Source organism: Sarcophilus harrisii, chromosome 5, assembly GCF_902635505.1.
Source record: "Sarcophilus harrisii chromosome 5, mSarHar1.11, whole genome shotgun sequence".
Classification (NCBI taxonomy): domain Eukaryota; kingdom Metazoa; phylum Chordata; class Mammalia; order Dasyuromorphia; family Dasyuridae; genus Sarcophilus; species Sarcophilus harrisii.
The window spans coordinates 8,012,025-8,072,972 of record NC_045430.1 but is presented as its reverse complement, the minus strand read 5'-3'; the positions used below and the strand labels follow the sequence as shown (position 1 = coordinate 8,072,972).

Genomic DNA, 60,948 nt, shown 5'->3' with positions numbered 1-60,948 from the left:
CTCCTGACCAGAAGGAGACAATGAGGGTAAAGTGCTTTGTCAATGGCCATGTCAGTCCTGGCTGAAGGAACAGGTTTACGTAGGGAAGACTTGGTTGGGGAAGTGGGAGGTAACAGAAGGCAGAACCCAGAGTCCTCCTTGAGGATCCAGTGGAGGGATCTGCCGCCATCTTGGATTCCCAGGGTAGCAAGATCTGGGCTCCTTCTGAAGAAACCAGCTCTCCTAGAAGCCACTGGCAGAGCCCAGCTACCAATCCTTCCCCCTCCCAATACCCCAGCCATAGAGTGGAGAAAGGGTACCTTTTTACCTTAACAAAGCAAAATGTAGTGAACAGAGCTCTGGACTTGGAAAAAGGAAGGATACCTCAAAATAATAATAATAGCTGCCATTTACACAGTGCTACAAGATTGGCCAAGGATTTTACAACAGTATCTCATTTGCTGGTCAGTGTTATTATAATCCCCATTTTACAGATGGAGAAACTGAGGCAGAGGTTAAGTAACTTGGTCATGTATGACAAGGTCATGCAGCTGGTGAGTGTTTGAGTGAGGATGTGAACTCTGGTCTTGCTAAGTCCAGATCCAGGATCCTCACTTCTATGTCACTTGGCTGCCTGTATTTATTCTGGATGACTCTGGACAAGCCTGTTTGCCTCTCTGAGCTTCAGTTCCCTCCTCTGTAAAACGAAAGGGATGGGCTTGGTTCTAGGACCTCATGACCTGTGCAGTGACCCCAGTCCAGTTCTTGTGGGTGCTGGCATTTCCTTGGGCTCAGTCAGGAGACTCCTAAGTCTGCTGATCCTCATACTTCCCTTGCCTCAATGTCCCAGCAGGTCATGGCTCTGACCCTGGGGGCTGAATGTAGGTGAGAAAGTCCATAGTCATACCCAGTGCTCCCTCTCCTGGTCTGCTCCTGGGGGGTCCTTCATCTATGATCACCCCCCCCCCACATACACCCCAGCTACAGGATTCAGGCTGTCTCGACCAGGATGGTACTTCCTGACACTTGTCTTAGCTTCTGGCTCTTCCTCTCAGCGCTAGAGTGCCTGGAAATGAAATGTCAGAGCTGGGAGGGGGCTTAGAACAGGGGATGTCAGAGCTGGGAGGGGGCTTAGACCAGGGGGTATCAGGGCTGGGAGGATCTCAGAGAGAAACTATTCCCACGACCTCATTTCATAGAAAAGGAAGCCGGGTCATGGAGAGGCAGTGGCTGCTGAGGTCTCAACCCTCTAGGGGCAGGCCCCGCGCCAGGACCCCTGCCCTCCCCAGGGCAGTGCCCTCTGCAGGGGTGTGGGCTTCCTTTGCAGCCAGCTCCCTTACACCACCCTGCTCCGGCCCCCTACGGCCCTGGGACCTTGGGGAGAGAAGCAGGCTGGGGACTGACTGACTGATTGACGTCAGGAGCCCTGTCTGCAGGGCTGTGGGAGGAAGTGAGCAGTTCGAAAGCGAGTGTGTGCCACCACAAGCCTGGCTGGGACTTCCGCTGGGGTGGCCCTGCTCGCTCGGAGCCCCCCCTGGCCTGGGGGTCCCGTTTGTAAGGGCCAGGAGAGCCCCCCGCTCCCCCAGAGCTGCCCGCTCCCCCCGAGCTCCCTCCAGCTTTTGCCTCGGCTTCCTCTGGGGCCAGAGCTCCCAGAAAGGTAAGTTGCTCATGTTTCCAGCCCCTTCCTGGGCAGTAGCGGCAGCTGGTGAGACTGTGGGGCCTGGATTCTAATCCTCCTTCTGCCGCTTAAGGGCTGTGTGATGTTAAATAAGTTACTGAGCATCTCTGGACCTGAGATTTCTCCTGGCCAGGGAGGATCCCCAGCGGGGATGGCTGAAGGCAGATCCACTAAGCCCCACTTTGTACTCGGTTTATGCGCTACCTCTGGGGGCTCAGGGCTGGGCCGGCCCCAGAACTTGCATTTGAGGGCTAGGAGAGGAGGGTGGAAAAGGGAGGGGCTGCGAGGTGCAGGGAGGAAACAGGAGGTGGGGGAGGGGAGGGGTCGCATTTCTGGGGGGGGGCAGAGCCTGAGACAGGAGGGACTGCAGCAGAGGGGGGAGGGGGGATTAGTGGGGAGAGCACTGCTGGGGAGTCGGGAAGCTCGGGGTTCATGCTTGGCTCAGGCGCTCCTCTGTTGGGCAGCTCCGGGAAGGGCCCTTTCTCGCTGCCTGCTCCGTGGGCACCAGTTTTCCCACTGGCTCATGGGAGGGAGGCCGCTGGAGCACGATCTACCCTCCCGTCCCCCTCACAGCCTGCGGGGCATCCCCGGCGGGTCTCCCCCCCCCAAGCTTCTGTGTCTCTTTTTCAGACTCCCCCTCCCCCAGCCCCTCTCCCCTCCCCCCGCAGCAGCGGGAGGCTCTTCTCCGTCCTTCCAGCCGGGCATAGACTCATCAGCCCCGCCGGGAGCTGCTGATCAGCAAGTAACAGATGCCGGCTCGCGAAGGGATAAATTGGTGCCATTGTCTCCCCTCCTGGAAAAGGGTGTGCGCGTGCGCGAGCTCGGGCCCGGCCCCATGAGATCCAGCCTCCCTGGACTCCGGGCCGTGGTCCCGGGGCATCCCAGGCGGTGTGAGAGGCAGGCAATGACGGCGCTTGAGGCCGGGTCCGCAGGTCGGGGTCTGCTGCCTGCTCGGGCTTCGGGAGGCCGGGGAGAGTCAAAATGAGGGGGAGAGAGCGGGAAGGAGAGGCAGAGACAGACTGAGACAGAGACAGGGAGACAGAGACAGAGACAGAGACAGAGACAGAGACAGGGAGAGAGACAGGGGGAGAGACAGAGACAGAGACACAGAGACAGAGACAGGGGAAGAGACTGAGACGACAGGAGAACAAGACAGGGAGAGATCGGGAGAGAACAGGGAGAGAAGAGACAGAGATTTCCAGAGACTTGAGACAGAGACAAGACAGAGACAGGAGAGACAGGGGAGAGAAGCAAGACCAGAGACAGAGACAGAGAAGGGAAGAGACTGCAGATTCAGGAGACAGAGACAGAGACAGAGACAGAGACAGAGACAGGGAGAGAGACAGGGGGAGAGACAGAGACAGAGACACAGAGACAGAGACAGGGGAAGAGACTGAGACAGAGACAGGGAGACAGAGACAGAGACAGAGGGAGAGACAGAAAAAAAGGAGAAAAGGGAGAGGGGAGGAAGGAAGGCAGATTGAAGAGAAAGGAGGAAAGAGGAATTCCACTCTCAAGAGTAAATAAACTGCTAAAAACAGGAAGAAGGACTAGGCTGAAGTCTAAGTCTGCTCACCCTTCCCAAAGAGAGGGCCAGAATGTCTGAGCTTGAAGGGACCCTAGAAGTCATTTGGTCTTATTCTCTTTCCTAGATGAGGAAACTGAGCCCCAGAGAGGGCTCCTGACTTGGCCAGGGTCTCCTGTACAATTACAGCGAAACTAGATGGTCTGGTTCTGCCTCTGTTCTCACTCTATCCAAAGCTCAGAAGGAGCCAAGTGATTGGCTGTCCTTAGTATGGGGCTCAGGCTCTGCAGAAGGGTCTAAGTGAGGGGTCCTAGACGCTTGTGTGAAAACAAGTCCCTGGATGCCCATCAGTTAGGGAAGGGCTGAATAAACTGTGGCATGTGATTATCATGGAATATTATTGTTCTGTGGGAAATGATGAGCAGGATGCTCTCAGGAAAAAGCCCTGGAAAGTCCTCCATGAAATCAAGCAAAGTGAAAGGCACTGTATACAAAGTAATAGCAATGTTCTGTGCTGCGAATGACTTTGCTATTTTTAGCAGAACAATGATCCTCTGAAGGACTTGTGATGAAAAATATCCATATCCAGAGAAGGAACTGATTGTGTCCTCTCTCTCTCTCTCTCTCTCTCTCTCTCTTTCTCTCTCTCTGTCTCTCTCTCTCTGTCTCTCTTCTTCTTCTTCTTCTTCTTCTTCTTCTTCTTCTTCTTCTTCTTCTTCTTCTTCTTCTTCTTCTTCTTCTTCTTCTCTCTCTCTCTCTCTCTCTCTCTCTCTCTCTCTCTCTCTTTCTCTCTCAACAATTTTTTATTAGGGTGGGAGATCTAGGTTTTCTTATATAACATGACTTTAATGAAAATGTTTTGTATGACTTCATAAGTGGTTTCTTAATGGGGGGCTGGGAGTGGGGATAAAGGAGAGAATCTGAAACTTAAAAAAATTGTAAAAATTGTTTTAAATGTAACTGGAAAAATATTTAATAAATAAACTAAAATTTAATTGAAAACAAACCCCTGAAAGCCTGGAGGTCATGGGATTTAAAAGAATAATGGCCTTGACTTAGCAGAATTTAGGATGGGAGGTTAAGAACTCTTGTCTAAGAGAGCTGGCCTGAACTGGAAATCCTTGTAGATCTCAAGGAGTCTGCAAACCAGTAGGAGAGAGCAGAGCCATCAGACAGGTCTTCCTTTCTTTCTGTACCAGTGTTTTACTTATTTTTGTCCCTTGAACCTTCACCTTAATAAATGAGAATGAGAACAGACTCCCTGGCTTCAGACTTGCTGCTCTGAATCAGTCCCTAGATCATGCACCTCCAGGCATCTGAGTGTGGCTAATGAACCTTTTTCCTCCCTAAAGCATGTTTCCTCCTCTCTAAAGTGAGGCTGGTGGGCTCAGGCAGCTTGAACTAGTCCTTCCCAGCTCAGAGATCCTGGGATTCTAAGATGCTTCATTGATAAAGACGCCACCCCTTGAGGTCTCTTAGTAGCTAAGTCTGATGACCAGATCACTTTCTGCAGAACTCGGCTCTTGGGAGACTCTTCCTGAACTGCCCCAGCCTCCTTCAGGGGTCTGCATCCACACTGAAGGCTTTTTCCTTTTGGGTTTTTTAGGGGACCCAAGAAGACAATGGAGTCAGAGTGTATCTACAACCTTCTGCAGCTCCCTACCAATGTGGAAGCCCTGCCTGTGGAAGAACTGGCTCAAGGTAGAAGTTTGGTGAGGTGGTTGGGGCTACAGTGCAATGGGATCGAGTCCTGGAAATGGGGTCACTCGATAGACATGGAGGCTGTGGGAAGACTTAGCCTGGATCTGCTTGGCTCCCAGTGGGCAGAGCCAGGACCAAATGTGGGGAGATGCCAACAAGAACTTCCTAACAATTAGACCTGTCCCAGAATGGGACGAGCCATTTCCTGAAACCATCGTGAAGCCCCATCTTTTCCCTGATCCCCGCCAAAGCTACTGACCTCCCTCTCTCATCAGTAGTCATTCCTTGGGTATTTATTCTGGGTATGCTTATATAGGTACATACTCTCTTCTGTGATAGAATCAATCAATGAATTAATTATTCATTGAGGCCATATTATGTACCTACTCTGGCACATAGTAGGTACATAATATGGCTCAGTGAATAATTAATATGTGCCAGACACAAGGATAAAAATGTGACAAATGAAACAATCCCATTCTTTGAGAGAGTTCCCATTCTATTGAGCAAATGAATGAGAGCAAATAGAATCAATCAATGAATTAATTATTCACTGAGTGCATATTCTATGTATATATGTATGTAATGTCTAGGTGTATATAATATGTATATATTATTTTTCTATGGAAAGGAACAATGTGGACAGAATAAATGTGTTTATGTACATGTGTCCATGTGTATATGTGAGTGAACGTGTGTTCGTGTTTTCACATATTTTTTCTTTTAGGCTGTCAAAGCTCTTTGGACAAAGATGTCTCTGACTACTGACAAATAAGATGATCACAAGTACATATAGGGCAGCTAGGTGGTGCATTGGGTAAAATTCTGGGCCTGGAATCAGGAAGACCTGAATTTGAAACCAGCCTGAATCACTCTCTAACTATGTGACTCTGAGTGAGGCACTTAACCTCGGTTTCCCTGACTGTAAAATGGAATAATAAGAGCACTTACTTCCCAGGGTTATGGTGAAGCTCAAATGAGATCATATTTGGCATAATGCCTGACACACAGTAAGCAGTATAAAGAGACTTATTCTCTTTCTTTTTTCTCTCTAACTTTCCTAGTCATGGAAACAAGGGATATAGATGCTCTCCCACCTCCCAAATCATTCTCTCAGTGATTTCTGGCCTTTCTTTATCTAATACTCACTTTGTATTTTCCTGGAGAATAATTTTAATACAAACTTTTCATATAATATAAATTCTTGATTAGTCCAGAAATTAAGAAGAATCAATTCAAAATCAATACTGGGCGGAGCTAGATGGTGCAGTGGATAGAGTGCTGGCCCTGAAGTCAGGAGGACCCGAGTTCAAATCCGGATTCAGACACTTAATACCTCCTAACAGAGTGACCCTGGGCAAGTCACTTAACCCCAATTGCCTCAGCCAAAAGAAAATTTGAGAGGGACAATACTAGAAGTTGAGGCAGGGTGAGGAAAGGTAGGAAAAGCTAGAAGTGAAGAGCTAAAAGTGAGAATTAAAGCTATTAATTGGGGAATCTCCCCAATATGGGGGACTGTCAGTGCAAAAATATGGAGGCTGGAGATGGAATATCCTATGTGAAAAACAGAGATGAAGTCACTTTGGCCAGACCTTAGCGGGTCCAAAGGAGTATGATGTACAGTGAGTGTGGAGAGACAGAACGGGGCCAGATTGGGAAGAGCTGGAAAAGCCAAGCAGAAATGTTCAAATTTCTTCCTAGAGGTAATAGGGAGCCACTGGAATTTATAGAGTAAGGGAGTGCCATGGTCAGATCTGCGCTTGGGGAAAATTACTTTGGAGGCTGTTTGGAGAATGTTTTGGACCGTGTAAGCTTCTTGAGGGCTGATGCTTTTTTCTCTTTGTATCTCCTTTTGTATCTCCTTTGTATCTCCGGGGCTTGGCACAGTGCCTGGCACCCACATGCTTAATAAATACCTATTGATTGACTGATAGTGAACCTGCCCTATGGGAGTGACTCAGCAGAGGGTGGAAGATTCCATGTCATGGTTTAAAGATGGAGACACTGGCTTGGATGGCTGCCCAGGCCCCTTCTAGCTTTGAGGTGTTGAGAGTCTGGAATGCTGCTGTCCTCTGGCTTTCTCCAAATGAAAACACTTTGGTTTTCATCTCTTTTCAAGCCATGTTCTGGGGAGAGACCCTCCCCTATCCAGACAGAAGTGTGTAGCCCCAGGTCTCCTTGTCTTCAACTCTCTGAAGGATTGTTCTGAAAAGAGGGATGGGCTTTGATTTGGTGGATTCCTAGGAAAGAACCGGGGGGGGGGGAGAGAGAGAGAGAGAGAGAGAGAGAGAGAGAGAGAGAGAGAGAGAGAGAGAGAGAGAGAGAGAGAGTGTGAGTGTGAGAGAGTGAGTTATGCACTTGTCCACAAGGAACTTATATTCCAATGGGAGAAGGGAAGAAGAAAGAAGAAAGCACACAACATGACCAAAATGAAAATGAGGCAAATTGAGGGATAACATAAACAGCTGGATTATGGTAAGGATTCCTGGAAGAAGAGGATGATTAATAACAAATAAAATCATGTTTTCTGAGATCTGAGTTACATCTCAGAAAGGGGTATTAAATTAAATTGTATTTTTCTTGAGGGCAAGTATCTTGTAAGAGAGAGACAGAGACAGAGAAAGAGGAGAGAGAGAGAGAAACAGACAGAGACAGAGAGACAGAGAGAGAAAACGAGAGAGAGAGAAACATAGACAGAGACAGAGAGAGAAAGCGAGAGAGAGAGAAACATAGAGACAGAGAGAGAGAAGAGAGAGAAGGGGAGAAGAGAGAGACAGAGAGAGAGAAGAGACAGAGAGAGACAGAGAGAAAGAGGAGAGAGAGAGAGAGAAGAGACAGAGAGAGAGAAAGAGGAGAGAGAGAGAAGAGACAGAAAGAGAGAAAGAGGAGAGAGTGAAGAGACAGAGAGAGAGAGAGGAGAGAGAGAGAGTCATAAAGAGAGAGAGAGAAGACACAGAGAGAGACAGACAGACAAAGAGACAGAAACAGAGAGACAGAAACAGAGACAGAGACAGAAAGACAGAGACAGAGAGACAGAGAGAGGCAGACAGAGAGACAAGATAGAGACAAAGACAGAGATAGAGATAGACAGAGAAATAGCATGACACAGAGAGTCAGAAACAAAGACAGATAGAAACAGAGACAGAAAGACAGAGTGCTGTTTTGGGAGGGAGTGAGCTCCCTGTCTCTGGCTCCCTGCTCCTTGGAAGCCTTTGAAATAGGGCTGGGGAGGGCTACTTGTTCAAGATGCTGGAGAAAGGGCTCGGATATGGACTGAGTCAAATATCATCAGTTCAGAAGTTTGGGGTTCAGATCATCACAATATATAACCTGGTCCCTGTAAGATCTTGGTAAGAAGGATCATGCGCATGTGCGCACACACACACACACACACACACACACACACACACTACAACACAGTGTAAGCTTTGGGGAGAGCTTGGGAGTCAGGAGAAGATGGGACTTCTCATCCCAGCTTTACCTCCACTTCCTTTCTGACCTGAGGCACCCCCTTTCCCTTTGCTAGCCTCAGTCAGTTCATCTGTGAAGGGCAGAGCTTGGCCCAGGAGACCTGGGAGGCTCCTTCCAGCTGCGGATTTCTGTGATCACAGCTGGCTAAACCCCACTCCCCGAACCCCTGAAATTCGCTCACATTCCCCAGCCTTTCTCTAAGTTTTAATCAAGCCCAAATCTCTTGTCTGTAATTGAGTTTCCACAGGCAGCTGAAGAGGCAAAGCAAGAGTGAGCTAATCCTTTAAATGCGCTTTAATCAGCACAAAATTAGAATTAAACAAAGTTTTCTTAAAGGAAAAGTCCCTTAAGTCTCATTGATTTTTGCCTTCACTAAAAATTCTTATCAAACAGCAAGTTCCTGCTTCCTTTCCTAGGCAACAAAGTCCACACACTAATGGGAGAGAAAGCCTAACTGCAGGGAGATCAATGGACCAAAGAACAGAGACCTGGGAGATAGGAGAGCTGGGAAGGATCTAAGAACAGTGAATGTCAGAACTGGAAGGGAGCTTAGAACAGGGGGTGTCAGAGCTGGGAGGGGGCTTAGCACAGGGGATGTCAGGGCTGGGAGAGAGTTTAGAACAGGGGATGTCAGAGCTGGGAGGGAGCTCAGAGCTGGAATGGTCAGAGCTGGAAAGTACCATAGAATACAGGACAGTCTGATGTGAATTTTCTTGATAAACCCTTGTCTCTGCACAGTGATCCCCCTCTTTCCTCACTTGGTAAAGTGGATAGAACACAAAATGCAGAGCAGAACACTTGAGCCTAGACTACTAGCCCAACATCCACTAGCCTTTTTAAGCCTCAGTTTCCTAATCTATACTTGTTGTACCTGCCTTGAGGGGTACAGGGAGAGCTTCATGATCCATAAAAGGCCACATTATTCACAGCCATTTTCACTTGATTTTCCCCTGTTGGGCCCCTGCCCAACTTTCCCTCCTCCTTTCACACCCACTCAGCCAAAGTCTCACTTCCTCCCCAGAACTGTCTCTTCTTGAGCAACGATTCATTTCCTCGTTGGCCAGAGTGCGGTTCAGAGGGGCAGTTCCTATGTCACTTCCTCTGCCTTCCAAGCGAGATATGGCAAGAACTTATTGGCTGCCCTGCTTGGGACACAGAGAGGCCTCTGGCCCAGCAGAGGGGATAGGGAAGAAGCCCCTTCTTCAATGCAGGCCAGCCCCATTCTCTGTGACTTCTCCTACAGAGGTGTCCGGAGTGGGCTTGAATCCCAGCCTTCCTGAGGCTGAGTCCGGCTGCCCACCCCATTACAGCTGGCTGCCTTGGGATAAATGACACCAACCACGACTTTAGGGGTTGCCCCCAAATGGCCCCCGAGTTCCTTGCCCATGGCATTCCTTCTGTCATCGTCCATCAGCACTGGCTGCCATTCCTGCCTCATGACCTCCTCCCTTTCCTTCCTTGTACCAGTGTAGGAAAGGACCCTGTGGGGCTCAATGTTGACCTAGAAAACCTCAGGTTAACATCATTTATGCCGTAAGGCACTCTTGTTAAGCATTTCCCTATAACAGTTTAGTCTGAATGGCCCACACTGGGGAATTTGGGGCTAGGGGGCCCAGTTTTGATGCCTTTTCTTTCTAAAGCTTGTTCCCTCCAACTGCTGGCTCCCCCTTCCCTCCCAAACTACCTAGTATCTAACTGCTTTGTGCTGATTTGCATTTATTCTGCATCTACTTATATCAGAACTTGTCATCTTCTGTGTTATATAAACTCTTAGAAGATCAAGATGCTTCCTGTTTTGTGGTTGCCTCTTGATTACCTAGAACTGTGTCTGATGCAGAGTAGAAGTCCCATAAAAGCTTCCTGATCAATCAGGTCCACACGAGGAAATAGTCACAGAGGTGATTTGTCCAAAGTCACACCAGCGGTAAACTGGGCTCTGGTCTTGGGATCCCAAGGTCAGCTCTAGACAAACATGGCGCCAAAGGTCTGGAAAAATGGAGCCCTTCATTGCCTCCCGATTCTTCATTGACTCTTGAGCTACCATTCAGCCTCCAGACCCTTTATTCTGAAGAGCTGACTGAGGAACCAGGGGCAAGTAGTGCCCAGGAAGAGTTTGGACAATGGTATGATCTTGATGACCCAAGTTCTCTTGATGTTTTCCATCGTTTACAATCCAGCGCTTTCAGTTTACCGATAAAAACCAGACACAGCTGAATTCCCGAAGAGTTAAGGGGTTTCCCCAAGGTCAATGGCCCCAGAACTGTCATATATAATGCATGTTTTTATTTACAGGAGAAAAAAAGAAATATTTACAGCCTGATTCTCGAAAGAATTCAAAATTCGAAGAGCTACAAAAGGTAAAATGCATTTCCTTTCATTTGCTTTTCCCTCACCAGGGCTAGGCTTATAAACAAAGCTAGAAGTATGGGCTGTAGTAATTGGGGGACGTTTCCATGGAGAAGGTAAATTTTGACTCAGGTTTTAAAGGATGGGTTGCTTTTTATTCTCTCCTCAAATATGTCTCTCATCGACCTGCTGTGGAACCTCAAATTCCCATCATGTAACATTTCCGACAGGCAGTCATCTATATGCCTTGCCTACTTCTAATGATGGAGAACTCACTATCTAATGTAAAGCAGAGATTCTGTTGTTTTTTTAAGCATCTAAAACTACAGTTTGATAAGGTGATGGATGGTAGGATAATCCTCAAAGTTTAGATGCAGAAAAAAAAAGAAAGCTTTTGAAGTCCAAAGTTCTCTCCCCAAGTATACTATGTAAGAAGATTTTACACCCCCGATATCAAATACAAATTTGTGTGGAGGCAGTTGGAGACCAACTTTCAGATCACAGGGTGGCTACCTCTTGAGTGTCTTGATCACAGGAGGGGAGCAGGGGATGGGGAATCCATGATGGAAGAAAATGCAGGAAAAAAAACATTTCTGCTTTATCCTTGGAATAAACTAGAGATTTTCTTTAGAATTTTGGAATGAAATGAGGCCCTCTGCCAATTAGAAAAAAGGATGCTTACTTTAGCAAAGATGCAGCATTGAGTGAGTAATTTCCCTGCCTCTGGGTAACCATGATGGTCTGCCAGCCAGAAATCTGAGGGAGGAGGGACTATCTTCTCATACCCTTCTTAGGTAGGCACTTAAGCCATTGGTCTAAGCCTTAGTGGCCTGAGCTAATTAAGCCTCCAGGGTGATTTATGGAAATACTAGCCTAGCCCCAGTAGGGTAATACCCCGGAAAACAAAGCCAGCCTAGAAGGTGCCTTAGGAGAGTCTGTCCATGTATCATTGAGCTGCTTTGTACTTACAAAGAACAGATATCATTTCCCCATTTTATAGACGAGGAAGGCTACAGGACTAGGAAGTGGTAGGGCTGAAACTTGAAGCCGGGTCTTCTGGTTCCTAATTCAGGGCTGCCTTCACTACTTCTCACTCTCCAAGCAGAGTTCATCCCTCTCCTTCTTGACTACCATCTGCTAGCTGTGTGCATTCCCATCTTTGGAGGTCAATTTCTTCATCTGTAGAGTGGGTCCATGAGCATTTTCCCATTTCCCAACAGCTCCCAATGAGATGGTGACAGTTCTGAGAGCCCCTCAAAAGCAGTCGACTTCTGGAGAATTGTGAGCTGGGGCGATTCTTGAGTTGCGATTTCTCTGACCCCTCTTTTCCCTAGGGGAAAGTGGGATGGAGATAATTGTGTGTCTTAGGCTTAAGAGCTACTTCTATCCTCTCCTTCAGAAAGAAAGTAAATATTTCAATTGTTAATCAAACAGTTAAGTGGAGTTCTCTTGAGATGGGCTGAAGTGTCTTGGAAAACTCCCTAAATTGGGAAGAAAGCAAGTTTTGTAGGGCAGTAGAAAGTAGGATAGATATTTAAGGTCTAGGATCTGGATTCAAATCACATCTCTGACACTAATTAACCAAACCAGTTAAATTCACTGGGGCTCAATTTTTTCATTTGTCAAATGATTGATCTTTGAGCTCTTTCCAGGCTTCCTCATAACATGTAGCTACCACTGGAGTTTCTTAAGGTTTTTCTACTGAATCGTCCCTTTAGTGAGGTCTCCAAATCCTAGTACATCCCAGACTTATGGAACTGGAAAGGCTGGAAGGGGCCTGAAAACAGAGGATGGCAGAGTTGGAAGGGATCTGAGAAAAGGGGATAGCAGAACTGGGAGGAGCCTTAAAATAGGGGAAGTCAGAGCTGGAGGGGTTTTAGAATAAGGGATGTCAGAGCTGGGAAAAGCCTTAGAACCCTAACCCTAAATCTTATGATCTTTCCAGCTGGATTCTAGGCCCGAAGTTGACATTAATTTCCTATGTGGTTTTGAGGAAGCTTTCTGTGTCTTTCCTCCTCTGATAAATAAGATAGGAAAGCCATGAGTCCAAAGATCTCCTTCAGAGAGTCATCTAGTCAGTCAGTTGCCTTTTGTTTTAGTTTTAAAAACTAATTTTATTTAAAAAGTATTTTATTTATTAAAAAGTAAAATTTCCCAATTATATGTATATTTTTAAATAATCATTTTTAAAAGTTTTGAATTCCAAATTCTCTCTCTTCTTCCCTCCAACCTTCCTTCCTCCTTCTTGGAGAAAGCAAACAATTTAATATCGATTGTATGTGTAAAGTCATTTAATGTGCATTTATTAAGTGACTACTGTGTGTCAAGCACTGTGCTCTGGTACTCTATGACTTTATGGCTCTCTGAATGTTTCTGTGAATAAATGGAAGCAGGCAGCAATTCTAACACAGCTCAAGGACTGAATCAGTTTGTTTTCAGACCCAGACCCCTTGTTTTTCCAAGGTCAAGGCTGGCCAGGCTATGCCGGATGCCTGCTGGGACACTGACTTGGACTTTCAGTTTTGGGAAATGCTTTGATTTCATCAGAAGGTCTTTCTGCTGATTGTAGGTTTCCTGCTGGGCCTAGACCTTACCCAGAGTATGCTCTCATGGGGCCGGACTGATTATAGTGGTGCTGAGAGCCTCACTAGTTTTATTTGTCCACAGAGCCTTATGGGGGAAAGAGGATAAGAGGAAGGAAGCTTCAAGGTCATAATTAGGGAAGCTTTGGCTGAGCATCAGAATCTGGACCTGTTCTATCTGATGTTTACATCCAGAAACCTGAACTTGGAAGAGGCAGTCACAGGGAATGGGAAAGGCACAGAACTGAGCCTCAAGAGACTTGGATTTGAATCCTGGCACCCACATGATGGGGACCCATGGCTACCACTGAATGTCCATCCCCACTGTCCTTTCAATGAGGTTTTTTAATCCTTGTATATCCAGAAATCATAGATCTGGGAGGGCTTTTAGAACAGGGATGTCAGAGCTGGGAAGGACTTTAGATATATCCTAAGCTAATCCTCTCAATATTACACAGGAAACAACTGAGGGCTAGAGAGAAGAAGGACCTTTTCTTGAGGTCACACACTAAGCACTACATGACTGGGACAGGATCTTGACTCCGCTCTCAATGTTCCTCCTAGGAACATTGTCCCTCTCTGCCCTCGCTGGTAACAATAACCATCAATCCAACAAGCTTCTAGATTTGGCAAACTCTTTCTCTCCATTATCTCCTTTGATCCTCACATGTCCTAGCAGCAGGTGCCAGAGATATTATTTCCATTTTGCAGATTAAGAAACTGAAGCTCAGGAAGAATAAAGGGCTTGCCCTGAGCTTGTCCAAAGTTAGAGTCAAATCCAGGTCCCTCAGGTCAGTCCCAATGCTTTATATAGTATTTGAAAGTTTACAAAGCATTCTACAAAGATTAAATCATTTGATTTTCACAACAACCTAGGGCTGTTATTATTCCCATTTTACAGATGGGGAAGTTGAGCTTATGAGAAGTTAAGTGCCTTGTCCTGGGTCACTCAGCTGGTATATATGTGTGTGTATATATATATATATATATATATATATATATATATATATATATATATATATAAATTCTTCCTGATTCTGAAGTCTTTTACTCTATCCACTGGACCACCAAACACTTCTACTGTAGTCTGGGAATTTCCAATTTCCAAATGATTCAGGGGCTCATGGAATAAGGTCAATGTCTGGGTGATCCAAACGTGGACAAGGGATCCCCTCATGACTCCCGGAGAGTGGAGAATACCTTTGATGAGTGTTGGTCTCTCTGTTTCATGTCTTGATATCCTTTAATAAATCAGGAACTCACTGAGCACAGTTCTCTCTGTTTGTTTCTGTAGAGCCTCCTAAAGGAGACCCATAGCCAATCAACAGAACTTGTGTTAATTCTCCATCCACACAGGAATAGCCAAGTGGATGAAGATGTCATACTATGAGATAGACACCTCATAGAATTGGTCCAACAATATCCATATCTCAGATGATGCCAGTAGACAATGAGCTGGTCCAGGAATTGAGGAGAATAAGTTGGATGACTTTTGGATTGACTATGATCAGTAGACTGTGGTGACAGCTCCAGGATCAAATATAAAATCTTGTTTGGCATTCAAAGCTCTCCATAACCTAGCTCACTTCTCTATTCCCAGTGTTCTTACACCTTACTCCCCAAAATGTACTCTCCAATCCAGTGACACTGCCTCTTGGCTGATTCAAGTACTCGAACCTCCACCTCTCAACTCTGGGCATTTTTCTCACTGTCCACCATGTCTGGAATGCTTTCTCTCTTCATCTCTGCTTCCTAACTTCTTTTATGTCTTTAAGCCTTGACTTTTTGGTTCTTTTAAATCTCAATTAAAATCCCATCTTCTATAGGAACAATCTTTCATTTTTAATTTTCAATCTAATTTTTAATTAAAATTTGATTTGATTTAATTTTTAAACAATCTTTCATTCTTGTGGTTGTTTAATTGTGTCCAACTCTTTCTGACCTGATTTGGAGTTTTCTTGGCAAAGAGTGATTTTCTATCTCCTTTTACAAACTGAGACCAGGTTATGTGACTCACATAGCTATGACATGTCTGAGGTCAAATTTGAATTTAGGTCTCCTCGTGCTCTGACTTTTAACAATCTAGCAACCTTCAAGCTTTTCTTAACATCTCTCAATTCTAGAACTTCCTCCTGTTTTTATTTCTTATTTATTCTGTATATAGTCCAATTGTACATATTTGTTTACACGTTGTCTTCCCCTTTAAACTGTGAATTTCTTGAGGGCAGTAAACTCTCTTTTGCATCTTTTTGTGTCTCCAGTGCTTAACAAAATGCCTGGTACATTAAGTATTTAATAAATATTTATTGGTGATGAATTTATGGGCAGGACTCACCAAGGATGTGTGGGCACAAATGGGTAGCGATGTGCTTCTTTGGAGGAAACATTTAAATCAGTGAGATGACAGACCCATTGGTATATTGGGATAGACTCTTTTGCTGGTTATTCTCTACTAGGAAGTATTTGAAAAGTTGCTTAGGAACTTTGGGGCTGGGGGAGTGGAGTAGGGGGAAGGGTAGACAAAAGAATAACTCGGAGAACAGCACTGGAAGCTACCCAACCTGGTAATTCCTATATGTTTAATTGTTTTTTTTTTATTATAGCTTTTTATTTACAAGACATATGCATGGGTAATTTTTCAACACTGACCCTTGCAAAAACGTCTCTTCCAACTTTTCCCCTCCTTCCCTCCATCCCTTTCCTTATATGACAGGCAGTCCCACACATGTTAAACATGTTAAAGTTTATATGCGTAACAGTGAACGTGCTGTTTCCCCCAATAAAATGTAAGCTACTTGCGGGCAAGGATTGTTTTGTTCTTGCTCTTGTATGCCCAGTGTTTAGCACATAGTAGATATTTTGTAAATATTTGCTGAATTAAATGAGAATTGACTTCCTCCGTGGGGAAAAGGACTAATTGTTCTTTCGCTGGCCAAGATAGGCAGGGATTCTATTTCATAGAATCACAGTTTCTCAGAGCTAAAAGTAATTCTCATCCATCTCCTGGAAAAAGCACAACTACCCTCTTTAGCATCCTTGATCCACCATCTTGCCTGTGTTTGATCACTTCTAGAGATGGGGAACTCACTCCCTGTCCAAGGCAACCTGCTTCTGTCTCAGGCAGCTCTAAGTGGGATGAAATTCCCCCCAACCCCTCTTACTTGGAGCTGAAGGCTCTCTCCCTGTTGCTTTCCCCCCATCTGTAGCATTGCCTCTCTTTGCAAAGATGAAAATGATTAGCAGGACGAGAAGCATTCTGGGCAGCTGGAGATGAGTCATGGCAGAACTAATGAATTCTTCCCCGTGGTCAGATTTGCTGAAGTAGAGAGATGCAGGCGTGAGTTTCAAATTCAGAATCTCTTATGCCTTATTCCTTGGACCAATTTCTCTTTTCCTTTTCTTTATACCGGAGTCCACAAAGCTTCCTCTAGTTGCAGCCCTCAGAGGGACAAGGCAGTTTGACTGAAGCTGAATGCATGGAATGGAGCCCCTTTTTCATCTCTGTTTATTAATTATCCATCTCTTCTTCCAAGCCCAGCTTTCCTTCTGTGTCCTCTAGAAAGTCCCAGCTGAAAGTGATCTTTTCTTATTTATATTTCTCCCATGGCCCAGAGACAGAGGCTCTGAGCTTATATCTATCCATTCAATCTTAGGGATTAGTCTCCCCCAAATCGCTTTCTTTTTCTCATTCACCCTATTCACTGGTACTCCTAGAAAACCTCAGAAAATAACTTATGTTTAGGTTGCCACATATATAGGCAAAGGAGTCTCCAGAATCTGTATAAATACTCAAAGTAGCCTTCTCTAATGCAGGGTTGGGAGGGAGAGAGGGAGACAATTCAAAATTTGAAATGTAACAGAAGATAAATATAATTAGAAAAGAACAAAAAAAAAGAAAAAAAGAAATTCTTCAAAGTTTTCATGTGAAAAAATATTCAGGTAACCCAAATATATTAGGTATGAGACAGCTTTTATTTTATCACCATGGAAAATGAAGAAAAATCTCAAGGACTCATAATACCTTATAAACAAGTTGTGCAATTCTCTTTCCCATGGTTAGCACAAAATAGAAACTTCATAAGTGCTTATTCATTTTCCTGACTTTTAAATGGATTCTACTTTTCCATGTCGTCCCTTAGATTCATAGTTTTGCTGGGATTTGAGCTTCCTTTAGAAGGAAAATGAATTTGGGGTCACTACACAAGCAACTTTCTTTCCCATCAGGTCCGCCATTTTGGAATGTCTTCTAATAATGATGTAAAATAAAGTCCAAGCTTTCTTATTTTCCTGGAGTGTGGCTGTAGTCCCTTGACGTTTCTCCATCTGTGGTGGCAGGGTACAATTATCCCATTTTTCAATGGAAGTACAGTGTTATTCAAAGAATATTTGACATGGAGTCAAATGAACTGAATTTAAATCACAGCCCTGACACTTACGGGTTGTGTGATCATGGGAAATTTGTTGGACCTAAAAAGATGAGAAGACTATTTACCTTCCCAACCTGCCAGGGCTGTCATTAATCAGTCAGTCAGTAAGTATTTATTAAGTGCTTCCTATGTATCAGACACCATTTTCAATACTGTAGATGCAAAGAAAAAGGAAATAAATGATCTCTTCCCACAAGGAACATGTATTCTAATGAGGGAAGGCCATGTAAATAAGAGTAGATGGAAAGTTGTCTCTGAGGGCAATGGTGCTATAAAGTGCAAATGAGAGTTCTCATTATTATTAGTCATTTGAGTGTTCATTTTAATTACCTTGTGTCACATTTCCTTATATATATGACTTCCTTTCATGTGATATTACTCATGAACGCTGAGCTCTTGCCAAGATGACCTATTTGCCTTTTCCCAAAATTCTCACTCTCTTACTCACCTTCATATCTTTGCAAGAGACAGTCCTGATGGTCCAGATCTAGGGAAGGTGACAAAGCCCATGAGTCCTTAAATTGCAGGCAGGCTCTGTCCCATTGGTGTGGCCCTCTACCAACCAGGAAAGGGCATCATTAGTGAGATGCTTGGGGTAGGCTCTGGGGAAGGGGATGGGCCCTTCAGAGGGCATCCTGCGGATGTCCCTGGGGTTGGGGTCATCCTTCCCACTGGGGGAGAACTGGATAATTTCTCAGGTCCCTTCTCGCATTAAAACTCAGTTAATTCTGTCTTATTTGTGCGACAGGTATTGATGGAGTGGATCAATAGCACCCTTTTTCGGGAACACATAGTAGTCCAAAACCTAGAGGAAGACTTGTTTGACGGCCTTGTTCTGCATCATCTCCTGCGTAAGATGCCGATGAGAGAAAGCCTCAGTTCATGGCTTGGTAGAGCTGGAAGGAACATCAGGGATGATCGTGTCCAGCCTCTCCTTTACAGATGAGGAAAGAGAGGTTCAGAAAGGGGGGTGATCAATAGGAAGTCAGCATGATGCAGTGGGATGAACAAAAAATTTGAACTCAAACCTGGGATTCAAACCATTAATCTGTTCTTTCCTGGTGATGTAATGTTGGGTCAGTCCCATCCTTTCTGTGTGCTCAAAAGCATACTAGAATGAGTGTGACGGAGGATTCCTGAGGCTATCTCCATCTCCCCTCTTTTGTAAATCAGAAAAAATGAAGTTCAAGGAAATGTCTGGTCCCAAATCACACTAACAGTAAGCATTGGAAGTGAAATCTTAACCCAGGCTCTCTGACTCTGAATAGCACTGCCTCATGCCTCAGTTTTTTCTGTAAAATGAAAGAATTTGATCTCCAAGTCCCCTCAAAAATGTGAATCTCCAATCCCAGGACTCATCCAAGCTCATACAGTAAATTAGCAGTGGAATTGGGCTTGGAACCTGGGTCTGGGCTTGGGTTCTGGCTCCTTCACCATGCAATAGCCCTTTCCTGATGGCCAAGAAATGACCTGTGTATTTACTGTGTGTGTCTGAGATTGTAGGAGGCTTTCCAAGGAGACATCAGTGTCGAGGTGGACGGGGCAGCTGAAGGGAAAGGGTACCAGGTTGTTCTGGGATGGCACTATCTGCGTTGGTTTCTAGACAGCTTTGGGGCAGGAGAAGCAAAAGCAGAATCACAAGAAGTCAGAGCTGGAGGGACAGGCCAGAGCCAAGAGGTCAACCTTTGAGGAAAGGCCTCTGTAACTCATTCAACAAGTAGTTATCTAACCTCTCCTTGAATACTTCCAGGAAGGGGGAACTCACTATCTTGTTAGGCTGGAATGATTTACACAAGAATTACTCATACCTGTTTTGAGCAAATGAAGGATCAGAGCTTTTGACATATTCCAGGAAAGGTATTCAGCTCAGATTGTTTTGTGTTCTGAAGCCTAACCCAGTCCTGACAAATTTGCTGTTCTGTTCCCAGCACTGGCATTCCAGGTTCTAAGGCCCCTCCTAGCTCTGACCTTTTCTGTTTTAAGTCCTTTTTTTAAATCTCTGATATTTCATTTTCTAAGATACTTACTAGTCCTGATGTCCCTGTTCTAAGGCCCTTCCCCGTGCTGAAATTCAAGGTTCTAAGTTCCTTCTAGCTCTGACATTCCAAGTTCTAAGATAATAACCAGCCTTGATGTTCTCTGTTTTAAGGCCCTTCCCAGCTCTGACCTTCACTGTTTTAAGGCCCTTTTATCTCTGACATTTCATTTTCTAAGATACTTAGCCCTGATATTCCCTGTTCTAAGGCCTTCCCCAGCACTGACAGTCCAGGTCCTAAGCTCCTTCCTAGCTCTGACTTTGAGGCTGTTTCTGAGACCTAAAGAAAACTGAAGGACTTAAGTTCCCTACATCTGAGACCTTCACTGTCCTATTGGTTGTACCCTGGCTTAGTTCTTGTTTTCCCTTTTTCTCTGACACCTTCAGAGAAGCTCGCATCTATCACATTGGAGGTTGAAGAGATCGCTTTGACGGCTAGCAACCAGAAGAGGAAGCTCACTATTGTACTGGAGGCGCTGCACCAGTGTTTGCAGCTGGAGGAGAACTCGGCCAAATGGAATATGGAGAGTAGGTATCACTTATCTCTGTCTGACTCTTTGCCTCAGCACAACATGATGGAGGCTCTGGTCAGAACTTGCTTATAAAATCAGGTGGAACTTCTGAAGGCAAGTCTCCTGTCTATCACCTGGCCTAGAACTGGAGAAAGTAGTAAAGATCCCCAAGTAAGAACAAAGTTCCCTTTTTATTTTTAAATTAGAATTGTGGTTTCATTGGTGGTGAGAATTCCTAATTTTCCTCATTAATAATTATAATTAATAATTTCCTCATTCTCTTTTTCTCCTATAACTCATAGACTTAGAGTTGCCAGAGTTAATAAAAGGTTGAGGTGATTTGTATAGGATCATATAATCATTACAGATCAGAGGCCGTATTCCACAAAATTCCTATTTCTGAAACATTTTCACAAAGTGCCTTCCTCTAAGGGACAGAGAAGACATGAGTCTTTATTCTCCTTTGCCCTGCATCCTGATACTCCTCCCTCGGTCAGTGGGACTGGCCCTTGTTTAATAAAGTGATTTAATGGGACATTTCATGACTCAAGTGTAGTTTGTGCTACCCCAGACACCACAACTTTTAGTGATGGCTGTGCTGTGAAGGGGTCTCATATGGCTCCAGATTCCAGTTCTGACACTCACTGTGTGACTTTGAGAGACTGACCCCCCTTCTGCCCACCCTTGGTCTAAATCCTCCGAGAGTGGGTTTACCAGGACATAGTGCAGGGGGACTTATCACCAGAGGCACTCTACCTCTCTTAGTACAACCTAAGGCTGCAGGATAGCTTTTATAGAAGCTCTGCTACTCCACTGACTCATACTGAACCTGTGGGCTATTAAAACTCCACTTTTTCTTTTCCCCTCCACGTTCCAGTTCTTCTTCATGTGGACTACTGCCTCCCCTGCCTCATGCTTAATTTAATTCTGTTCGATTTCAACAGGCATCTTCAATAAGGACTTGTTGGCCACTCTCCATCTCCTGGTGGCCATGGCCAAGCACTTCCAGCCGGACCTGGCCCTCCCTGCAAATGTCCAAGTGGAAGTAGTAACAACTGAGGTAACTGGATACTTGTGGAGACCAAGGGGCTTTGACACTCTCTTCCTGAATAGATCTTTGAGCACTCATCACCTTCTCCTTCCTTCCTTGCTTGTTAGAGCACCAAGAGTGGCTTAAAGACCGTGAAATCTGTGGAGCAGATCACCGATTGCAAGTAAGCAAAAGGGAGAGGAGGCACTGACTGGGACATGGGTGGGGATCTAGCAAAGGAGACTGAGAAGGAAATGTCAGCACCCTGCCAAGAAGAGCAGAGGAGAAAGCAGCCAGGAAAGGGGCTGGTCAATAATGACAAGTGTTGGGGAGAAGTTGAAAAGAGGCCATTGGACTGAGCAATAAAAGGAACATTAGTGATCTTGAAGAGAACTGGTTCATTTGGGTGGTGGTGATAGGAAAGAGACTTCTGGCTTGAAAAGTGAATAGGCTCCTAATTCTGACCTTCCCTGTTCTAAGCATCCTCCCAGGACTGATATTCCTTTTTCTAAGACTCCTTCCCAATTCTGACATTCCCTGTCCTGAGCGTCTTTCAAGTCCTGAAATTTCCTGTTCTAAGCTCCCTCCTCATTTTACCATTCCTTGTTTTAAGGCTTCTCCCAGCTCCGATACTTTGTCTCCTAAATCTCGTTTCTGATATTCTTTGTTTCTGTGATTGAAACGCTGAAGAGAAAGATATTTTAAAATGTGATATTAAAAAGTTTATATGTGCTGAAGAGTTAATTTACCAAGTCCCTTCCCTCAAGCATCCTATTGATCCAATAAATTCCCTTTCTTTGCTGACTGAAGCACTCTACAGGGGAGTGCTGTGGCATCCATTCTGAGTGTGACAGCAGGCCTGAACAAGCCTCTTGTCCGCCTTTTGCACAAAAGGGATGCCCATGATTTGTTCCATATTGGCAAGGAAAAATCACCCCCATTTCACAATTGAGGAAACAGACATCTTGTATATATATATCAATGTATATAGGATCACTCAGCTAGTCGGTGATAGAACTTCTGGTCGCCAGTAATTAATTATTACCTGACAAACGGCCATTTTTGGTAAAGTGAGAATTAGGGGTTTCCGTAGGAAAAGCAGAAAGCTGAGCGAGACATGGCAAGAAATCGCCTCCCTCTCAGCGATGCCATAATGAATAATTATGATCATCTTATGCTTCTTTCTCTCTGGGTCATAAAGCCCCCTTGTTTTCTGTGTGGGATGTAAGATAGTTCAAGGGATTATGTCCAGAGTTAAGGTTTATAACCCTTTCACAGAAGGTAGCTTCTCCTAACCCGCCATCTCCATTTGTTCTGCGTGTGTGAGCATATATGCCCTGCAGTTTGTCCAGAGGTGCCGGTGATGGATGGTCCAGGTAAAGCCTCTGGGATGGCTGGAGCCCCGTCAGCTTCGCTGACTCCTGCAAACCTCTGCGGAGGAGCTGCTGACTCGGGAAGCTCTGCTTGAGCCACTTTGCGCTGCCCAGCCTCCCGCTGTGCTTAAGTGGGGCCGCAGGCGGAGGACGGATGTTAGCTGCAGATGGGTTCTTAACCACTTTCTTTTTTCTTTTTCTTTTCCTTTTTTTTTTCTTTTTTGTCTTTAGCACGGATTCAGATCAGCAGTCAAGTAAGTCTTTCCCTCCAGGTGAAAAAGCGGAAATCTCTTCCTATTACTCAGTTGTTTCTAGAGACATACATGATGAATGATCTTTCCTTGTTTTTAATTCCATTTTGCCCTACAAACATTTATCAAACATCTCTTATGTTCTTGGGGAGGGGAAGCAGGTCATAGATAATAGAGTCACTTAAGAGCCAGGAAAATCTGGCTTCAAGTCTGGCCTTTGACATCTACTTACCAAGTTACTTTTACTGTCAGTGCCTCAGGTCAATGTCAGTGGATGAAATGCTTTCATAAAGGGATTTTCTATATTGGAAAGTCTCTATTCTGAAAAAAAAAATGCCATAGACCTTAACTTCCCTAACCTTCATAAAACTATAGGTCTGATTTGGATACTGAAGATATCAAAATGAAAAAAAAATTAGTTTCTGCCCTCAGAAACTTTTTTTAAAGAGTCCTTTATAGGGGGAATACATAAGCTAGTCTCATAGTCTAGCATGTAGCTCTCCAGTGTCCTGTCTATTTGTCTGCCTCCCTGCCTGTCCATCTGTCTTTTTGGCAATGGATTGTGTTGGAAATGGCAAGGGACTGAGAGTAAGAGACCTGGGCTCCAGTTTTAGTCTCTAGCCCCCAGAGAAGGGAAGCCCTGTAATGACAGCCCTTTCTGGCTCAGCCTTTCTTCATCTCGCAAGTAATAGAATCCTAATGAAGCTTTTATTGAATATGTTTCTGCAGAAGTCGACATCTTTGATGAATTATTTAAACTGGCCCCAGAGAAAGTGAATGCTGTCAAAGAGGTAAATGAGACCCCAGTTCTTCTGAACGCCAACACACAGCAGCCCATTGCAGGTTGTTCTGGGAGTCTCAGTTCTATTTTTTTCCCCTCTTTCTCATAGGCAATCGTGAAGTTTGTCAACAAGAATATGGAGCGTTTGGGGTTGTCTGTGAAAAATATTGATACCCAGGTAGGGACTCCCAAAATAGTACCTGGGAGGCTGGCTACCAAGCTCCTCACTTTTCCTTTGGATATTTATTAAAAATAAATTTTCTGCTCTTATGATAACTTGGGTGATGGTTGGGAAATACCTTTAGCTTGAAGTAGACAGAAAGATTCATGTTGATAAGTCCTTCCCTATAAAGTTGTGATGCTTTTCTCATGTTAGGGACTATTTCTTTTTTCCTTTCAACAAACCCTTGTGGGGTTGGGGAAAGGCGGTTAGAGTGAGATTCAACAGTATACTCACGATAGAGCACTATGCATGGTGCTGGAGATATAAAAGTGAAATAAAACCTAGTCTCTGACCTTAAGGAGCTTAGAATCCATTTGTGGGTATATGACATGGAGAGGTTTCATGGGCTAGAGGAGAGAGAGTTGGGAAGATAGGCATTCTTGGTTCAAGTCCCACTTTGGACCCATCAGTAAATCACTTAATGTCTCAGTGTCTCAGGCAGCTCTCTATGGACATGGGTTGAGCAAAAAGTACTATTCAGTGGGGGCAAAAGGAATTTCATCACTGGGAATTATCGGTGAGTTGTGTATCCCCCAAATATGACAGACAAATGAGTATGATGCAAAGAACAAAGAGAGACCGAGGGAAAGTGCTTTAGAAACAATTAAGGAAGAAATCACATTGTGTGGGGGAGTTCAGGGGAGGTTTCATAGAAGAGACAGCATTTGAGCTGAGCTACAAAGAATGAAATAGGGAGATTTGTTGTTCCAGACATGGAGATGCTGATTGCTCCAAGGTGAAAGATGCAATGTTGCAGTCAGATGAGAGGTAATAACCTAATTTGGCTGGAGAGTAGACAAGATGAAAGGAGCAATGGGAATGAGAGCTTGGAGCCAGAATCTGGAGGATGTTTCCTCCTCAACTGAGATTGTATTTTTGTACTAGAAGTAACAGGGAGCCCTGATGATTTTTGATCATTATGGTAAATGATACAGGAAGCAATGAACAAAGACAGTTCTTTCTAGCAGCTTCACAGGGAAAGAGAGGAGAGACATAAGCCATCAGGCTAAAGGAATGATGGGATCAAGGAATTTTATTCATTCATTTCATAAACATTGAAGCACCTACTATGTGTTAGCTCCAGGATTGGAGCTAGAAAATCTTTCATTTCTCCTTGTGTCTTATCAACATTTGGACTCTGCCTGACTGTTATCAACAGACTGTGGATCTGTATCTCTCTATGCATCTTTATTATTCGTGGATTTTCGCTCCTGGATCTCTGCTATTTCTGACCTGCTGAGTGACCCATGTAAAAGGATCAGGTCCGGAGAAGAAGGAGAAACCATTTGGAGACGGATGAATGGAAGGGATGACATACAAAGCAGGGCTACTGTGTCACTCTTCAGTATCTGCTGAGAAACTCTTAGTCCAAGACAAATAGCAGGCATCCAAAAGTCATCTGAGGAAATTCCATTATGGAACTTGAGTGATGACTTGCCTCAGATAGCTGATTTCCTCCTTGATACCCCTGAGGCTTCTCCATGGGATTATATTAGTGTAGGTTGCAGTGACATCACGTACCACTTTCTCTCTATACACAGGCAGGGATTCATGGATTCCTTATGATGGCCCTATTTGATGACTGGTGTGAAGGTGACCCTGGGTTCTCAAAGGCCCTTCTAAAGGAATCTAGAAGCTATCAGGTCCCACAGAGGCTGAAAAAGCTCCTTTAAGTGGAAGGCAACTCTGAAGCTACCCAATCCTAGCCCCTCATTTTTATGCAACAAAAAACTGAGGCACTGAAAAGGAAAATGACTCAGTATCATAGGAACATAGATCTAGAAGTAGGAGAGATGTACTAGACTCCATTTCTACTGAGAAAACTGATTGCTAAATTTTTCAGTGTGAGCATTTAAACCTTGCAAATCAGCAAATCGGGACTTGGTTTATTGTTTAGTTGATTGTCTAGGCTTTAAGAAAGTAATGGAGAAAGTATTAGCAATGCAGATTGAACTTAGAAGTATATCCTGGACACAGTTTTTCTTTTGGAGACTTGGTTATTAGACCTTTATCAGCACCCCTACCATAAGTAACCTAAAAAGTCATCTAGTCTGACTACCTATTTTACAGATGAGAAATTGAGATAGGAAGATTAAGTGACTTTCTCAAGATCACTAAGATAGCAAATCATAGAAAAATAGATCTAAATATACACAATTACAGTGATGGTACTTAAACCATAAAGCCATATTTTTCCTTCCTCCATCTTTCCCTCCCTCCTTTCCCTCCCTCCTTTCCCTCCCTCCTTCCTTCCTTCCTTCCTTCCTTCCTTGCTTCCTTCCTTCCTTCCTTCCTTCTTATTTTTTTTTTTTTGCTGAGGCAATTGGGGCTAAGTGACTTGCTTAGGGTCACACAGCTAGGAAGTATTAAATGTCTTAAGACCAGATTTGAACTCAGGTCCTCCTGATCAGCAGGGCTGGTTCTCTAACCACTGCACCACTTGGCTGACCTTTTCCTTTCTTCTTTAAAAAAATTAGTTTTTTTTTATTTCTCCGGGAATTCCCATTAAGGAAGCTTTCTTTATTCAAGCAAATTGCCCCAAGCAAGACTTCTTTATGCTGTAAGTGTTCAGAGTTGCCAGGGACACTGAGAGATTAACTCAAGTTCCACAATCAGTATGTGTCAGAGGTAGGACCATTGTCTTGACTTTGAGGTTGACTGTCTAGCCACAATCCACAGGGTTTGGCTCCATGTTCTTTCCCTCTAGTGATGTGGAAGCATTTCGATCTATACCAGAGGAAGCACACACACACTCATACACACATAGAGCCCTCTTTGATATCAAAGACATCAAATATTAGACTCCTAGAAATAAATGGGATTTTTGTCCCCTTTCTGGCCACTCCCAGATGTACTGGAATCACAGCAGGGTAATAAAATACCAGAGCTCTAAGGGACCTCAGAGATCCATTCTGTCGGCATCTCTGAGAAGTACTTTATTTCCTTGAAGACTTCCAGTGAGAAGGTAGCTCATTCCCTCCTGGAGAATGTCATTTACTTATTGGAATATTTGGGTTTTTTTTCATCTGCAGAGCCACAAGTAAAACTTGTAGCCTACTTTCCTCATCCCTGTACAGGATATTGTCTTCCACCTCCTCCTGTGCACAGGCTACCCTCTCCTATGTACTACATTCTTCCTCTTCATGTCTACCTCTTGGAAGCCTTAGATTTCTTTATGACTCAGGTCACATTCCACTAAACTCCTAGCCTACAGTAGGTGCTAAATCAGTGCTTATTGGATTGAACGCAATCCATTTCTCAGCAACACAACCACCAACTAGCTCACTGTGCCTTCTTTCGCAGTTTGCAGATGGAGTTATTCTAATTTTGTTGATCGGGCAGCTTGAAGGCTATTTCTTGAACTTGAAAGATTTTTTCCTGACCCCCAGTTCTCCTGCTGAAATGGTGAGTTGCTTCTCGCAATCCCCAAAACGTACCAGGTGTCAAAGACACAAGAATAACAGTGAGACAATCTTTACCCTCATGCTCTTTTAATCTGATGGAAACTTTGGACAGTTCCAGTACCTGGCATAAGGTCTGGCAGGCAGGCAGACAGTCGATAAACTTTAATAAAATTCTCCTGTCAGCCAGGTGTTTAATAAATGCTTGTTAAGTGACTGATTGATAAAGTCACTTGAGAGTTCTGACCCATAGTGTCCTTTTCTGTCAAGTAGAACTGAAGCTAGTGGCCCTTCCCCTGCAGGGCACATGAGAAATACTAGACAGATGTGGGCTGCTCTTCCTGATGAAATCCCAGATGCTTGAAGAAGGGAGGTGAAACCATTCTGAACATCAGCTTTCTAGTTCCAGTTTCCTCCCATTCCCAGAGAGAGATGGATGGGAAGAAAAGATCTGTTGATTGCTTGCTCACTGGGGAAAGGGATTATAGGGGTAGATATGGAGGAATGGCCCCCAGTTTCCCCATGATGAAGCTGAGGAAGGGAAGGAGCCTTGGCTGGGGGACGACACACTGAGCCTGGAGGACTGACCTTTGTGAAGCTTTCATCCCCTCTTCCCCTTCTAAGCTGGGGTCTCTTGTCACCCAGAGCCCCATCAGGGCTTCCTGTCCCTTGTGTAAGCAGGAGGTTTCTGAACTAGATGAGCTCACAATCTGAGGAACTGCTCTTTCCCCAGGCAATGGCTGCAAATACATTTGCAAGATAATTAGATGCTTTTCCTTTTGTCAAAGCCTGTCAGGGTCCTTGAGAGATAGGACAACTCAACTAGAAGCTCAGAAAGAGAATTATAAAAAAAGAAGCCTGGAAGGGACCTTAGAACATATGGTGTTAGAACATGGACTATAGAACGGGGAATATCAGAGCTGGGGAGGGGCCTGAGGATAAGGGATATCAGGCTGGGAGGATAGGGAATGTTAGGGTTGGGTCTTAGAACAGGGGATGTCAAGAGCTGGAAAGGCATTAGAACATGGAAGATCAGACTGGGGAGGGGTCTTAGAATAGGGGATGTCAGAGCTGGGAGGGAGCTTACATTTTAGTTAGTGGGCCTCCTTCTTTTCAAACTTCTAGACTGAAGCTCAGAACAATGACTTGTCCAAGACCACACTGTCAGTATGTGGCAAGGCCCCCTGACACCCTAAGCCCACAACTTATTCTTGACTCCCTTCCTCGCCAGCCAGAACCCAGGAACTGTCTTAGGATTTCACCTGAGTTTCGGTGCCTCTTCCTTCTCCCTCCCCATCTTGGATGATCTCCATACCTTTCCCTGCTGAGGAAGAAGAGATTCTGTTCTTTCTTTTCTCATCTGTGGCCTTTTCTCTTTCCAGCTGCATAATGTTAACCTGGCCATAGACTTGCTGAAGGAAGGAGACCTCCTTCATTACCCGGTCAACCCCGAAGGTCCGTGAGAGCCTGGGAAAATGTTCCTGAGATGGGGTCAATTACTTTGGCCTTGGTAGCTAGAAACAGGCCTGGCCTTCCTGGCTGGCCAGAAAGCAGGCTCCTGGGAGCCAGGAAGCCCACGCTTCTGACTCAGCTGCTGCCTGTGCATCTGTCTGGATGACTAATGTCAATCAACAAACGTTTATTAAGCACTTACCATGTGTCAGGCTCTGTGCAAGGCACCCAGCATATAAAGAAACTAGATTATAGTCAGAAAGCCTGAAATTGTGTCCCAGATTGGAATCAGTACAGCATTACCTGTGAGCTTAAGCAGATATATCCTATGTCTGACTTTCAGTTTCCTTCTCGGGGGAATGAAGGCGATAGCATTTGCCGTGGCTGACTGCCTCGGTTTGTCAGAAATCTCAGACTTGGTCTTCAAGGATCAAAGTGGGGGTCAGTTCCAATCACAGACTACCTAGAGGAGCCAGTTTTGATTGGGAAGAGCCCCAGAAATAGCCACTTAAAATATCTAGTGATTATATCATGGGGTGCTCCATCCCCAAATCCTGTCCATGTCACTCCCAGGATACCACTTGTTGTCCATCGACCTTGCCCTGGAACCCATCATCATCATCTGCCTGGCCTGCTGCAACGGCCGCTCCACCTTTCCCTCCCTTACACTCCCTCCTCCCTATCCCCTCCACCATCATTTTTCTTATGATAGATCCACTCATGCCCCTGCTCTGCTCAACAAGGACTTCTATAAGTTTCCACTTCCTCTGCTTGGCCCTGGAGGACTTTTGTAATAATGCACCATCCTCCTATTCCATGTTATGTTCCAGAGCTCCCAGACCCCAATCTTTAGACCGCAGTCTTGCTCCTTGCAGTCTTACCCTGAGCAAGGTGCTTCCCTATCTGAGAACCTCACTGCCGTCATCTGTAAAAAGAAAGGTTTGGATCAGATCCTCTCTAAATTTCCTTTTGGTTCTTAATTGGCGATTTCACATTCTCCTGACTCTGGTAAATACCCAGTAAAAGGATTTTTTAAAATCTCTAATTACAGAGAAGGAAACTGAGGCTGGGGAGGGGTCATAGAGATTCAATTACAAGCCAGGGTTTCACACTTCCAAGTCTAGGCTGTCCTCCATGCTGTGGTCTGTGCCTTGCTTACTGGGCTGTGAGGAGCCTGGGGTGATTGATCCCCAGTAGGATTCTGCTTATCACCCGACAAACAATAGATATTTAATCAAGGTTTACCGAATGAACGAACAAACATAGAAATGTGCATCTCCCTCCTCTGTCCACAGACATCACCAATGGAGACACCAAAGCTACTCTGAGGGTTCTCTACAGCTTGTTTTCCAAACACAAGAAGAATGAGGTCCCCGAGGAGACCAAGATTGAAGTTGGGAGTTAGGAGTCCTTGAAGCTGGTGTTCCTCCAGAGTGGTTTGTGTTTCAGCCAATGCAGTCTTTGCATAAGTGTTTTACCCTTTAAGTAACAGGGATCTGTGAGTGAGAAGTCATGACATAGTTTGAAACCTGGGAATCTGCTTATGTTTTATTCCCAATAAATGTGAGCTTACCTCTTAAAAAATGTGGCCTTCTGACCTTGAATTAGAACTTAGTCCTTATGGGATATCTGACTGCCTGGGACATCTGATCATCTCTTTAACCCCTGTGATCATGAAGGCATGAGAAGCCTTCACCTAGGCTGCTGACAGCAGCTCTAAAGGCTTGTGTCTGGCTTTCTGATGCCCCAGAAGAAGCAGTGCTGGTGAATGGAAGCACCATTTCCATCACATAATCCCAGAACTAAGAGGGAAATCTGAGGTCATTGAATCCAGCCCCTATACATGTCAGAATCCCCTTTATTTCATTCCTGTCATGTGTTCATCTAGTGTTCCCTTGAACAGTTTCAGTAAAAGGAAAATCCCTTCCATCAATTTTTTGAATAGCACTTACTGTAATGTCTGGGCTAGCTTTCTGGAGGTCCTCGGGATCAGCCCGAGTCCTTGATCTTAGTGGAGGATATCTTGGTGTGATTATATCATTACAGCCTACTGAATATGTAGAGAACCATTACATCACCATGCTAAGTACTAAATGTAGATGAACTAGAGAACCATCATCTCATCAATCACACTGAGTTAACACCTTGTTGTAAGTATCCTTGTTTCAAGTATTCTTCTCCAGAGTTCCGGCCCTTTACACTTACTGTTAGGAAGCTTTTCCTTGTATCAAAGGACTGGAACTTGTCTCACTGGAAAGTATTATCTCGGTGTTCTGGTCATGTCAAGGAAGGTCTCTAACATTGGGTGGACCTGCTGCATTCAACTTATGGGAGAGTAAGGGTGAAAAGCACATGAGATGTGCAGACAAGAATGAACTATCACCTTCCTCTTTAGAGGGAACATGATCCTGCTGAGGATTCTACCATAACCCCCACATCGAGAGTAATAGGAAATGGGAGCTAAAGGGGACTCCAAAGGGGGAGGAAGCATGTCACTCAATCAGGAAACAGACAAGATTCCCTCTGTTATCCCTGATAAAGGATAATAGTCTCTAAGACACCTAGGAATGGGGAATTCACTACCGTTTACTAAAGAAAGGCTGGCTACATCACTAGTCAAGTCAGGTCAATGAGCATTTATTAAGCACTTAGTATGTATCAGGCACTGCATTAAGTGCTGAGGATATCAAAAGACACAGATCATGTTATCTTTTTTATCCTTCATGATTTTTGTTAAACTTCTAGTTATTCTAGAAAAGCCCTTTTCCTGAGATCTAGATGTACAGGGCCACTTGGAAGGGTCAAAGGAAAAAGGCAGAGCCAGATTCAAGGTTAAAGTATCCTAAAATATCAAAGCTGATAGAGCCTTTAGAACATACAATGTCAGAGCTGAGAAGGACCTTAGAAATCCATCTTCCTCATCGTCAACCACTGGAATTTATTGTTCTGAGATTCACAAGACATCTGGTGCCAACAAGTTTGAAAATAATCATCTTGCTTCTCCCAGAAAATTTAATTAAATCAGCTCACCAAAGGAACTGTATCTAAAACTAAATCCTGTGGCTATTTTCACATATTTTGTAGAAAAGAAATAAAAAAAGCTCTCCTTGGGGTGGCCTAATGGTCCTGCCTGCCTGTGGGGGAGCTCATGCGGAGCTTTCTCTTAACTAAGCCCTGGCATTTTCTGTTTTCCAAAGGAATCAAACCTTGCAGGAGGATTAAAGATGGTATTTTCAGGGCTTCATTTCTAGAGCCGAAGAGATTATGCCCAGAAATTGGCATTTTAGATAGAAAACCATCAAGGGAGAAAGGAACAGAGGAAGAGAGAGAAGGGATGTAGGTGGTATTCACAGCCCAAGGTCACCTACCATATAGGTTGTAGAATTGGTGCTTTGAGCTGTTCTTGATTATTCTTGGACATGTATTTTTACTTTTCATTGTCACCCTCATAATGCTTACTCCCATCTTGATGCTTTCACCTTTGTTGTTTTTTTCTATCCCTAAAAAAATCCCCCTCTTCTCTATCTCCTGGATGTAAGCCATCAAGAACCCATCTCCTTTACCCCACTCAGTCCACATGGATTTATCTCTCTTCTAAGTAGTTAGTTTTGGTCTGATCTTTCTTAGCACACAGAAAATGCCAGAAGGGACCTTAGTAAAAGCAAGGGGATCAGGGGTGGGGAGTGGGTAGTCCATAAGGTCAATACGATACAGATTCAGGAGGCAAGCCAGGGTTTAGAAATAGGGGAACTAGAGTTGGAGATTAGTGGGTAGAAAAAAAGATACAGTTAATAGGATTAGAGGTCAAGGTCCAGCCAGAGCAAATATGCTAAGGCAAACTCGGGAGCCTCAGAGTGGAGTCAAAGCCAGCTGGTATAGGGCAATCCTTAGGATCCAGGATTCTAGATTGTTACTGAATAAAGTCACAATGGCAGATACTCTGTGGAAAACCGTTCCAGGTTTCCACTTTACAAGCATCAGCAGTCATGGTCTGGACTGAGTTGCTGGCCAAGGTGCTGATTGGGCTTCCCAAAAAAGTCACCCTCATGCAGATGTAGGTCGTCACATCGTAGGGACCTCAGAGCATATCTCTAGTCCAACTCCTCCCTTTCCAGAGGAGAAAGATCTTAGGATTTCACATCTAGAGCTGGAAGGAACTTTGCTCATCTCGTCCAAATGACTCATTTTACAGATGAAGAAACGGGGGAGTCTTAAAGAGTTTGCTATTTGCCCAAGGTCACATAGTGACTCCACACTTCTCCATATTAGTGTTTATCAGTGTCACATGTCTTAGGCTGTAAGAATCCGAAAGAATCTAGATACTGACGTCGTATTATAGAGATACGCTCTACAAAATAACCATGAGGAGACAAGCGCCTCCTGGTGGTGATGATGGTAGAGGCAACACTGAGGCTTGAGACCTACTTTAATCCTAACTCCAGGCCCAAGGTGTTACTTCCTAATCATCCTTACCTTCACCAAGTGAGCATTCTCTGTCTACTCTTAGCTGAAAGTGACCTTTTGGGGAAGCAATACGGTGATAGACAACAAGAATTACAAAAACTGCTCATTCTCTTCACCACAATGAGTCCCCTACTAGCATGATTCCCTAAGGAGTTTATTAAAGTATGGAAAAAAAAATCAGGGGTAGCAGGCTATCCACAGCCAATTTTCTTTTGTTAATGACAAAACATTAGAAACAACCTGCATGCTGCTGATTGGGGAATGGCTAGAGAAATTGTGACATATGGACTGGAATGATATTGCCCACAAAGGACACGGTGAATGGGCAGAAGACAAAGAAATGTGAGAAGCCATGAAGCCGTGCAGAGGGAGGAAATCAGCACAGCCTGATGTAAATAATATGCCAGGAAGCAGTAATAATAACAGTAATAACTACATTTTGTAGCAACCGGCTTTGGTATCTCCTTTGCATTTAGTGTAGGATCATGTACATGCTCATGGATTATAGACATAGAAAGGTTCAGTCCCTCATTTACAGATGAAGAAACTGAGGGCCAGTGAGACAAAGAGATGTGTTCAGTGTCACTCAGGGAACAACAGATTTACCTCAGAATCAAGGCCCTTTTCATTATCATCCTATTGCCCACTTTCCTTTGGATAAGAATAGCATGTTTGCTTTTTTACAGATGTAGTAAGTTCCCTATAGTCTTATAAAAATCTCCCTGGTTTTGGGGACTTGGGCTTTCTTACAATAGAATGCTTCCATTTTAGACATACCTTTTCCCCCAGCATGGTCTTTAACCCTCTTCTGGGATTTCTACTTTTCCCATTGGTATTCTTCTCAGTACCTCTCTGTGGCAGCAGAGAGAGGAAATCAATCTGGCTTTTTTGAATCAGTCAATAAGCATTAATTAAGTGCTGATTATGTGCTGGATACTGTACTAAGCAATGAGTCCACTCTTCCCCCTAACACTCATGGTCCTGTTGTGTTTTATGGCTGTCCCAGAAATTGGGATGTTTGAGTGTGCATGGGGAACTGGGGTGTGTTGGCTAAACCCCTGAGCCCATTACAGATTTCTGAGGTTGGCAGGTCAGATTTTGAGATAAAAGGTATATTGATGACAGCTTCAGAAGACTTTAGCATTATAGTTTCATCCAAAGGGAAGTAAGGATATGGTCATAGCATAAGATAGTTAGGAGGAGAGAAAGCTGAAACACCATACATAGCCTCTTGGTTTTCTCCTTGATGGGAGGAGTTCTGGGAGAGACACTCAAGGAAACAGCCTGGGGGTTCAAGTGGTGTGGTCAGGTCCTTTCCAAGCCCAGAATCTTGCCTGTATCCTGGAATGAATATAGAGAATATAGGCAGAGTTGGTAGTTATTTATACTTTACATATCTATATTTATATCTATCTATTTATCTATCTACTATGTACCTAGTCTATACTCTCTTTACTCACATGCCCACACTTTGCTCATTCTCTCTATATTATAAATCTGCCACAAGATATCATTCATAGAATAATAAGCAGGAAGTTCTGTTCTTTCTTTCTTTAATTTCTTCCCATTACATTCAGCTTTACCCTCTTTCATTCATCATGATAGCTCACAGAGTTACTCTGATGGTAGTTTGGTGCTTTCCACTGACAAGGTACAGATCAGGTTGGTAGTGTCCATCTTCACTATTACCCCTGGCCTTGGTCCTGACCGCATGCTTTTAGTTCAGTGCCTGACTCATCGATGTATTTAGATAAGAGTTGGCTCTCTGGTCAGTCAGTTATTAGACTTCTACTTGAGATATGGCATTCTGAGGCCTTAGCTCTACCAAATTGTAAATGGAGTAAAAGGAAGGGAACATTATTAAGGCCAGCCGTCCCAGTCTCATGCTTCCCTTGTGTTCCCCATGGCATCAAGCCCAGGACTGCATGCACTATAGGTGCTCTGTAAATACTTGTGGATGGATTGGTGGATGAGTCACTGTGGCCCTGAGGAGTGAAATGGAAAATGTTCTGAACCTTGTACTGGCAGAAATGCAATCAGCAGCAGCTTCTGTTGCTCACCAGGAGGGTCAGGGTATTTTTGCTGAAGGAAAAAGAGAGAATAGAGGAAAGGGATAGAGAGAAGAATGAAGGAGGAAGGAACAGGGGATGGGAGAGTGAGTAGGGGAAAGGAAGATAAAATAGAGAAATGGGGATGGAGGAAATGTTAGAGATATAAAAAGAGGAGAAAAAAGGAGAGAAAAAGAAAAACAGAGAGGGAGGGAGATAAGTGGAGAAAGGCAGGGAATAAGAGAGGGAGAAAAAGAGGAAGAATAATCTTCATGATGGAGGGAGAGACAGGAATAAAGGGATAGAAGGAAAGTATTCAGGAAAAGAGGAAGAAAGAATGTGAGAAGAAAACAGAGGAAAAAAGAGGGACACAAGAACAGGAAGAGGAAGGGGAGAGAGGAAGAAAAAAGAAGAGTGCTTTCTTTCTCTTCCTCTCTGGAGGCATGGATATGACTATGTGTAAGGAGGAGTGTGGTGTGTGTGTGTGTGTATGTGTGTGTGTGTGTGTGTGTGTGTGTGTGTGTACTGCAGATATATGCAGTATATATCTGCATGCATATGGTTATGGACTGTAATGTATATTTCTGTGTCTGTATAGAAGGGAAAGGGGGCTGCAGGGAACATTAGGTTCTTTACACTGAGCAAACCCTCTTTGGGAAAGGTTCTATAGGATTTAAAGGGGGAGAATCATGAGAATGAGACATACTTTCTGGTGATCTTTGCTGAGGAAACTGATTGGATAAAAGACAAGAAGGAAGAAGGGATTGAAATAGAGATTCCAATCTATCTGAAATATTGTGGGATTGTAGCCTAGAGGCAACACAGGGCTCCCTGAAAAAAAGGAAAGGGCTTGGGACTTGGATCTAGGAGATACTAATTATAGTTCTGCCTCTTAAATGTACTACTTGTAAACCCAGAGGCAAGAGTTTACTTCTTGGGCCCTCAGTCTTCTGTTTTGCAAAATGGGGATAACAGTGTTATCTGTCTGACAAGGTGTCATGTTGAGGAAAATGCTTTGAAAACTTTAGAGTTTCTGGGCACTATGAGAGGATATTTTTTATTAATTCAGTAGTTCAATTTTACAGAAGAGGAAGTGAAGCCTAGAGAAGGGAAAGGATTTAGAACAAGGGAAGTCAGAACTAGGTGAGAGGTTAGAACAAGGAATGTTAGAGCTAGGAAGCTCCTTAGAATAGGGGATGTCAGAACTGGAGGGAGCTTGGAACAGGGGATGTCATAGCTAGGAGGGAGCTTAGAACAGGTGATGTCAGAAGTGGGAGGGAGCTTAGGACAGGGGATGTCAAAGTTGAGAGGGACTTTCCCAATTTGCAAATGAAAAAATTAAGACCCAGAAAGGATGAATGATCTAACAACAGAAGCATATAAATCAGAGAAAAGTAAGGCCTCCAGCTCAGGGTCCCAATGTAGTTCTCTCTCTAGAGTGCCATAATGCCTGGAGGAAATAAGATTATTTTTTTCCTTCCCACCCGCCCCTTCCAAATTTACCAGATGTTATCTTTTCTAGCTAATCTAGCTATTTTTTTTGGTAATAAGCAGTAAAAAGCCCATAATCCCCAAAGAGAAAGTGTGTCATAGATGAGGCACAAGCACATCCCAGGCTCCTCCTCCCATCTGCCTATGCTCAGTTTTTGGCATTAAAATGTTTGCAGCCAAGGTTGGCCTTACTTGCATGAAGCACTAAACTCTTCCCAGAGGATAACCTTGAATGTCCATCCAGCAGAGCTTTGCAAACAAAGGTAGTGACCAACCTGTCATGCCCCAGGGAGGTGCTGTGTATGGACCCAGATGCAGTAGGTGAGAGCACATGTCACACAATTTCTTTCAGTCTTAGTCATGTTAAGGGCTTCATCAGACAGAGAATAACAGAGAAAGTGGGTAGGTCACAGAATGAGATAGCAGGCTAACAAATGGATGGCCCCAATTTTCCACCGATGTCCATGCAGTGAAGAAGATCCAAGGAGATCTAGCCTGCTGATCTGAGCTTCGTGGAGAATTTATAGACAAGAGACATACAAGATGAGATTGTAATCTGTACCACGGGAAGACACATGTGCGTTAAGGAGACAAACAATGAATCCAGCCTTTTCAATGACTTCTGGATGTTGTTCAGTTTCATAAATTGAGAACTGTAAAGAACCTGGGAGATCATCTATTGCAACCCTTTCATTTTACATATGGGGAAACTGAGGCCCAAAGTGGTGTAGTGAGTTCCCCATGATCACACAGAGCCACAATTTGAACACAAAATCTCTGAATCCAGGACTCTTACACCAAATGATCAAATAGATAGTATTTGTAAAGCACTTAGCATAATGCTTGGAATATGGTAGGTGTTTCATAACTGCTGGTTCCCTTCCCTCCTTGCTTCGCCTTGTGCTCAAAAAGTTGACTGAATAAATCAAACACAGGGTCACAGAATCTCAGAGCTGAAAGAAACTTCAAAGGCTAACTAGTCTGAACTTACCCAGAAACCCCTCTATGGATTATGGTAATAAGTACATATACCACTTCCACTTGAACACTTCCAGTGACAGGGAACTCAGTACTTATGTAGACACCAATTCCTCTTTTGAATAGCTCTAGTTGTTGGAAATTCTATTCTGAACTCTTCAACTGAAAGTGATCTCTTCCTTCTCGTAGGAAATTTCTATTTTCCTCACACACCATTTCATCAATGCAATTTCTGAAAACCCAGTGCTATAAAGTAAATACAATAGCCTACATGGTATGACTAGAATAAAAGAGGATGGGCTTATCACTCCCCTCATTCTGGACACTCTACTTCTCTTAATGCAATCTAAGATTCCATTAGCTTTCTTGGCCACCATTTGGATTGTTGACTCGTAATTGTAACTCACAATTATGGAAATTCTAGCTCTACCTCCCTCCATCCTGTCCTTTGTAACATTTTTCCTGGTTCAATGAGTGAATGGATGAATGAATGCTCATTCATGCCTCCTTGTCTTTGCCCAATTTAGAATCAAATCCCATATTCTACTCACTAATTTGAGTCCTTCTAATTTTTGAAGTCCCAGCCCATGATTTCTTGATGCAGCTAATTCCACTTTGGGGCAGTTCTAATTGTCAAAAAGTATCTCCCTGATCATTCCAGTTGAAAGAGGCTTTCATCAGAAAACTTTCCCCTGAATTCTCCAGTCTTCCTGCCTTCAAATCCCCATCATGCCTCTTATAATGGAAAAAATGTTGGATTTGGAGAAATGCCTAGGCCTGCCTCCAGGGCCAAAAGGTCATTTGGACACCACCATAGAGGTCCAATAATTCCTCTCACTTTATAGATAATGAAAAAGAAACCCATAAAGCTTCCTTAAGATTCCACAAATAGCAAGTGGCTTATTTCCCAAATTCTTTGATTCCAAATTAAATGATCTTTGTTCCTTCTTTTCCTATCTATGTATGACTTTGGACAGGTCATTCAACAATATCAGACGTCAACTAGTTTCTTTTTAGCTCTTAATCCTATAATATCTTATTAACTTTTCATCTGTTCTCTCCTAGACTATAAGCTCCTTGAGGACAGGACTGTGTCTCTTTATCCTACACATTACTGAAGGCTGTGCTTGAAGGCATAGGTCTGTGCTCAGTATGTGTTTAATGTATAAGTGAACCAATCAACAAGAGTTAATCAATAAGCATTAATTAAGTACCTACTATGTACAGGTACCACTGTGCTAAATATTGGGCATACAAAAGCAAATAATTCATGGAGCATATTTTATATCTGGTAGATGGCACACATATATAGGTATATACAAAATAGATACAAGGCAACTTTAGGGGCCATGTTATCAGTTTATATTTATGAGATTCTGGTACAGTTGTCAAGGAGAGAAAACTTGAAAATCTTCCCATCAAACTTCTTAATATAATGGAGGAGGAAACTGAAGCTGTTGGTATTGGTTAATTCAAATTAAGATTACATAGCACATTAATGAAAGACTTAGGATTTAAATCAGGTCCCCTGATCCAAATCAAATGCTCTTTTCACTTCTCACAGACACTGCCATTTTGGTTTCAGTTAGTGTTGTTTATATGGGGGTATAAGTCCTTGAAGAGCAGAGTCTAGACCTTTACTGTGCCTTGTGGAAGCAAGCACCTTCCAATGATAATGAGGGTCAGGAGAATGATCACTGAAGCCTGAAACAACTTATTCTTATTCACTTAGGATTTTGTTTTTCAAGGTTTACAGATGGTGTCAAGAGGAAAGTTTGAAAAGAATGTAGATTGTAGTGGCTAGAAACTGGAAACTGAATGGATGTCCATCAGTTGGAGAATGGCTGAATAAATTGTGGTATATGAATATTATGGAATATTACTGTTCTGTAAGAAATGACCAACAGGATGATTTCAGAAAGGCTTGGAGAGACTTACACGAACTGATGCTGAGTGAAATGAGCAGGACCAGGAGATCATTATATACATCAACAACAATACTATATGATGACCAGTTCTGATGAATCTGGCCATCCTCAGCAAGGAAATCAACCAAATCATTTCCAATGGAGCAGTAATGAACTGAACCAGCTACGCCTAGAGAAAGAACTCTGGGAGATGACTAAAAACCATTACATTGAATTCCCATTCCCTATATTTATGCCCACCTGCATTTTTTATTTCCTTCACAAGCTAATTGTAGAATATTTCAGAGTCTGATTCTTTTTGTACAGCAAAATAACGTTTTGGTCATGTATACCTATTGTGTATCTAATTTACATTTTAATGTATTTAACATCTACTGGTCATCCTGCCATCTAGGGGAGGGGGTGGGGGGTAAGAGGTGAAAAATTGGAACAAGAGGTTTGGCAATTGTTAATGCTGTAAAGTTACCCATGCATATAACCTGTAAATAAAAGGCTATTAAATTAAAAAAAAAAGAAAGAAAGAAAAGAATGTAGAGAGACTAGAGATCATGCCATAAGGTGATCATCTGAAGTAACTGGGAGTATTTGGCCTATAAAAAGGGAAGAGGGGGAAGAAGAAGGGAGCATCCTCAAATATTAGCCCTTCTATTAAGAAAAAAGTAGGATCAGATATTCTATGTGACTACATAGGCTTAAGGCAGATTTTTTTCAATGTAAAGAACTTCATCACAATGAAAACTGCTCCATCATGTGATGTATTGTACCAATGTGATTTATCTCATTGGTTTATCTCAATAATTTCTAAGATCCTTCCAAACCTCAAAGTCTCAGACTCTATAATAACCATTCCATGGATAAGTTGTCCACTTTGTATTTACTTGTCTGGATACATCATATTGTTTTCTTCCAAAGGAAGAAAAGCTCTCTGAAGGCAAATACCTTTCTTTCTTTGTAACCCAAGTTTGAATTCCTGGCACATAGTAAGTGCTTAATATATCCTTGTTAAATTGAATTAATTGAATCGAATGGGTTGAAATAACCAAAAGAATTCTAAGAGGGATAACTGTAATCCCTTGTGTGGGGAGCATTTTTTTTTTGGTTTATGAGAAGCTCCAAGTTGACAGGAATCATTTAAGATGTTTGGGACTGATTGAAGCAAAGTCATTCTCCTACATGGTCACAAAATGTCAGATCTGCACTAGGGACCTCAGTGAACAGAGCTAGTCCAACCCACACCCATAAGGAAACCCCATTCTAACTCAGAGGGATATGTTTCCAATGATCCCTACTCCAGCACTTTGACCAGCAGCCATCAAGCTTCTCCTTGAAGATCTCTGAGGATGAGGATTCTACTATGTCTTGAATACTCATTCTGCTTTAGGATAGCTCAAGTCCAAGCTGCCAGTTATGGAATCCCTGCCCCTCTAAGCTATAGGAATCAATTCTCTCTTAATTACAGGGATTCTGTCTCCCTGAAACACCAGAATCCTATTCTCCCAGAAGCCCCCCAGCATTACTCTCACTGTTGCTTGGGAACAGATGGCTCTAGGCTTTTTATTTATTTTTTTAGACCACAGGCAGCTGGTAAGAGAACAGATTGTGTAGAGAAAGTATCCCCCCTCTTTCCCCTGCCTGCCCCTCTTGGCAGGTGATTAAATCTCTTGCACAGTTTGGAGCCTGCATTCTTTATAAGACTTCAGCACAAGAGGGAAGTCCTGGAAACTTCTTGCCAGGGAACTCACTCATACACCCTTCAACATGACAGTTATACCAAAAGACAAATTACATGCTTGATCATCCCCAAATGACTTCATTTACTGGGCTTATCTTGCATGGCTGTTTAACTTTTGTCTTTGTCTCTTCAATGTGCATATAGTTGGTATTTAATCAGTGCTCGTCAGCTGGATAAGCAGAATTGGATTTGAATCTACAGAAATTCTCAATCAATTGATAAATATTAAGTCCTTACCTTATGCTAGATACAAAGAAAAAGCGAATCCAATCCTTGTCTTCAAAGTGCTTTCCTTCTAAGGACAGAGACAACTTTTATGTATGTATGTGTATACATATGTATGTATGTACTCAGGTAGTTGTGGCAATTGAGTGAAGTAATTACACTGACTTCATTTTGTGGCTCGATTCTGGATTTAGCTCAGTTCCCTTTCTATTCAATTACAAATCCATCCCAATTTCTGTTTTGTGAGAAAACTTTAATTAACTTACTTGAACCTTGCTCTGTGTGGCTAAGAAGCTGGCCTACCTCTACCCATTGAACTAAGGACCTAGATTATGCTGATCAGATACCCAGTCAGATCAGAAGACATCAGACAAGGAGTTTGTCTTTTTTTTAGTTTTTCTTATTAAAGCTTTTTATTTTCAAAACATACACATGGATAATTTTCAACATTCATCCTTGCAAAAACCTTGTGTTCCAAATTTTTTCCCTCCCTTCTCCCCTCCCTCCCCTAGATGGCAAATAATCCAATACATGTTAAACATGTATTCTTTTATACATATTTCCACAATTATTATGCTGCACAAGAAAAATCAGACCAAAAAAGAAAAAAATAAAATAAAATACAAGCAAAGCAACAACAAAAAGGGTGAAAATACTATGTTGTGGTCCACCCTCACTCCCCACAGTCCTCTCTCTAGGTGCAGATGACTCTCTTCATCACAAGACCATTGGAATTGGCCTGAATCATCTCATTGTTGAAAAGAGCCATGTCCATCAGAATCTATACTTGTATAATCTTGCTGTTGCCATGTACAATGATCTCCTGGTTCTGCTCACTTCACTTAGTATCAGTTCATGTAAGTCTCTCCAGGCCTCTCTGAAATCCTCCTGCTGGTTGTTTCTTATAGAACAATAATATTCCATAACATTCATATACCACAACTTATTCAGCCATTCCCCAACTGATGGGCATCCACTCAGTTTCTTGCCACTACAAAAAGGACTGCCACAAACATTTTTGCACATGTGGGTCCCTTTCCCAAGAGTTTGTCTTATCTGAAAATCATCTCCCTATACTGACCAATCAGTTTTCATTTCTACGCTCCTATGATTAAAGACAGACACTTGAAGGGAAGTGGGACAATTCCTTTTTATGATTTCAGGGATTGTACTTGTTTACTTTTTTCCTTCCAACTTGGAAAGTTTTTCATCTTTCCTTCAATTAGAAGTCAGATTCCCTCATCTTGCATCTTTGTTTACATTCTTCTCATTATTAGTTTTTAATGCATAAAAATCTGTGTCTCTCTCTACTGGGGGTCCACTGCCAACATGGCTCCGATTTGGTATGTGATTGGCATCCATACCTTACTAAACTGACATCCTGGGAAGCTAAAAACCTTTATCCCTTTAGTCATTTCAGATTCCACATGCCACAATGTCTGTGTGGTGTGTGTGTGTGTGTGTGTGTGTATGCAAATGTCTATGTATGTTTGTACTTATGTATAAGAAATTCAAAGCAGATGAAATAGGATTTTGGAGGGGAAGGCTCCAGTAATAAGAGTGTTATGAGGACTTCAACCTCATTATCTCCAAAAGAATATAAGCTTCCTGAGGGCAGGGATTGTTTCGTTTCTATCTTTATACTCTCAGCACCTAGGACAGCTACACCTGCTACAGAGCTACTGGAGTGCTTTTGTGTGTGTTCTTACTGATGTTCAAATTCAGAATTGAAAAACTCCAGAAGAGTAGATACTTAATATATGTTTGCTGGATTTATTAAATCTCATTTTATCCTGCCAACAACCCTATAGGGCAGTTATTGCTAGAATCATTATTCCTATTTTTATATGGGAGAAAATAGACTCAGAGAGGGTTAAGGGACTTTGTTCATGATCATACATACAGCTAATAAGTATAAAGGGTGTTATCCAAACCAGATTTCTTTTGATTCCAGGTTCAAGCCTTCTCCTTCATTATATAACAGCCCTTCAGGAGGATGTGGGTGGTATTGGGGTCTTGAATTTGACATATTGTGGGCACGTGAGGAAGAATTGAGTAGGGAGCTCCTGGGTCCTTTGCCTGGATTAGCTGTGGAAGCAGAATGAGGGGACCCTTTGTTTGGGAGACAGCTGTCACTGAGAAACCTCTGGGATGGTACTGGTGGGAGGTGGAGGGATAGGAGAGCATGATTAGGACTGGCTTGGGTTTCTAGACTCAGGGGAGATCAGGAGACCAAAGTTTCCTCCCAGGAGGGCAGCAGACCCACAAGTCAGAAGCTCGGGCACCAGACTTAGTGCCTAATTTTTGCTCCATGTCACTTCAAGATACTGTGTGAGGGCATGGAAAGAGTCCTTAATTAGCCATCAGATGAGTTAGACTGGATTCTGGCTCTGCCACAAACTAGTTGTGTCTTTGAGCCACTTTATTTAACTCTCTGGGTGTCATATCCCATATAAGTAAATAAGGGTGGCCTATACAAGTCCCTCTCAGTTCTGCTTCCTCTTAAGGCAGTGAGTTGACCAATTGAAGAGAGCACTGGACTTTCAGTCAAAAGGACCCAGCTCATCTTCCCCTCCACCAAATCACTCCATGGTCTTTTTTAGCTCTAAAGTTTTTTTAAACTATTACTCAGTGGGAGAAACGTTTTTTTTTTTGACCTCGCTAAGTTCCTCTTGATATCCCCTAGAGGCAACATGCCCTGAGTTTCCAGAGAGGATCAGGATAATGTGAAATAGCCTCTGCTCTCTTGGGAAATAAACTCAATCTTAGATAACAATTCTTTTGGTTTGAGAGAGAAAAAGTCTCTGTGTTCTTTCCCAGGTTGGGGGGGGGGGGCTTGCCCTCTGGATTTTCCCTCTTTATTGGCCCCTGGATAACCAACTAACTAGAAATTAGGACTCAGTGATTGAGAAGGCAGTCCTGGTTCCCAGGCTTGTGTCAAGGTTGAACTTTCTCAGTGGGCTGAAGGGACCAGGGCCCTGGAGGCTGCTGGGAGTGGGGGGAACCAGAGGATGTGGGAACCTCTGCTTGTGCCTAATATTACACACTTGGCTTGTCCCTGTCTGGGCAGATGTTTTGATCCAATCTTGCTGTACATAAATAATGGTTTCATCTAAGAATGTACTTGACTGGATGACCTTCACAAATGTCTCACTGGAGTTTCTAAATCTGCACTTAAAAGCAAACCAATGCCTGGCACCTAGTAGGTGCTTTACTAAGTGCTTGTTGAGCAGATGAGCAAATGAGGGTATAAATAGATGAATAAATGAGTGAGTGAATGGAGCCTTTGCCACATGAGAATGAGCTAAAGTCATTGAGGGCCACTGTGAGAAAACACTTTTGCAAAGTGTTGCAAAATATGCAAAGATCAAATATCTAAATAGAGGACTGAATTTTTCATATGACATAAGATGAAATTTTTCTAGAGGAGGAAACTGTCCCCCTCTGATACCACATCATCCTGCTATTGGAGGAGGGCAGCTGAAGGGAGGGGAGCTGTTCAACAAGGGGGTATATTTCCTTGAGCAATGGTGGGGTCCTGACCCCTGGTAATCACAAGATGATCTACTTGGAGCTGAGAGACATTCTAGATTATCTGTGGTCTTACCTCATTTTACCAGTGAGGAAACTGAACCTTAGAGAGGGGAAGAGGCCAAGCAAGATTCAAACTAGGTCCAGCCACTCAGCTACACTGAAATTCCCCCATTTTCACATCCTTATACTATCCCAGCTCAGGAAGCTGGGCTTAAATTTTTTGCTAGCATTTCTGATTCGTCATTTTCCTTATGTGGCATGTGAGGAGACCTGAACCTTCCTGCTGTGCTCTGTCCTCAAAGCTTGGGAAAGAAGACAGAATCTTGGAGCAAATGGCTTTTTTCTCTCACTTGACCACTCTCTGCCCTTGTCCCTCTGATGGTAGGGGGGACTCTCACTGGGAAGCATTTCTGAAGAATGGAACCATGGGGAGATTCCTGCTATCCCAGAGATCTTTAGAGAGAGCACAGTGAGATCAAAGGCTGAGGGTCAGAGCTGTAAATGCACTTCCTGTCCACCACAGACTATTCTCCATTGCAGACACTCCCTGTAAAACTGGACCATTTTACTAACTGAAATGAGCAAAATTATCATAATTACACCTGTGATTTCATTGGTATCATGAGCGCTCAACTATGAGAACTGGCTAACAGTGCAAACCAGTCCCTTCTCTGTCCCTTATATTCCTAGAGAACATTCAGAGCATGTCCAGCACCCAAGCACTTCTTGAGGTCCATGACAGAGACGTCCTTAATCTTAGGTAGCCAGATGACATAGAGGATGGAGTGACAGACCTGTGATCAGAAAGGAGGCTCGCTCACTCACTTCCAGCTCTTCCTTCACCTTGTCTCATGGGCCAGCCCTGCACTTGCAGCATCTCTGGATGCTCAGGGAGGATGATCAAGGAGGATGATATTCCTCCATTTCTGTTTTCTCTGGGCAGGAAAGGATGAATCAAAGGGGACTGGTTGGGAACTGATACTAGAGGATGCTAAAGAGGTATCAGCAACTTAAAGGGCTTTAACCTCTTCAGGTCTCAGTTTCCTTATCTGCAAAATGAAAGGACCTCTCAGCTTCCTCTCTTCTGTTTCCAGACCAGCCAGGACCTGCCTGGGCTGCCATCGGGGTCTCAGGAGGCTCCATACTTCCCCAGAGAGCTGCTGGTTCACAGCTGCCAGATGAGGAGACCCAGGGGGCCAGGGGCCCAGCACCATCCAACTCTCTAGGACTTCCTTTTGTTCCAATTTGGGCTTTCCACTTTAATCCCTTTTGTTATCTCTGATCTCCTTGTTAGGGGTGAAGCCCAACAGATGGGGAGAGGAAAAGAAGAAGGGGGATGGTTGGTGGGATGGGAATGGAGGAAGGAAAATCAGGGACTTTCTTCAACATGTATTTGTGTTCTCAGGCTCCCCTTGGGTTAGTACTGGGCCAGGAACTCGGGGCCTCTGAATGCCTGGGGATTTCCATGCTTCCTTAGGACTAAAAGTTGCTCATGGCCCAAATCTCTTTTTGTTTTCTTCATTTTAACAATATATTTCCATGTCCTGGTGTGCCAATTGCAGATAAGGAATCAGGCCTATCATCTCTTCTCAGAGCCAGGAGTATGAGAACATCCTTCAGAATAAACTTGGGCTGTGGGGTTATGGAAGCTCTCTGGTAGTGTGGGGTAGTGAAGAGAGCCTTCTAATTGAAGCTAGGTAGGTCTAGGCTGTGTGACCTCGGACAGGTCCTTCCACCTCTGACAGACATCTCCAAAATGAGGATGCTGTCTGACCTGCAAATTTCCCCCTACTGTAAATCTCCCAATCCAATAGCATCCTTTGGGACCTCATGGTCAAGCCTGCTGGGAGAGCTGGGTGGAAAACTCCCTCCTTCAGATTGAAAAGAAATAGAAGGGGTTTTGTTATTCTCATATGGCCTCATTGTCTCTCTCCCTTCCTTCTGCCAGGTGGAAGGATGGGGCGGGGGAGGAAGGGGACCCTGGGGGTGGTGGTGGAAGGAACCTGAACAGCAGTTGGTGAAGGCTGAGGTCAAGGGAGTGATTTCCATCTGTCCCTATCTCTTGGCACTTTCCCCAGTCTTGTTGGAGAGACCCAGGTCTCTCATCCTAAAAAAAAAGCCTTCCCTTGACCCTCCACCCCCTCATGCTAGCTCCCTCTCTCCTCCCCTCCACAGCAAAACTTCTAAGAAGATCCTTCCACACGTGATATCTCCCTATCTCTCCTCCAAGCTTTCAGGCCCTTTTCCAGGGCCAGCCAGACCATCCTCATCATATCTGTAAAAGGGTCTACCACCCTCTGCCAGAAGCCCTGTCCCAGTGAAGGGGAGCTGGCCATCAGCTCTCAAGGCAGCCACCTTTGTCATGGAACATTTCCTAGTCCAGCCTCAGCTGGCCCCTTTGGAACTCTCCCAATCCAACTTGGGCCAGTCCTCCGGGACCAAGCAGAGCAAGCCTGACTTCTCCCTCACCCACATGATTTCAGACTCAAGAGGACCCTTCTTCACTTTCTCTTTCCCGGCTGGACATCCCTGTGCTCTTTAATTGTTCATGGGCCATGTCTGTGTTGTTGACAGGAGACCCAAGAGAGAAGCAGGGGACCCAGTGGTCCTGTGCTTTACATTTCATAGAATACTAAGCATCAGTCTAAAAGGGAAATAAGAGTCTTTCTATAGCCCAGGAGAGGAACCCCCACTCCAAGGGGTCCTAGAGGGGAGGATGGTGCATTAGAGGACATTCAGAGGACTCCAGTTTGAAGCATACATCCAGCAAGAACTAGCTGCATGTTCCTGGGCCAATGACTTGCCAAACTGGAGTTCAGAAGCCCCCATTTATACCAGAAGGAGTTGGATTTTCTTCAGAAGGCAACAAAGAGCCAACCAGAGTTCTTGAGCTAAAGAGGGATGCACTCACTGTCAAGCATTTGAGAAGCTCTTGATCAGTCACATCATGGTCTCTGATGGCTCCAACAGGGTTTTTTTTAATGCCAATTTTGCTTTTTGGTCTGCTCAGAATCTGAACCATCCAGCTATCTATGCTGATCCAATTAACTAAGTGTAATTCTTTTCCTTACATTTCCATTACACTTGGTATATTATTAGCAGAGCCATTGCTCAGTCTATTAAGATTCCTAAAGACTCTGCCATCCTTGGCCCTGGTCAGGTCGCATCAAGAGTGTCATGTTCAGTTCTGGCCAACAGAAGGATATAAATTAAATGGAGAATTCTAGCAGAAGATGACAGATAGTGAAAATCCTCAAGACGGCAGCATCAGTACATTTATCCATTCCATTCCTTCTTCTCTCCCTCTATCCATCCCTTATCCATCCATCTTTTAGCTCTCAATCAATTCATCCCTCCCTTCCTCTTTCCATCCTTCTATCTTTCCTTCCCTCCATTTCTATATCCCTCCATCCACTCTTATTTCACTTTGTCCATCCATCCTTCCATACACTCATCTATCCATTCCTTCATCCTTCTTTTATCGCTTAATCAGTTTGTCCTTCCTTTCCTTTCTCCATCCTTCTAGTTTTCCCTCCCTCCATTTCTCTATCCCTCCATCCACTCATATTTCTCTCTGTCCATCTATCCCTCCATATACTCATCTATCCATCCATCCTCTATGCCTCCCTCCCTCCCACTCCCTTCCATCCACTCATCCATTCACTCATTCACCCATCCTTTCTCCCTCCCTCCCTTCCTTTATCCATTCATCCCTCATCTGTCAGAGTGAGGCATGAAAGGATTAGTTGAGGGAATTGGGGATGAGAATTCTTGGAGAAGAGAAGACATAGGGTAGATGGACAGCCATAGATTTCATAGCTTAAAATCATCAGATCATAGATTTGGAACCAGAAGTCCAACCTCTCATTTTACAGATGAAAAAATCTGAGCATAAGAGAATTCAAATGGCATGTCCAAGATCACACAGTTAGCTAAAGCAAGATTGAAATTCAGTTCTTTTTAAGCCTAGGGCCGTCATTTTATCTACTATGTCATTTACCTCAGAAGACCTGAGATGGTGCCCATGGTACTTACTGTGTGATCCAGGACAAGTCATTTAATTTCAATCTGACTCATTTTCTTCATCTGTAAAATGGGGATAATAGCACTTCCCTTACAGGGAGAATCAAGTGAAAAAATGACAGATATAAAAGCTTTGCAGTCCTACACAAATGCTTGATGATACTGAAGTATCTGAAGGACTGTTTTGGAGAATGTTTAGATTCTTTCTGAGTGGACTCAGAAGGCAGCATCAGAAGCAGTATGTACTAGCTCTGCAAGGGGAAGAATTGCAGAAAGGGAGATTTAAAACCAAGAGGAGGATGAACTTTTTAATAGTGATACCTGTCCAGAATTATAATGGACTCTACTGAGGTACTGAGTTCCCCATTTCTGGAAATCTTCAATGGGAGCCCAGATGAACACATATTGATTCCTGTCCAGGTATTGACCAGAAGACTTCAAAGGTCTGTTTCAGCTCTTACCTTCTATGATTCCTGGGTCCTATGGTCCAAGCTTGGTTTTCCAAACAAGCTTTCCCTAGTTGATGAGATAATTGCAGGGTAGGGGGCCCACAAATCTTAATTGCAGGGTTGGGGCTGAATGTTTAAAATCACTTTTCTTGGGGGTGGAGCCAAGAGGGTAGAGAAAGCACACCTGACTTTCTAAGCTCCTCTCATACCCTCATGACCAACATTAAATTCAGCCTCAAAAATAGCCCTTGGGGTGGTAAAACCTAGGAAGATTAGAAGCACAATGACTCACCAGCTGAAGATAATCTGGAAGCTCGCCAGGAAAGGTTTGTCCTGAGGGGCCAGGAACAGACAGGGAGAGACTAGCGTGAGGAGCAGACCAGGGGCGGGGGTGACCTCTATGGCTAGAGACGACTCTCCCATAGGCTAACTGCTCTGCCTTAATTATAAGGCATTAAAAAGGCAGAGAAATTAAAGCCAAAGACTGAGGGTACTCTCTAAAAAACGCCAGAACCTAACAAGATCTGGCTTTAACCATCAAAACCAGAAGTGACTCAGGCAGACCGTAACACAGCCCTGCAGTCACATCCTGCAGTTCAGGGCTTTTGCGGGGGCAGGTACAAATCTGCACGGCACGGGGGCACAGCCTGGGGCAGCCTCTAATCTGCACAGTGGGGGGTTCAGCCTGGGGCAATAGAACTTTCACAGCCAATTGTGCTTCCAGGGGCAGAGACACTTTTAGTCAGTGCAGGGCCATTCACTGTTCAGCCGCTTATACCCACAGCCCCAGGGCAGGCTTTGGCTTGGGATAGTAAAACTTTCACTGCTCAGCATCTAGCCCCAGGGCAGTCATCAACCTGCACAGCAGGGTTCTTTGCAGGGCACTTCCGCAGCTCGGCCCTGCAGGCCAAAGTTACTTCCGGTGGGGAACTATTTCCCAGAGCACTCCCATACCTCCTTGCTCTTCGTGGCCGGTGGCAGGACAGCTACCTATCCTTGCTCTGCAGAGGAAGCTGGTAACCTCCTGGCCCTGAAGGCAGACCCTACAGGCTTTAACAAAATGAGTAAAAAATCAAAAGGACAATGGATAGCTTCTATACGGAAAGAGAGCAGCTTTTTAACCCCAAGGAGACTAATAGCAGACAGTATCCAGACAATTGTTGGTCCCCACTACAAAAGGCTCTCCTAGAAGAGACTATTAAAAACCTTAAAAGAGAACTCGAGGAAAAATGTGGAAAGGAAAGAGAAGCTATGCAAGAGAACAACAAGTTCCTGAAGTGTGAATTGGAAAAGGTAAAAAACTCCCCCAAAGTGCAGGGAAACAGAATTTATGAACTGGAAAAAGTTAAGACTTTCCAAGAAAGTAGGATTTGTGAATTGGAAAAAGAAAATAACTCACTAAAAAAAATAGTGAAATGGAAAAAAAAATTCTATAGAGCAAAACAAACTCATTTAAAAACTCAATTGGACATATAGAAAAAGAAATAAAAAAAAGCTAATGAAGAGAATAACTCACTAAAAATCAGAACTGAACAAATAGAAATGACTGATTCATTGAAACATCAAGAATCAGTTATGCTAAACCAAAAAAAAAAAATGAAAGATTAGGGAAAAAATGTCAAATATTTATTTGGAAAAACAGCAGACCTGGAAAATAGATCTAGGAGAGATAATCTGAGGATCATTGGACTACCCGAAAATTATGATGAAAAAAGAGCCTAGATATTATTTTACAGGAAATAATCAAAGAGAACTGCCCAGAAGTAATAGAACCAGAAGGTAAAATAGGCATTGAAAGAATTCATCAAACACCTTCTGAAAAAGACTCTAAAATAAAAACGCCAAAGAATATTGTGGCAAATTTCAGAATTTTCAGATGAAAGAAAAAATATTACAAGCAGCCAGGAAAAAAAAAAAAATTCAAATATCGAGGTGCCACAATAAGGGTCACTCAGGATCTGGCTGCCTCAACATTAAAGGATTGAGGAGCCTGTAATCTGATATTCCAAAAGGCAAAAGACCTTGGAATGCAGCCAAGAATAAACTTAGCTGGATAGCTAAGCTGAGCATTTTTTTCCATGGAAGAAAATGGGCATTTAATGAAACAGGGGAATTCCATTTGTTTCTAAGGAAAAAGCCAGAGTTAAACAATTTGATCTCCAACCATAGGACTCAAGAGAAGCAGGAAAAGATAAAAGGAACTCTTGAGAATTGTCTTTCTGGTGTGGATATACAAAAAAAATGTATAATTTGATTTTACTGATGTAACATAAAAAGGGAAGTATAAAAAGGAGATAGTGTCAGAAAAAGAGAAAAGGGGAGATAAAAATAGGGAAACTACATGTGACCATGAGGCAAAGGAAACCTGTCGTATCTGAGGGAACTTAGAAAGGGGGAGGAACATTGTGTGAATCTTACCCTCCTCAGAGTTGGCTCAAAGAGAAAATAATTAACTTATTTATTTTACGGAGAATCTTCTCTCACTTCATTAAAAAGTGGGAGAGGAAAAGGGAAAAGGAAAAAGAGTAATAAGGGAAGGGTACAAGAAAGGGGAAGAAATTCAAAGGGAGGAGGGAGAGATCCTAAAAAGTGAGAGCTGCGTGACACAAGTGGGGTCCATAAGTTTAATACTAGGGAAGGGGGGAAGAGGGGGAAAGAAAAAGAAAAGCACAATCTGGGGATCTTATGAGGGCAGGAAATACAGAATTAGTAATTTTAACTATAAATGTGAATGGGATGAACTCTCCCATAAAGTGGAGGTGGATAGCAGACTGGATCAAAAGTCAGAAACCTACAATATGTTGTTTACAGGAAACACATTTAAAACAGGGAGATATATACAGAGTAAAGGTAAAAAGGCAGAATCTATTATGCTTCGGGTGAAGTTAAAAAAGCAGGGGTAGCCATCCTTATCTCAGATCAAGCAAAAGCAAAAAGTTTTTTAATTAAAAGAGATAAGGAAGGAAACTCTATTTTGCTAAAGGGTACTATAGACAATGAAGCAATATCAATATTAAACACATATGCACCAAGTGGTATAGCACCTAAATTCTTAAAAGAGAAATTAAGAGAGCTGCAAGAAGAAATAGACAGCAAAACTATAATAGTGGGACATCTCAACCTTGCACTCTCAGAATTCGATAAATCAAACCACAAAATAAATAAGAAAGAAGTCAAAGAGGTAAATAGAATACTAGAAAAGTTAGATATGATAGATCTCTGGAGACAACTAAATGGAGACAGAAAGGAGTACACTTTCTTCTCAGCAGTTCATGGAATCTATACAAAAATTGATCATATATTAGGACATAAAAACCTCAAACTCAAATGCAGTAAAGCAGAAATAGTAAATGCATCCTTTTCAGACGGCAATGGAATGGAAATTACATTCAATAAAAAGCCAGGGGGAAATAGACCAAAAAAGAATTGAAAACTAAATAATCTCATACTAAAGAATGATTGGGTGAAACAGCAAATCATAGGCATAATTAATAACTTCACCCAAGAAAATGACAATAATGAGACATCATATCAAACTGTATGGGATGCAGCCAAAGCGGTATAAGGGGGAATTTCATATCTCTAGAGGCCAACTGGCATAAAATAGAGAAAGAGAAGGTCAATGAATTGGGCTTGCAACTAAAAAGGCTAGAAAAGGAACAAATTAAAAACCCCCAGTCAAACACTAAACTTGAAATTCTAAAAATAAAAGGAGAGATAAATAAAATTGAAAGTGAAAAAACTATTGAATTAATAAAACTAAGAGTTGGTTCTATGAAAAAACCAACAAAATAGACAACCCCTTAGTAAATCTGACTAAAAAAAGGAAAGATGAAAATCAAATTATTAGTCTTAAAAATGAAAAGGGAGAACTTGCCACTAACGAAGAGAAAATTAGAGCAATAATTAGGAGTTACTTTGCCCAACTTTATGCCAATAAATTCGACAACTTAAATGAAATGGAAGAATACCTTCAAAAATATAGCTTGCCCAGATTAACAGAGGAAGAAGTAAATAGACTAAACAGCCCCATTTTAGAAAAAGAAATAGAACAAGCTATTAACCAACTCCCTAAGAAAAAATCCTCAGGATCAGATGAATTTACATGTGAATTCTATCAAACATTTAAAGAACAATTAACTCCAATGCTATATAAACTATTTGAAAAAATAGGGATTGAAGGAGTCCTACCAAATTCCTTTTATGACAGACATGGTACTGATACTTAAACCAGGGAGGTTGAAAACAGAGAAAGAAAATTATAGACCAATCTCCCTAATAAATATTGATGCTAAAATCTTAAATAAAATATTAGCAAAAAGATTACAGAAAATCATCCCCAAGATAATATACTATGACCAAGTAGGATTTATATTAGGACTGCAGGGCTGGTTCAATATTAGGAAAACTTAGCATAATTGAGTATATCAACAACCAAATTAACAAAAACCATATGATCATCTCAATAGATGCAGAAAAAGCATTTGATAAAATTCAACATCCATCCTTGAGAGGATATGAATAAATAGACTTTTCCTTAAAATAGTCAGGAGCATATATTTAAAACCGTCAGTAAGCATCATATATGCAATGGGGGAAAACTGGAACCTTTCCCAGTAAGATCAGGTGTTAGAATTCACAAATAGGAGTGAAACAAGGTTGCCCACTATCACCATTATTATTCAATATTGTATTAGAAATGCTAGCCTCAGCAATAAGAGTCAAGAAAGAGATTAAAGGAATTAGAGTAAGTAATGAGGAAACCAAACTATCACTCTTTGCAGATCATATGATGGTATACTTAGAGAACCCCAGAGATTCTACTAAAAAGCTATTAGAAATAATTCATAACTTTAGCAAAGTTGCAGAATACAAGAGAGTTTTCCTCTCAGACTTGTGGAAGAGGAAGAAATTTGTGACAAAAGATGAACTAGAGATCATTGTTGATCATAAAATAGAAAATTTTGATTATATCAAATTAAAAAGCCTTTGCACAAACAAAATTAATGCAAACAAGATTAGAAGGAAGCAACAAACTAAGAAAGCATTTTCACAGTTAAAGGTTCTGATAAAGGTCTCGTTTCCAAAATATATAGAGAATTGACTCTAATTTATAAAAAAAATCAAGCTATTCTCCAATTGATAAATAGTCAAAGGATATGAACAGATAATTTTCAAATGATGAAATTAAAACTATTTCCACTCATATGAAAGAGTGTTGCAAATCACTATTGATCAGAGAAATGCAAATTAAGACAACTCTGAGATACCACTACATATCTGTCAGATTGGCTAAGATGGGAAAAAATAATGATGAATGTTGGAGGGGATGTGGGAAAACTGGGACACTGATGCATTGTTGGTAGAGTTGTGAACAAATCCAACCATTCTGGAGAGCAATCTGGAATTATGCCCCAAAAGTTATCAAACTGTGCATACCCTTTGATCCAGCAGTGTTACTACTGGGCTTTTACTTCAAAGAGATACTAAAGAAAGAAAAGGGCCAAAATGTTTGTGGCAGCCCTGTTTGTAGTGGCTAGAAACTGGAAAATAAATGGATGACCATCAATTGGAGAATGGTTGGGTAAATTGTGATTATATGAATGTTATTGAATATTATTGTTCTATAAGAAATGACCAGCAGAATGAATACAGAGAGGCTTGGAGAGACTGACATGAACTGATGCTGAGTGAAATGAGCAGAACCAGGAGATCATTATATGTGATCTTCAACTTCAACAACTTCAACAACAATACTGTATGAGGATGTATTCTGATGGAAGTGGATTTATTCGACAAAGAGAAGATCTAACTCAGTTTCAACTGATTGATGATGGACAGAAGCAGCTACACCCAAAGAAAGAACACTGGGAAATGAATGCAAACTGTTTGCATTTTTGTTTTTCTTTCCGGGTTATTTTTACCTTCTGAATCCAATTCTTCCTGTGCAGTAAGAGAACTGTTCGGTTCTGCACACATATATTGTATCTAGGATATACTGTGACATATCTAACATGTATAGGACTCCTTGCCATCTGGGGGAGGGCTGGAGGGAGAGGAAAAGTCAGAACAGAAGTGAGTGCAAGGGATAATGTAAATAATTACCCAGGCATGGGTTCTGTCAATAAAAAGTTAAAATTATTTTTTAAAAATCACTTTTCTCCTGAAGGCTGAGAAAAATGGGGCCAGCTCATAGAGATGTTAGCAATTATTCTGGGAGAGACACCTGGGGTGAGGGGGAGCCCAGAGGAAATAATGCTGACCGGGGAAAGATCATGTTTAAATTTTAATAGTCCAGGGAATGGGAGGAAGGTCAACCAACTAATTACGTCCTGTTCCAGGACCTCTTTGGAACATTAGCAGCCATGAATTTTTAAAGTCACCCTCTACATCAGAGGCACCAACAGGGTCCTTTGATCTGAAGGCATTGTCAGCTGTTAGACCTGGAGCTTGTAACCTGCCCAGCCGCGGTCTCCCTCAGTTGGGTTCCTGGCCACATGATAAGACTTCATTTCTCTCTCTAAGTCTTTGCCATTTAAAAAGCACTGCCTCATCACCAGCTTTGAGAAGTAGGTATAGCAAATATTACAGAATATTTCACAGAAAGGGGAAACTGAGGCTGAAGGGAAGGAAGTATGTTGCCTGTGGTCAACCAGTTGGATGGTATCATGAAAAAGCTAGCCATGAAATCAAAAGACTCAAATTATGCCTTAAATACTTCCTCATTTCCTTATCTATAAAAAAGGGCTAATCATCTCTTCTCTCCTGTCCTGGCTTGTTGTGAAGAAAGCACTTGGCAAATTCAAAGAAGGAATTATTGTTATGAGGTTGAGGGCTGAGGGCTGAGCATGTCACTTGACTCCTTGGCTCATGATTGCCCTGGTAAATTACTCTCAAGAAAATCCTCCAGGCTTAATATCAGGCTGGACTCGCTCTCGCCTCTAGGATGAAAACCAGACCCCTCAGACCAGCACATAAAGCCCTTCACAGTCTATCTCCTGCCTGCCTTGTTTATATCTATGTGAGTTTGCCAGATTTGCCTCCCCAGCTCCATCTCCTTCCCCCTCTCCCTCTGCTTGTTCCTCCATGGTCTTCCCCCATGGACCCCCTCAATGGTGAGTGCTGTATCACTGCTCTTTCCTCAGTGGAAGATGAGCATACTACTGGGCTTTTGAGTTCAGTGACATCTCCAGTTCCTTGCACAGGGCCTGGTACAGAGGGGTGACTCCTTTAGTACCAGCTTCCTTGACTTGAATCATCAGCTTGCAGGCTCCCATCATTGGACACAATCATCCTGAAAGGTATCATCCTGGATCCAGACTTGGAGCACTGCCAACTCCTGTAGGGAGACTCAGAGGGGTATCCGTGAGACTCATTTCTTGTGCATGAGACACTGTCTTCTACTGCCATCGAATGACTGTTCCTTGAAGGAAGCCCTTTTTGTCTCTGTATCCCTAATACTTTCCACAGTTCTGAGGTCCCACAGTGAGCTGACTGAGGGAGAGAGTTACTGATGTGGCTGGACCTCTGCCGATCCCCAAGTATCAATGAGGTGCCTACTATGTGCCAGGCATTGTGCAAGCAGCTGAGAACACTAATCCAAAAGAACAGAGAGTGAGGTAGTCCCTGGTGGAGATGATCTAGGATTTAGTATTATAACAGTGGGAAAACTGGAAAAACAGGGGAGCAAAGACTATCGGCACCCTATGAAAATGCTGGTTGGGAGGGAAGTTAGACGCAGAATGATTAATTACTAGAGAGTGCATTGGGTTCCTGGTTCTACTCCCAGCTACATAACGTGTTGGGAGGAGCCTCAGCAAATCATGTTTCCGGGTTCTCACCTGTACAGACAGGGGATGACTTCTGAGATCCTCTCTAAAGCTAGTATTCAATATTCTCATATTCTTTGTCTCCAAAGTGCCCTTAAATGCAACCATCCTGCTTTTATGTTCTCTCTTGCTTTTATGTATTATGTTTATGTTCTAAGGCCTCTTTCAGCTCTAACCTTCTCTGTTCTAAGGCTCTTTCCAGCTCTGGCCTTCCATGTTTTAAGGTCCTTCCAAGCTGACAGTCTCTGTTATTTGTTTTAAGACTTCATTCCCAGATTAATCCACTCTTCTGACTTCTCCATTTACCTACCAGTTTGTTCCCCAAAGGGCTCCCATTCACTTCCTTTTCACTTTTGAATTCTCCTTTATATTTTGTCTTTTTCTCTTAAAATGTAATTTTTAAAAAATAGTCTATCTATTTATCATAAATCTATCATCTACTTTTCTGTCTCTTTGTCTCTGCCTATCATCTAATTAGTCAGTTCTTTATATCTCTATCCAGCCAGTCAGCCAGCCATCTGTTTGTCTATCTATGTCTATTTATCTGTCATCTAACAGTCTTTATCTCTCTATTCATCTATCTATCCATCCATCCATCCATCGATCCATCCATCCATTTATCTTCATCTATCCACCATCCATCTATCTAATTCATCCATCTACCTAATGTATCTATCTATCTATCTAGGATTCTCTGAACCTGTGTCATAGGGATTTCATCATTACAGATGTCTATTTATCTATTAGTTGGTCCATCAGTCTATTTTTTTCCCTCCCTCTTGCTTTGCCATTCTGACATTTAGAGCTTGACATTGCTGGCTCTTGCCTCCCTCATTCTTGGGCAGCTGATGGTTCTTTCTGCCTTCCCCAGCAGGATAAGTGTGTTTCATCTCCAGTGACGGCTGTTCTGTTTTCATGGGGACCTCATCACTCTGTCTGACAGAGGCATCTATTTTGGGGCCCAAGCCTGCTGAAATCCCACCCAAATGATCTATTCCATCAAATTTTCATCACTTCAAGACAGTCTCATTAACAAATTGACCGATTGAAAGGAAAGTGGCCTTTCAGGCTTATTTCAGTCGAGCCCAAGTAGGTCATATCTCTTTCTCTCTCTGTCTCTGTCTCTGTTTCTCTGTCTCTGCTTCTGTCTGTCTCCCTCTGTGTCTCTATTTCTGATTATCTCTGTCTCTGTCTCTCTCCTCTCTCTCTCCCTCTCTCATCTCCCCTCTCTCTGTATCTCTCCCTCCCCCTCTATCTGTCTCTTTGCCACTTGTCACAGATTATAGAACATCTCCATGGCAGAAATAAGGGGCCCTGACCCAGCCTCTATCTCCATAAGTTTGTGTTTGTATTTAGATATTTGAGGAGTTGTGTTCAACTTCCTTTATGATGCCATCTAGAAACCAGAATCTGAGCAGGACTTCCTCAGCTTTCCCAGCGGTCCATGGCACACAAAAGAAGAAGAGCCTCTGGTCTAGGTTGTCAAGCATTTCCTTGCATAGTCTGGTTGTCCAATCTCTGGACAAAGAGGCAGAGCAGGATAGTGGGAAGTGCAGTAGCTCCTGGGCCAGAGGTCCTGGGTTCCAAAACTGCCTCTTTCACATCCTTAGCCCCTCCAGGCTTTCTTTTTCTCATTTCTAAAAGAAGAGGGAGGCAGAGGGGATGGTCTTTGCAGCCTCTTTCAGACTCTTGTAGACTTAGGATTCTCTGAACCTGCATCATAGGGATCTCATCATCTCTCCATTCCATGGTGGCTGCCACCCTGCTGGGGCTAATTATGCTGCTGGTAAATTGGTGAGAGTTGGGGCAGCTGGTGCTGTTCCTGCTGGATAGATGGAGAAGCTCCAGTTCCATCTCCTCTGTACTTCCCTGCCTAGAAGTATCCTGGCAGGGTACACCTCCCCCTACCCTGCCTTCTGACTTTCAGAATCCCTTCTTTCTCTCCAACTCTGCTCAAGGCCCCTTTCTGCCTAAAGCCCACTGCCTTTCCCCAAATAAGCTTAGCTTTACTTTATATAGACCTGTAGATTCAGAATTGGAGGCTCATCCAGCACAGTCAGCAAGCATTTATTGAGCACCTACTAGATGTCAGGCTCTGTACTAAAATGGATACAAATATAAGCGAAAAAGGGAGAAGGCCCCTGTCCATAGGAGCTGATACCCTAATGGGAAAAAACAGCACATCAGAGGGAGTTAAAAGGGAAGATGGAGATGAGGTCTTGAGAAGAAGAAGTACAGCAGTGAGGTGCTAAGGGTCTTAGAGTTGAGGCCTTTGCCCCCAATGAAGGCAGAATGGAGTTACAGTCAAGGGGAGAAGGCACAGGACTATTTTTAAGCTTTCTTGTGTTGTGGACCCTTTGAGATGTTTGAGGATGTTTATGGACTGCCTTCTCAGAAACATCTTTAAAATGCACAAAATAAAATATATAGGATTACAAAAGAAACTAATTATACTGAAATAAAAATGTCATTTTTTTTTCTCATCCAAGTTCACAGATTCTTGATCCCCATCCATGGGCTATTTGAACTTGGTCAAGTCCAATCCCTTGCATTTTACAGAGGAGACAACTAAGGCCCCAAGATGACCAGCTGATACTTATTCACCTCTGTGGCCCCCCTGAGGCCCCTTCTTGTTATCTGTGATTCTATTGTTCTGCAAAGTGTTTGGTAAGGGCTGTTTCACACCTTTTGGAAAAAGGGCCTTGAGGAAGGGTAGGGGAAAGGGTATCCTGGGAAAGATGTGGAAACTAAGACTCTAGCATTCCCTAAACTTCCTGGTTTAAAGCATCTCTGCCACTTCCCATTCTCCCCACTCTCCCTGAGCCAGCCCAGCCGTTCTTCAAAGCCCAGCTCAGATGCCCCTTTTCCAGGAAGCCCCTCCTGATCTCCACATCTGGCCCCTTAAAATTCCAGGAAAGCCACTTAAGGAGCCCCAGTCTCTGGCCTTAATTAGGGAAAGAAAATAATAATAATAACTCCCCTTCTTATAGTGCTGAGGGCTGCAAAGTGCTTTTTATGTACCATCAGATGCATATTACAATTCAATAGGAGACACTAAGAGAAAGTCCTCCTGGATCCCCTCAGTGGTCCTTCTGTGCTCAGATTTCCCTAATCCACTTGGTTTGAATCTGCCCTTTGCTTGAGTTGCTCCTTAACTTACATCTAATTATTACTTCTTAATTGGCTTCTTAATCTGTGTATATTTATGCACATCTCCTTAGTGCTTAATAAATGCTGATTAAATCTCTGTTTCTAACACCCTCACTCCACTCTTAACCCCAGGAGACTAGACTAGAAATCTTTCAAGGGTGGAGACCGCCATCTTTCATCTTTGCAATCTTTTCACATCATATATGGTCTTTGTACTAAATAGTGCTAAAATAGTACTGAATAGTGTACTCTTGATTAGCGATATGATCTTGTATAAGTCACCCCTCCCTTTTTCTGCCTCAGTTTCCCAATCTGTAAAATGGGGACAAT

At 43.1% G+C, this 60,948-nt stretch overlaps 1 protein-coding gene across 2 annotated transcripts; it reads left to right on the top strand.

Annotated features, from left to right (window-relative positions):
* Window positions 1-1,386: 1,386 nt before the first annotated feature.
* PARVG (parvin gamma) lies at window positions 1,387-30,351 on the top strand. Of its 2 annotated transcripts, XM_031941028.1 has the most exons (13): window positions 1,394-1,636; window positions 4,789-4,883; window positions 10,647-10,711; window positions 18,458-18,560; window positions 20,132-20,272; window positions 21,201-21,316; window positions 21,415-21,470; window positions 22,891-22,913; window positions 23,640-23,701; window positions 23,801-23,869; window positions 27,218-27,319; window positions 28,698-28,770; window positions 30,063-30,351. In XM_031941028.1, exons 2-13 carry the CDS (start codon window positions 4,805-4,807, stop codon window positions 30,170-30,172), a joined length of 999 nt encoding a protein of 332 aa, XP_031796888.1. In that variant the 5' UTR covers window positions 1,394-1,636; window positions 4,789-4,804; the 3' UTR covers window positions 30,173-30,351. The 2 variants fall into 2 exon arrangements, with proteins under 2 accessions (XP_031796889.1, XP_031796888.1); XM_031941029.1 differs by lacking the exon at window positions 28,698-28,770 and having other exon boundaries at window positions 1,387-1,636.
* The last annotated feature ends 30,597 nt before the right edge of the window (window positions 30,352-60,948 follow it).

Coding starts and splice junctions, on each gene's coding strand:
- PARVG (XM_031941028.1), top strand. CDS start 4,805: ATGGAGTCAGAGTGTATCTACAACCTTCTGCAGCTCCCTACCAATGTG. Junction 23,870..27,217: donor TGAAAAATATTGATACCCAG/GTAGGGACTCCC, acceptor CTTCTTTCGCAG/TTTGCAGATGGAGTTATTCT. Junction 28,771..30,062: donor TTACCCGGTCAACCCCGAAG/GTCCGTGAGAGC, acceptor CTCTGTCCACAG/ACATCACCAATGGAGACACC.